The sequence below is a fragment of the Hyperoodon ampullatus genome, assembly GCF_949752795.1.
Source record: "Hyperoodon ampullatus genome assembly, chromosome: 15".
NCBI classification, from domain to species: Eukaryota; Metazoa; Chordata; class Mammalia; order Artiodactyla; family Ziphiidae; genus Hyperoodon; species Hyperoodon ampullatus.
Genome location: NC_136928.1, coordinates 42582526 through 42654614, shown reverse-complemented (window position 1 = coordinate 42654614; position 72089 = coordinate 42582526). Strand labels below are relative to the sequence as shown.

General features: G+C 37.4%; 2 protein-coding genes across 2 annotated transcripts in view; both read right to left on the bottom strand.

The window, feature by feature from the left end:
• The window catches only part of PPP4R3B (protein phosphatase 4 regulatory subunit 3B), a gene marked incomplete at its 5' end in the record, with an annotated part of 47874 nt that extends 45772 nt beyond the window's left edge, over positions 1-2102 (bottom strand). The window contains 2 exons of the mRNA XM_079721542.1: positions 574-629; positions 1961-2102. Of these exons, the coding sequence (XP_079577668.1) occupies positions 574-629; positions 1961-2102 (198 nt within the window). The remainder of the gene's footprint in view (positions 1-573; positions 630-1960) is intronic.
• Positions 2103-14530: 12428 nt separating this feature from the next.
• Positions 14531-51996, bottom strand: PNPT1 (polyribonucleotide nucleotidyltransferase 1; the record flags this gene model as incomplete). The annotated part of the gene is made up of 28 exons (XM_079720840.1): positions 14531-14814; positions 16216-16263; positions 18154-18232; positions 19298-19353; positions 19436-19542; positions 20489-20572; positions 20887-20970; positions 21376-21439; positions 21530-21601; positions 22054-22160; positions 26450-26503; positions 27404-27493; positions 27579-27645; positions 29815-29851; positions 31620-31690; positions 35775-35877; positions 36328-36424; positions 38429-38486; positions 38860-38911; positions 39790-39976; positions 42728-42841; positions 43787-43834; positions 43936-43999; positions 45019-45068; positions 46172-46277; positions 46983-47057; positions 47662-47722; positions 51836-51996. The coding sequence occupies 28 exons, from the start codon at positions 51994-51996 to the stop codon at positions 14656-14658; spliced, it is 2355 nt and encodes a 784-aa protein (XP_079576966.1). The 3' UTR covers positions 14531-14655.
• Positions 51997-72089: the final 20093 nt, after the last annotated feature.

Genomic DNA, 72089 nt, shown 5'->3' with positions numbered 1-72089 from the left:
GTTTTCTTTTCCCAAATAAGACAGTAAGTATCAACAGAAAACATTGCATAATAGTCAGTGTACACTTTCATGAACTATCCATTGGTTATTATATTTAAAATATACAACAATTGAAGAACAGGATTAAGTGCTTCTACTTCAAAAGCTTTATCTTTGCATGAGTCAAAGGATCCACTTTCACACCGCAAACAGGCTTTCCTTGCTTTAAAGAGTACCCCTTTGAATTTTCTTTTATGCCATTTCCTTTAAATGTGACTGAGAATAAAAGGCTTAGTGTACAGGGTATAGAAGATACCTGGCTAACTGCAGTTAAATAAGACTAATGAATACTTCGTATTCCAATATAAACTAACAGTGGCTCAATTCAAAGATAATAAATTACTTCCAGAACAAAAGCTTTCACTTTTCAGTTTGAAACTTTTAACCTGCAAGGGAAATACATATAGACTGTAATTCTGTTTACCATCCATGGTTTGTTTTTTTTTGGTCAGAAAAGCTTTCCCATCTTTGTCAGATTAATACTTCCTTGATCACAGATGAAGTCTTTCAAATTAAAGATAAACAACTACTTGCCTGTTGTTTCTGATATGCAGTGTTTGGATTTATCTTTGATTCCAAGAGTAGTGATCCTGCAAGTTAAAAAAATAATATTTATAAGTTTCAATTTATAAAACACTGAATAAAACATCAGAATACACATTAAAAAAACAACTTTTTTCTTCACCCAGCAGGACATCTGAAGTAATCAAATGTATCTCAATTTACATTCTTCTCTCAAGATCCGGGCTTCATATTTAATGTAGAACGTATCATCCTATCCCCATATACCCTTAAAGGAAAAAATTCATCTAAGAACAACATTCAGACCAAGAATATGCGGAGACTAGATGACTTATTATAGTTTTATTGAAATGAAAAATTTAAGGTCTAAATGACCACCTGAAGCCAAATTTTTTAACAAGGTTATTTTATTGCATTTCCAGTTTAACAAATAAAACAAATTACAAAGGACGACAATAGGGATTTAAGTACTTAGTACACAAATACAATATTGCAGTTATCCTTTTCTCATGAAGAACAAAAAGCAGGACATCTCATGTAAAAATAAATGTCCGTGACTACTTAAAAGAAAAAGTGCAAGAGTAAAAGATATGTCAAAAATAAACCGAAGACTGCTATTTTTCTTTAATCTGCACATATCAGTTGCTCAAATCCAGCGATCAGATACAGTGAGGAAGGTGTTTTACTTAAGGCTGTACATTTTATAATTTTAAAATATTTCACGTAAGACTCGTACAATAAATCAACGAATACAAGTTTACAGTCTGCTCTAGTGTCCTAACTTGTTTTGGTTGTAAAGTATCCACTAGTTCACAGCACCTTCTACAAAGATAGCCTGGAGGGATCCCAGACTGAAGGTGTATGTGCTTGTGCGTGCGTGTATCGTGGCAACAGTCTCCAATAACCCCAGGAAATAGGTGCATTTTGGTTTTCCCCAGCACCTGTCGACTGTGGCAAATGGGGCTAGTTAGCAAAATCAGTTAAAAAAAAAAAAAAGAAAGTTAAGCTTCACTAAACCTTTTGTACCAGGCGTATAATGGGATAAGAAAATAAAGGGGGACGGGAAGGGTTAGTTCCCTAGAACAAGATCACTACCTTGTTTCTCATGACTTCCTCTCTTCTCTCTCACACTCTTTCCCCCACCTCTTTAAGAGGCGAGACTGGAGAGGAAGGGGTCAAAGGTTTAACAAGGAGAGGAGGCGGGGGAACAGAGAATCGGCGTCCGACTGAGGATAAATCCCGACAAAGTAGTTTGTCTTCACCGTACTGAAGTGCAGACAGAAAGCCAATGCGCTGTCCCAAGCGGTGGCAGTAACAGTACTCGGCCCAGGGCCTAAACCCCAAGGCTGTGCCCAAACCGGAGGCATGGTCCCCTATCCTACGGTTCCAATAACCTTACCGTCGGACTCTGCCCGAACCAGCAGCGACATTCCCTTGAGCTCCTCCACATAGGTGGAGGAGACGTGCCCGGTGCCTCGGTCGTCCCATTGCCGGTCTTCGTTCAGGGTATAAACCTTCACTCGCCGCCGCGTATCCGACATGGTGGCTGCTGTCCCCACAGCTCCAGCCGCCGCCTCCTTGCTCACCTCGTCCGCGCCCCTCACTCTAGAGAGACGGTAGCGGCGGTGGCGGTGGCGGCAGCGGCGGTGGCGGCAGCGGCGGCGGCGGCTCCGGAGAGGCCCGAGTTCACCATGGCTCCCAAGGTTCAGCCGCGGGAAGGGGCAACAAGAACCACTGAGACCTTTCCGCCCGGAGTCCCGGTTACCTCTCACTTCACCCCCGCACACACCCACCCTCCCCACCCTTTGCCCCCCAGAGCTCGCTCGCTCTCTCGCCGCCGCCGCCGCGGTAACTACTACAGATCCGCCATCTTGTAACCCGATTCTCTCTGCCTTTCTCTTCCTCCTCCAGCAAGCTCGCACGGGCTGTCCTAGCAGGGGCTACGGCGGCCGACGAGTCCAACGTAAGGCACCTCCGTTTCTGCACGCACGGTGTTCTCGCGAGGCGGGGTACTGGACAGAGGAGGGTGGGTCTAAGTGCGACTTCCTCCTATCTCGGCCCCGCCTACTGCCATGAGATCTCGGTTGGGTGGGCGGTCCTTGCGAGCTCCTTGTCTCCGCAGGTGTCGCGAGAGTCCTCTCTGGGCAGGCGGCGGGCGTGGAGTCATGGATTCGGTTTCGTGCGGATTGCTGGCTTCACCCGGCGTGTGACGAGCCGTGGGATCCAGCTCTGTGGAAAACACAAAGCAAGCCTGGGAGGTACGCATCCTTGGACGGGACTCACCCTGAGCAAAAGGGAAGGAAATGTTCTCGCACTCCTTAATGGAAGCTCACCCTCTCAGCCTGTGAGAGAAAAACAGTTTAAACCTCTTTCTGTGAAGAGGTTAGCCCTTTAATGCGACCCGAAACCCCCTGAAACTCGCTATGGAGTCTGTTACAGTTAAGCATCTCCTCAGGAAGTGTCCTGTGCCTCTCCAGGAGATTGTAACATTGTACACAAGTGTATCGTTAGGCATTTGGTGGCTGGCCATTGAAAAGCATACTTTCCGCTTCATGAAAATACAGTGCCCTTCCCGTATTTGTAACGTCGGAAAATAAGTCTTCAGATAAGTTTAGGGGAGTGGCAGTGAACTACTTTCCCAACACATCGAAGAGCACTGTTTCGATATTTTTGAGTTTCTCTTGCTGACATTTCTCGCGTTCTCTCCCGGGAGGTCTTATGCACTGAATAAGGGAGGGAGGAATTCTCTTGGCGTTCACGTTGTCAGACGTCACATTAAATGTCAAACATTGCGCGGTGGATACAAACCATGCACTGGGCCCCTGTTCGTTTTGGGTAGAATCCTTTTGTTCGTTTTTAAAGACAGTTTCAGCTTGTTGTTCCGCCAGCTTTTTACAACCCATTCGTCTGAAAGGCGTAAGTCAGGCGAGATGCACACGTTTTTACCCTGCAGCGCATCTTGGGAGTTGTAGTCATTCCTTATCAATGGTGTTTTCAGAACGTGCTTATGTTTTGACCAGATCTTGTGGGTACACCCTTCCGCGGTACACTAAAACATGAGACGTCTTACACAGAGCAGGCGCCTGATAAAAATTAAATTCTCGTTTCAACATCTGGATACATAGGATTTTTTAAAGTCTTAAGTATACTTGGATTAAATAGTTATAATATACGTGGCAATAGAGCCCGTTAATTGCTGTGATTGATATGGACGAAATGCATTTTGAGCCCAGAGAAAATAACATTTCTGTCTCGGGTCAGAGAAGGCTTCACACAGATAACTTTTGAGGCACACTCAGATAACTTTTGGGCCTGATGATAGAGGATCCCTGAGTGGGAGTTTGGCTTGAAAGGTGTTCAAGGCTGTGGGGACCAGGTGAACAAAGTCATAATGTGTTACTGGCCTAAAAAAAAGTATAAATAAGTTATGTATTAAGTTAAAGGAGTGAGAACTCTACAGAAGTCACTTTGACACCATACATGTTAAAAGTTTACTGTTCTACAAATAAGATCTAACTCTGGAAAAAATTGAAATAACAGGAGTCATTTCCTGTATTTATTCAATCATTCAGCAGATATTTGTTGAGCCTATACTATGTGCTAGACATTGTTCTATACAGTGAATAAATAGAAAAAGTCCCTCTTTCATGGAGCTTACATTCTAGTGCAGGAAGACAGTAAACAAGTCTATGCCAGGTACTGATAAATGTTGTGACCAAAAAAAAAAAAAAAAAAGAGTAGCAGAAGCTTAGAGAGTGAGTATGGGAAGGGTAATGGTGTCTATTGAGGGAAGGCAGTCTGCCATGCATTTCCCTAGGGGAAGGGAGAGCCAGAAAGCAGTAACTACAAGTACAAAGGCCTTGAGGCTGTAGCATGCTGAGTGAGTGAGAGAGATAGCAAGGAAACCAGTATGATTGGAGTGGAGTGAGAAAGGGGGGAAATGGTGGGAAATAAGGTTGAGAGTGGGGGAGAGGCTGTCTTGAAGGGCCTTGGGTTTTGCTTTGAATGAGTTGCAAATCCATTGGAGAGTTTTGAACTAAGGAGTGGAATGATCTGAACAGTGTTTCAAAGCATCCCTTCCACCTTACCCTTAGTATCCCTTTTGCTATACTCCCCAATATCTGAAATAAGGGAACAGAGTTAAACCCTTAGCGCTCATCTCTGCCCCTTGCTGGATCCTCAGGCACAGGTTCTTGTTTTTTTCTTGCCCTAGGTCACAGGGATTCTCTGTTTCTTCTGCAACAGGCCGACCTCTAACATTTGTAAGGTCCAGGACAAGCACACAAAAGGAAGACCATATACCATATGTCTAAAGATGTAAAAATTTTAAATCAAGCTATTAAACAAAATATATTTTCTTTTCCTACCTTTGGTATACCCTGAGAAATATATTTTCATACGGCCTGGAAACCAGATTCCAGATTCAAATCTAGAATTCTTGAACTCAGAGTTCCAGAGTCTCCCTTTGGCTCCTGAAGTCCTTAGCCTGCCTTCTCTTCTCACACCTCAGCTCTGCCTGCACTTAGACAGCCCTCATGTGCACACAGAGGGTACCCCAGCCTTTTGTCCAAGCTCTGTCTATGTCTACTCTCCCTGAATGTAGTCATCCTTTGGCCACTCCTCAGGAGGACAGAATTTGGGAAGAGGACTGTGCAGACCCTGGGAGCAGGCTTAGCCTTTGGGGCAGGGAATTCCAGGGTGCCCAGAGCATGGTCTAGAAAGGGAAGAGTGGGTTCCAAGTGGACACATCCCTTGGTTTCATGGACTTCTCATCCCATGGAGAGAAACATAGACAGAGGGCCAGAGCAGGATATATCTGTATATGTAACATTTATACCTACCATCTTTTTTTTTAAACACAAATAATGGAATACCGTACATACTGTTGTACTAATGTACCCTAGTTTATTTAAACCATTTTCTCTCTATATATATATATGTCATTTCCAATAGTGCGTAATTTCAAACAATAAATGATTGTACAGAAGTTGTTTTATGTGTGCCAATATATGCGTAGGTTAAATTCCTAGAGCAGGGTTTTACAGTTTTGGCACCACTGACATTTTGGGCTGGATAATTCTTTGTTGTGAGAGGCTGTCCTGTGCATTACAGGATGATTAGCAGCATTCCTGGCTTCTAGCCACCAGACGCCAGTAGTATTGCACCCCATACTCCTGTTGTGATAATCAAAATTATCTCCCATCATTGCCAAATGTCGCTTGAGGGCACATTACACTTTTTAATTCTTGAGGATTAAAAAATATAGTAATCTCTACAGAGTAAACTGGGTTCTCAGTCTTATTGACTCGTGTCCTTGAAATGTGAGGCTTTCTGTTTTTACCCTTCCTAATTCTGTTCTATGTTTTTGTGAAAAAGTTTTATGAAAGTTGTTTTGCTATATTCATTCATTTTTTTCCTTGAGGTGATTAATCTTTTTTTAATAAATTTATTTATTTTACTTATTTATTTTTGGCTGCGTTGGGTCTTTGTTGCTGTGCGCAGGCTTTCTCTAGTTGTGGCGAGCAGGGGCTACTCTTCATTGCGGTGCGTGGGCTTCCCATCGTGGCAGCTTCCCTTGTTGCGGAGCAAGGGCTCTAGGCACATGGGCTTCAGTAGTTGTGGCACGTGGGCTCAGTAGTTGTGGCACGTGGGCTCAGTAGTTGTAGCTCACGGGCTCTAGAGTGCAGGCTCAGTAGTTGTGGTGCACGGACTTAGTTGCTCCGTGGCATGTGGGATCTTCCCAGACCAGGGCTCGAACCCATATCCCCTGCATTGGCAGGCGGATTCTTAACTACTGCACCGCCAGGGAAGCCCGAGGTGCTTAATCGTTAAGGCTTTCTCCATTTAAATAAGTCATCAAAACTGATAACCTACATCCTCTTCAGCTACATTCCTATTTCTCTTCCCCTTTTCAGCCAGACTGTTCAAGGGTTAAAGTTGTTTATACTCCCTACATTTCCTCACCTCACCACTCACTCCTTAATTGAACCTATCTATTGTGGTTTCCATCACCCAGCCCTCACCAAAAAGCTCTTGATAAACTCACTAAAGACATCTTTGTTGATAATGCCAATGGACATTTTTCAACCCGTTTTACTTGATCTAAGTTAAACCTGACACTTATTTGTCTGAACTTCCTTCTTTCCAGTCATCTCATGATGACTCCTGCTTTATCCTTCAGATGTCACCACAATTATCACTTACGTAGAAGAGCCTTCCTTGACTTCCTTGACTAGGTCAAATCCCCGTGGAACCAAAAAACCCAATTCACATCGATTTAAATGATAAGACAATTTATTGGCTCATGTGAATAGAAAGTCTGAAGATAAGATGAACCTCAGGGTTGATTTAATTGAATGACTCAAGAGTATCAGTGAGAACTTGATTTTCTTCTGCCTCTCAATTCTACTTTCTTCTCTGCCAAATCCATCCTAAGGCTGATTCCTTTTGTATCTTAAGATGGTAGCCAAGAGCTCCCAAGGCTTCATAGTTCTTCATCACATCAAAAGAGTTTCTTCCCATATCCCCAGTTGCATTGTGATTATACTAACTTAGGTCACATGCCCACTCCTGAACCTAGAGTTTTGTGGTCTAGGGAATGTCATGTACTGGACTGGCTGAGGCAAATCAGGGCCCATGCTTGTAGTTGCCGGTGGGGTTAGTCTGACCCAAATCCCATGTATGTTACACTATGTGATATGGGTAAAGTAGATGCTAGGAAGACAGCCAGAGTATTCATTTTATCTTCCTGTTACACACTTATAGCACCATGCACCCCTCCATTGTAGCACCTGTCATACTTGTAGCTTTATATTTATTTGTATGAGTTTTTATTAATAACTGTCTCCACATGTAGATGAAAAATTTTCATGAGTCCAGGGAGTATGTTTTTCTCACCATTGCATCTCTGGTACCTAGCATCTCATTCTTCTGAGGTGGTAGGTGGCAGTGTTACAAGGGCGTGTATGGGTATGAGTGTGTGTGTGTGTGTGTGTGTGTGTGTGTGTGTGTGTGTAGGGATGGTAGTCCTTTGGTTATGTGGGTTTGGGAAGTGGAGTCAGGCATATAGCCCCTCTCTGTATAGACTTTTACCTTGCCCTCAAATTCTCACCCCTGATCCTTTGATTTTTTTTTTTTTTTTTTTTGTGGAGATAATTTGTTCTCTTTTCTTATCTGATCACCTCTGGGGTCATACAGATTGTGACTTCCTCTGTTCTGCTAAATTTACCACTGCTTTTCTATTTGCTTGTTATGCAACCAACATTTATTAAAATCTCTTGTCTGCTATTGTCTCTTTTGTTTGCCCTTTGGACTCTACTTTTTAAAAAAATTATTTAACTGTGTTGTTAACTTTCCATGTTTAACCAAGGTATTCTGTCATGTTTTTATGGCTTTTTAATGTTTAGTTCTCTAATCCACTTGAAATTTTTTGTATATATGAAGTAGGATGTCAATTTAAAATTTTTCCTCCCAATGGAGAGCCAACTGTTAACATCATTTATAGATGAAATAATTTGAAATGCTATTTAAATCATATTCTTTATTAAATTCACAGACACACACACATATACACACATATATCTAGATTTGAATCTGAATTCACTATTCTTTTTCCATTGTTTTATTTGGCCAACTCTAGTATGACAGTTAATTGCTATAGTTTTTTGTTTTTTTTCTTTGCGGTACGCGGGCCTCTCACTGTTGTGGCCTCTCCCGCTGCGGAGCACAGGCTCCGGACGCGCAGGCTCAGCAGCCATGGCTCACGGGCCCAGCCACTCCGCAGCATGTGGGATCTTCCCAGACCGGGTCACGAACCCATGTCCCCTGCATCGGCAGGCGGACTCTCAACCACTGCGCCACCAGGGGAGCCCTGCTATAGTTTTATAGTTTGATTTTTGGTTGGTGTGGTGGCCTTAAAGTGCACCACTCTGATCTCCTTAAAGAGAACCTACTCTGGGGAACATAGTTATCTGACAGCAAGCTGCCTTTTGGGCTCCACCATTATGTTTGTGCCACAAATATCTCCAGCTGCTCCCAGCCAGTGACTCAGCACAGCAGGGATATAAAACTTGTCCTTTCTTGTCCAAAGCAGAACTCCTCTAATGGCAACTTTGGCTTGGGGAATTTAACAGCCAGGATGAGACTTTCTTGGAAATATACTAGTCTGAAGCTCCACCCAGTATTTCCTTCCCTTCCTCCTTTTACAGAGGTCAGACTTGCACTATGGTCTGCAGGCTCTTCCTGTCAATTCCTGAGCCCACCTATTTTATCCGTCACAGACATTTCCCCCAATTCATATCTTGCATGTCTGATCCCTTCTTGGCATCTGCTTCTCTAAGGACCAGAACTGACATAGGTGATACAGGGAGTGATGTCAGAAATCAGACAGTAAGATGGGGTTTGGGGAATGGTTTACTCAGTCCCTGGCACAAGGTGGCCATTTGACTGCTGATTTCACACGTAGTGACCTAGGAAAACATCCTAGAAGGGGTGAATGCTGTTGCCTATTCAACAGTTCAGGATTTGAAAGATATGGGAGAAACAATGCTTATGAGGAGAGCAGAGGCGGCCAATTAAGTTGCACTACTCCCTTGCAGAGGGCTAATGAATTGAGGGCACTTAATGCACAGTTAAAAAGTACATTTGGGAGCCAGGGGGGCTCTTTGGTCTTCATAAAGTGGCCCTTATTCCCTGCAGTGAAAAACAGATATGGGACTTGACAGTTACAGAGCTCTAAAGATATTTGAATGCTCAGCCTAGGGAGGTTTGCTATGCAGCTAGGGCCCTGTCTGGGAAAGCCTGAAGCTTTGAAACATGGGATGGGTGCCCGTATTTTGGTTCTGTAGATATCCCTGGATCCTCAGGGACTGCAGAAGTGGCTTATAACTCCTAGTAAGAGATAACGCTTACCCCTTGCAGAAAGACCTCCTCCATAGTTGCTCCCATTTCTTCTCCTAGCTGAGAGGCTATGGTAACTAGGGTTAAATCTGGTTGCAGTATTTAACTGCATTTGACTGCTGATTTCACAGGTAGTGACTGGGGACTGCTTTGCCTGATAAGGAAGGAGATTACACACCGAAGGGACTGAAATAATATGCTAGCATGTACTAGCAGGAGCTGGAGGAGTACGCTTGGGACTGGATTTTTAGGGTGCTTGATCAAGGGGGCTGGAGGTTAAGACTGAATAATCAAGACTTCACTGACTTTGGGACTGAAGATTTAACCCTGGTAAGGACCACAGGGGATGGGGCAAACTCACTGCTGGTGTAGCTCCGTGAAGCCTGGAAAAAGTGAGAGAAGGGGAAATGAGCTCATACCACGGCAACGTTTGACCGCTATTTATTTTGGCAAACATATGTGGCCACTGCTCGCTTATTAGTTCTAACGAATTGTTTTATAACAATTTAAAGTGTTTTTTAGATGATCATCTGCAAATGTTTCTGTTCTTCTCCACCTCTGTTTAATCTCATCACATTGATTAGGACCTTAGAACACTGATGAGAGTAATAGTGGTGATTCTTGTTTTGTTCCTGACTTTAATGGCAACATCTGCAGTGTTGTATACATGTTCTTAATTTCTGATAGATACCACTTGCCAAGTTAAGGACGTTTCCTAATATTCTAAATCTCTAGGAAGTGTACATCGATTATATAAATTGACTCTTTCACATCTGGTTATTATATGGATTTCTCTATAATTCATTATAGAGATTATATGCTTACCCATTCTTGCATTCCTAAACTACTTGGTCCTAATAGCTATTGCCAATATTTTTTTTTTTTTTTTTTTTTTTTTTTTTTTTTGCGGTACGCGGGCCTCTCACTGTTGTGGCCTCTCCCGTTGCGGAGCACAGGCTCCGGACGCACAGGCTCAGCGGCCATGGCTCACGGGCCCAGCCGCTCCGCGGCATATGGGATCCTCCCGGATCGGGGCACGAACCCGTATCCCCTGCATCGGCAGGCGGACTCTCAACCACTGCGCCACCAGGGAGGCCCGCCAATATTTTATTAAGATGATTTATCTGTTTTCATAAATGATAATGGCCTACATATTTTTATACTTTAAAAAAAATCATCTCTTCTAATTTATGAGTCCTTGGCAATTGCATTAAATTTTACGGTCAATATCAAAATTGTAACCAACTATGCAGTTTTGGTTTTCATGAGACATTGGGTATTCTTCAGTGTTTCCCAACACATGCAGGATAAAGTGTAGAGTCCTAAGTCTAATATTCGAAACCCCTCTACAATCTGACCTCTATTTACTGTCTTCTTTATCCAGTGATAAAACTGTTCCACTCCACAGGCAGCCTTTCCCTTTATAATCATCCTTTAAAGCCCAGCTCAAATATCACCTCTCCATAATGAAGTCCTATTCAAATTCCACTTCTTAGAAACTTTCAATTTTTCTTCCAGTTAGAATTAACCTATTCTTTTCCTTTTTATGACTTTTTTAAAACCTTTACTAGACTGCTCATCAGTCTGCCTTTCATAAATTATTGACTCTATATTAGAGTATATATAAGTCTCAGAAGGAAACAAACTATTCCATCATTTAGTACTGTGCTCATAGTAGGTAGTTTTAATTACCTTTAAATTAATTTTGTAAATTTCAGACATTTTGAAACTTGTTGCAGTGATTTGAGATATGCTTGAGATGGTAAAACTGGAGTTGTTTTTTTTTTTTTTTGCGGTACGCGGGCCTCTCACTGTGTGGCCTCTTCCAGGCTCCGGAGGCGCAGGCTCAGCGGCCATGGCTCACGGGCCTAGCCACTCCGTGGCATGTGGGATCTTCCCGGACCGGGGCACGAGCCTGTGTCCCCTGCGTCGGCAGACGGACTCTCAACCACTGCGCCACCATGGAAGTCCTGGAGTTACTTATGCCCCAACTGCTTTCTAGGATATTAAAGTGAATATCCAACCAATATGTTGGTTGGTGACTTCATACTCATATTTAACAAGTCAGAAATCTTTCTCTTCAAAACTATTTTGCCCCCTCAGGTTTACTATTCATGTCACAGATCCTACTGTCTTCACAATGCTCAGGCTGAAATCCTCAGTCCTAACTGCTTCTTTTTCTTCCCACTACATCCCCTTGTGAGTTAATCTAAGTCTATCCATTTTCTTTTTACATTTGTTTTGCAGTATCTTGGTATTGGCTCAGTCCATTTTTTCTGAACATTCTCCCTTCCCAAGGAGTGAGCCCTTGAGAATTCTCTGACTAGTTGCTTGCACCAAGTTTAGGGTTATCAGATTTAGCAAACAAAAATACAGGATACCCAGTTAAATTTGAATTTCAAACAAACAAGGAATATTTTTTTTAAATATAAGTATATCCCAAATATTGCATGGGCCATAGTACACTGAACATGTTTACCTGAAATTCCAGTTTCACTTAGCATTCTGTTGTTTTATCTGGCAATCCTAATCAGGTTTGACACCTTTCTCAAGCTGAACCTATCGTTTTCTCCTCCAGAAGTTGAACTCAGAGACAAGTAACTTCCTGTGGGATAGCCATCTTTTGTCCCATGATATGAAAATACGTTTGCATAGAAGAAAAAAGCTGTTATATGGAAAGCAGCACAAATGAGAGGCCATGAGACTCCACAGGTAGGGAGAACTGTCTTAGTTCCTGATAACTTGACAGTCCTGGTTCAAGTCCGCCATAGGGAGTGTGACTTGCCTTCTGTGAAATAAATTCATGGCCCTGTGATAAAATTCCCCCTTTGCTTTAGCTTAACTTAGATTGGTTTCTGTCCCTTGATACCAAGACACATTCTCTTTTCCATTTATGCTGCCTACCCACCCTAGTCTCTGATGAGCCTGGAATTTTGTAAAAGCTTTTTAAACTTTTACACGACTTCGGTATCTTCTGTCTTCTTACAAGTAACCAGGCATATTCTTGCCAGATTAAATGCTTTAAAAATATCACCTTGCACTGGCTATCTCTTGTTTTAAATTCTTTAATAAAAATTTGCTTTCTAATTCTGGTGAAGAACAGGCACAAGATTAAGGAGTAAAAGACTGAAATTGGTTTATAGAAGGGAAAGGCTGCTGTATATTCTAGACATACAATACCAATAAAGTTGTTAGTCCCTTTATCTGGAATTTTCTTTCCCAAATAGCTGCACATCTTCTTCCACTTCATTCAGGTCTCTGCTCAAATGTCACCTACTCAGAGATGCTATTCTGGATTTTATCTAATATAGTACCTTTTTTTTTTTTTTAAATCACTCTATCCCCTTACCCATTTGTTTTTCTTTAAAGAACCTACCACTATCTAAGATGTTGTATACTTGTTTCCATCCACTAGAATGTGAGCATTGGAACTTTATCTGTTTTGTTTACTGATGCATCTGCTGTACACATTATAGTACCTGGCACATAGTAAGTGTTGAATAAATGAATGCCATGCTTGGCTGAACTGAAGTGAGAAAGATACTGATGTTAGATCTAGAAATTCAAGATATTCTACAAGAGAAGAAAAAATGTATTAAAAAACTGTAATTTATGGGCAGGGAGACATCAATAACAAAGGTTATAAAGGAAAAAGTCTTTAAGTACCTATATTGCACTAACAACTACCAAAATGGGAACTCAATTTGATTTGAGATCTTATGATAGCCCTCATAGAAAACCTTTTTTGGAAAGCAGGGAAAACTACCAAGATGTGAATGTGAAAAATAAGTCCAGACATAAAGTGTATGCTCTTGGTTTAAGTGGAAATGAGACCCTTTTCGTGGTTTGTAGTTAGTGACCTGTATTTTCACTTTGTGGCACTACTGGTCTCTAGAGTTTAAGAACTAGTTTTATTTTTCCATATTATTAGCAGCTGGGAGTCTTTTTGAAAAATAAATCTAAAACTCAAGAAAAACATAAATTACAATTTTGAAATTCTACCAGTAAGGGTTATGTCTTAAACAGAAGACAAAGTGAGAATAAAATTTTTTGTGTCACTATTATAAAATAGAACAATGAAATATACAAAGCATATAATTTAATCTTTCATTTTCAGTTGATCTTCAATAGTTCAGAAAGTATATCAACATTGCCTGTCATGCTGTTTTACATACTATACATATACATAATCAATGTTTACTGACTTAAATACCCACATTTTAAAAATCTTTGGTCAGCTACATATTTAGTATTTTCTGAACTAGTTAGCCCTGAGTCAAGAATTTACAAATATTTTATCAGATTTATAAAAGGAGGAAGATTCTAAATTATGACTTCCATGAACCATTTACTTTTTTGTGGAATTATAATGTGATATATTAAAAAATGGGAATGAACATCATCTTACAGCTATTACTAATAATTATATCAATAGCCTCTAAACATGGCTGCTTCAAACATTTACTTATTAACTGAAAATCATGATTCCTCCATCCCTTCCACCAAGAACATCCATACATTAGCAACATACACACAAAATGACCTAGTTCTATATGATGAGTAAATTATTTTTCTGTATTTTCTAAATTTGAAAAATGTGTTACCTCATTCTCAACAGGATCCCATTTATAATATCTACTCTACTATGTTTATGCTTTTGTGACCAATTTGAAAGGTGGTATATCATTAAAAGATCAAATTAGCTCCCTCAGCTCCTTACTATATCTGGTAACTGTACTAAAGAAATAGGCACTGGTTTTGAATATGGTAAGTTTCAGTTTGTGAAACAGTTGTGGGTAAGTAAAGCTATTATGCAGAGGTAAGCCATAAGATGGCTAAGAGTAAACTGTCACTACTGTATAGGAAGAAGAAAAATATGTAGGAAGAAATCCATCATAGCAGCAAATGTGACCTATTATTTCTAAATTTTTCAGATATTTCAAAAGTACAAGATTTAAACGGTAGTCTTTTCTAAGACGTATAAATGACTTACTTTTAATAATATATATGTATTGATTTATAATGTAAGTAAGAGTAATATAGGTAATTCGGAATTAAAAAATGGAACACGTAAAGTGAGCATTTTAATATAAATCATTAGAATACATTTATATTATATATAAATCTACACATTAGAAGATACTACTGAAATTTTGCTATACAGAATATCACTCTAGAATTCTTTAAAAAAAAAAGTCACCGGGAAGAATTAAATGATGACTGTGAAACAGATTCTCCCATTACAATACTGCTTCTGTCATTTAAAGTTTTGACAACAGTTGTAGCTGGAGACTGGAGCACTTTACGAGAAAGCCTCATTCTTCCATCAGCTGGATCACGTCCAAAGTATTTCACCTGAGTTAAAAAAACAAATATACTTTAAAAGTTACAGCACATTGACTGATGCCCAAATTATTGGGCTGGCCAAAAAGTTCGTTCGGGGGTTTCCCTGAAATGTTAATTAAAACTTACAGGGTCCAAATAAAGCAATGATTAATGTTTTCACTTGTTCACTGAAATCATGGCTCAGTGCTAACTGGAGGTATATGCTAATAAATATAATTTGGTTAAGTAGTGATTATAAAAAAAGAAGAGATGGGGGATTTAGTTGCCCAATTATAATCTTCTGTTAGACTTATCTGTGCCTTATTCTCTCCGGACCAGGTGCCTATACTGGAAGAACAGTGAAAGCCATGGTCTGTGAACCTAGATAAGGGCTTCCTGAGCCTAAGTATGCTACAAACTATATAAGATTATGCTTAGGTCACTCACTGTAACACTCAAAGGACCATCTATCACACTGGAGATTATTTGGCTTGAACACAGACATTGAAAGTCAGGGGGAAATGTGGTTGTCTTTTTACATCAGAAGGGACTTAAAAACTATCTTATACAGAGAGATTATGTTTTAGTTCTTATCTTTCTCTAGAGGCTACTTGAACAATGGGACTACAGATTGGGAATAAACCAGTCTTAGTTACTCAGGTCATGGGTATCAGGAACAACTGGAACAAAATGTGGTGCAGCCAAAAAAATACCAGACTGTCAACCACTTCTTTCATCTACTCATACAGGACTATTAAAAAGGTTAAAAAAAAAAAAAAAAAAGTCAATTTTGTTATCAAAATTCTAGAACTGACATCATGGCTTTCATCAAACTCAAAAACTTTTAGCCTCAAGCAGTATAGAAGCAATTAAAGTCTCAACTCCTCAAATACCTTACCTTATCAAGAGTAAGGCTAAAGAGTTACCTTATCAAGTTTCTTTTTTTTTTTTTTTTTGCGGTACACGGGCCTCTCACTGTTGTGGCCTCTCCTGTTGTGGAGCACAGGCTCCAGACGTGCAGGCTCAGCGGCTCATGGGCCCAGCCGCTCCGCGGCATGTGGGATCTTACCGGACCAGGGCATGAACCCGGACTCTCAACCACTGCACCACCAGGGAAGCCACCTTATCAAGTTTCTTATATCCTGTCTCCAAATCACTGACTCTGCATAGCCATCCCTGACTGGCTCATGTATTTTTAAAAGCTCTAAGGGGGACTACTGTCCTAACTAACCCATAAGCTCCTTGAGGGAAAGCATTGTATCTAAATCCCTAATGAGTCTGTTTTAAGCAACCCTAAAGTAAAAAAGAAGCACAGCATATAAATAATATCACAGATGTTGATTTGATTCTTTCAGCTTATTTGATGAAACAAATAATTGAAACTTCAAGTATAATTTACAACTTTAAGGCTAAAAGGTTGAATACAAGTACCTGAATTTCTTGGCCAACTTCTAATCCTAAAGCAGTGGGATGTTTAATCTGAAAGAGAAAGTGTTAATCTATTAGTTGTCATGCATAATTACCTACGCTGCATGGTAGTACACATTTTTTTCCAAGTGGAAAACAGCTTTATTGGTTTTTCTGATTAAAAATCTGTTAATTATAAAGATTTAAAATAATACAGAAGTATTCAGATGATAGTAAAAATCATCCAAAACCCCTCTGCTTGTAGATAACTAATGGTAACACTCCAATGAGTATCCCTTCAAATAGCTATTTAGTGTGTGTCTTGCATTTATAAAAATGGACCTTACTGAGCTTGTTGTTTTATAATATACAGATTTTTATTCAATAATATGTTGAGATCTTTTCATTTTAATAAATGAAGCATTATAATTGAATATTCAAATTAAATTATTTGTTTAACCAATCCCCTAAAGATGGTCATTTAATTTGTTTTAAATTCTAGTGTTGCAAATGTTAATAATCAGTGAATCTAGGTGAAAGGTATATGGGTGTTTGGTTTATTATTTTTTCAACTTTTCTGTAGGTTTAAAAAGTTTCAAAACACAAAGTTGAGGGAAAATAAACTGCAGTGTTGGAGTGATTATATATTCATATAGTCTATCCTCTCAGAACAAAGTATGAGAGGAACTTTGTGGTGGAACTTCTAGGTCCAAAGGTACTTGTATATTTACCAAACACTCTCCAAAAAGTTTGCCCCACTTTACGTTCCTATCAACAGTGTATGACAGTGTCCATTTTTTCTCTACACTCTTATTTATGCACATTGGGAATTTTCAATTATCTGAAAAGTTGAAAAATGGTAACTTGGCTTTATTTGCATTTTAAAAAATTGCTGTTGATACTGAATATCTTGGTTGGCTTAAAAAAAAAACAACAACAGTTTTTCCATGTTCATTGTTCATTTTCCTATTGATATTCATCTTTCTTATTGACCTACACAAGCCCTTTGTATATGAAGCCTCTGTCATATAAGCATTTTTTCCCATAAGTTGCTGCTTGTCTTTCAAACTTATTGTAGTTTTGCCATAATTTAAAAATATCATGGGGTCAAATTTTATCACTTTATCTACATTTTTGGCTTTGATATCAAGATGAGAAAGATTTCCCTAGTCCCAAGATTATTAAATATGCATATTTTCTTCTAGTGTCCTTCCTCAACCCTCACCCCTCCCGATGCCCAGATTTTCTTCTTCTGCCCTCACTGCCTTAAAAAGAAAAGTTTTCTTTTTTATATTTAGCTCCTTGATCCAAATGGGATTTCGGTATAAAAAGAGGAAAATCCTGTTTTATGATAACTAGCTGTACCAATATGATTTATTGAATAATCTTTGTTTCTTCACTGACTAAAAATGCAACTTCTAGTATGTATTATACTCTTATGTATATAACTGGGTTTATTTCTGGTCTCTTTTCTGTTGTTTATTTCTGGGCCAGTAATACTGTTTTATCCTGTATTACTTTATAATATTTGGTAAAACAGACCTATTATTTCTCTGCCCCCATAGTATTCTTGAATGGTTTCATATTGGTTTCATAATGGTCTTCCAAATGTATAGACTACAACAAAGACTAAGAACATGCTAAGAATTATCTTTCCATGATTGACTGGTCAGGAAAATTGGGAAAACAGGGCTGTAACTAGATATTTTTACTAACTGCTATGTGTTAACTCTAGAGGCTATTCTACCTTAAAACACTCAAGAATGTTTCTATTCCAACATGGAAAGAGAACTATTATCTGGTAAACAGTGTAAAACAGCAGTATCTCTGTCTTTTTGGTTTTGTTTTTGTATTTAGGCTAGTAGTGGACAAAATGTACAATCCTCATCAACCTAGGTAATTTCACTATGGTTATTTTAATGCAGTTATAAAAATAATCAACTATGCCTTTCTTGTTTTTACCTTTCGTTGATCAAGTTGTGTGTTATGAAGTAGTACTGCAGTCATATTTGGATATAGTTTAACCATTACTCCAGTGTCTCTATGAAAAGGAAATAAGCCTGGTTAGAACAATAAGTAACTCTATTATCTATTGATAATTAAACTGTGATTATGTTTTCATAGGAGAACAAAGTAAAAAAACACATAAAAACCCCTCTCCAGTACATGTTTTTGTAACTATAAAAAGTATCTAAGAGGGATACTTATTTTTCCAATTGAAAATACACTTTATATTTAAATACTTATGGATCAAAGGACAGAGAAAAGATAAAGGAAAAATATGCTGGGAAAAGCTTTTGGAATATATATTCTTTTATATTTCTCTTCATAATATTTTCCAAAAAAGTTTTGAAATGACATTAAATATTTTAAATTAAGTGTAGAATTATCATCAACCTATTAAGGAGTGATTTAAGGAAGGGGGTTACATAAAATGGGATACTTATTTCATTAAAAAATTTATCTTCCTTTTTTTCTTTAATCTACTAAAATAAACCATCCCATTTCTTAGTTTTCACCTGTGATATTAAACAAATTATCCCATTGCCTTTTATAATTCATTTCAAATTTCAAATGGTTCTGAACATTCATGCTACATCTGATAATTTTTTTTTCTTAAAAAGGGAATTTTCTGACTCAGAAAATGCAATCTTCTTAGCTGCTGAAAAAATGATTTGAGGTTGAAACTGGCATTTAAAAAAAAATGCACTACTTAGGCCTTAAGTAATACTATCTTTAAAACAGACCAACAAGAAACTACCAAAAAAAAAAAAAAAGAAGAAAGCAAAAGGAAATATTGCTAAGTCTATTTGGGGCTTGTTTACTGTTTATTGGGAAGATTAAAATGGTGGGAAATTTGGTTAAAGAAGACAGTTCAGTTAGAAGAACATATTAGTATAATTATAATCAAAGAACCATGTTAGTGAAAATCTACAAACTGGTGCAGAAAATAAATTTTATGTTAAAAATAAATAATGATTATATGGTAATTGACATATAATCTAAACATCTTACAATTTCAAAGTAAATAATGCAAATGTGAAGTTAACATGAGCTTGTAATATAAATCTTACAAAAACCAGCACAGCATTTTAGTTGATATTACCTGATTTCAGTTATTGTGGCGGTATATACTGCTCCAAATTCTAACTGCTGCTCTTGCTGTAAGTGCAAAATAAGCTGTAAGATTCATAAAGAAAACAAAAAGTAGAAAAAAACTGACTACTAAAAGATCTATTCTTACATCATCTTTGCAGATTTCGGTAATGAAGTCTCTTGCTTCATGCATGGCACTGGGTGTTGGTGCAAATATAGAAAATGTTTCTTCGTCCACCTGACTAATAGTTACTCCTTAAAAAAAAATAATTTTATATATTAAAGTTAACTTGCTCATTCCACTGGAGAATAGTCTTAAAAGTAGATGTGAGAGCAGGGGAATGACCTGGAAGTAGCTGGGCAGGGTTGTGCTATGCTTAATCACTGTTTTAGAAATGAAGGGATTCATTTACCAACAAATACACACTGCACACCTGCTATGTATCCAACACTGTGCTAGGCCCTGGGGATACAACAGTGAGCCAATGTCCCTACTTTCTTGGAGCCCACAGTCTGGTGGGAGAAAGCATATAATTTCTACTTTTGGAGAGTTTGGTTTTGCGCGCTTAATTACGAGAAGAAACTATACTAGAACCCTTTCCTCACCTTTTCTTCTTTCTCCCTCTTACTCTTTAGAGTGGTGAACAGATGGATGAGGGACAAAATCATGTCCATTTCTCAGGCTTGAGAACTGCCAAAGGTGACTCTACTTCTCGCTCTCCTTCAGTAACCTCAAATCTGGTAAGTACTAGGTAACCCAAAGATTGATTCCAGAAAAAAACAAATTGTAAAGCATACTACTTCTACACATACCCTTTAAATAAAAGAGTCTAAATAAATAAGACTAAGTGAAAAATAGCAGAACTCATAATAAGAAAAATTAAAGCAAAACTCCTCTAAAGTGAAAAAGTAATTTTTCTAAATGTTTGATTTTAAAATGTTGAAGAAAAACTGATGAATTCTAGGTCAGCCTTCTTGAATATAAAGATGATCGTTTGCTAATTTATTAAGAGGCATACACAGAAAACTTACAGTAAAGACATGTCAGCGTTACATCCTTTTTTCATCTCATTGAGATGTCAGTGTTACATCTGTCTCTCATTTCTCAAACATATTTTTGGAGAAACACAATAGAGGTGAAATGGCAAACTTACATGACCTAGCATTAAATAAAAAATCCCAAACATCATACAACTCTTACCTGTTTCAGCCTGAAGTTTTTTTAAATGATATCCACCTGGTCCAATAAATTTTGCTCGTTTTGATAGTGGAACCTGAACAGTTTCTGAAATGTAGTACAGACAAAAATATAAATTATTTAAATACACACACACACACATGAACCTAAAACATGTACTGGTCACTCAAGACTTGGTCTAGACACATGTAAAAATATTTCAGTATGAAATATAGAAAAACAATTTGCTATGTGACTAAAAACAATTCTAACATCTAAGAATATCCCCTCAAATTTAAAGTATTTTAACTATAAAGGCATTTGACTTTTTTGTTTTGTGTATGGATTTAAAAAAAATTTTAAATACCAATGTACTTTCATATGTTTACCTTATCATGAAATCAGTAATTTTAATGTATTACCTACAACAGGTCCATTTTCTTTTCTAGATGCTCGAGGTTTTGAAATAGTTTTGTTCATAATCTGTAATATCTCCTTCTTTGCCGCTTGAAGAGATAAAAACATAATAAAATTATAAGTGTATAAATTAAACGTGATCAGATATAGCAGTATTCTTAGTTTTATGGAGTGGAATCCAAACTCTTTAGCTTAATAATCAGAGTTCTTTACATCCCAATTATCTTAACAATTCTACTTGTATTCCCTTCTCCAATCCTATCTCGGGGAGTGCATTTGTAAAAACTGAATTTTCACTGGTTTTCCACATTGATGATTAGTCATGTACCCAATAACTTAATACTTCTTGATCTAGGTTGTTACATTAAATTTCCTTTTCTAAAGCAGTATTTTATAATAAGCCTATTTTTAATAATAAGCCTAATGGGAATTATAGTTCCCATTAACACAAAGACAATGATAAAAAGAGAATAAGGCACACTGGCTTGGCTTACCTGAGGCTTGCTGAATGGCCTCCATTACAATTTTTATTGGTATTCCAGGTAATTTAATGTCAGCCTAATATGGAAAAGCCGAAAAATTATGTAAATATTGATTTATGACCTTATTTAAATATTTAAAAATGAAACAAAATGGGTTTTAAAATACCTGTAATGCAGTTATTCCCTTAGTAGTGCCAGCTATCTTGAAATCCATGTCACCATGGTAATCTTCAATCCCCTTAAAGAATTTAACAAATTATGATATAATTTTAAACAAAAGTGAAATCCACCCATAGTCACTGTAGAGGAATTTTTAAAAATAGCTTTATAAGTAAACCGTGTCCTTTAGGATTATACACAAAAAAATACCTTGTATATTAACTACTGCTTTCAATTTGTGGCTTTTAAAGTTGTATTTCATTAGAAAATCACTTTATTTTCAGATCATGTTCCTCCCATAAATGCATAAGGATTAATTTACAATCATCCTAAAGTGAGCCATTATGGATACTTATATTGTAATATTTATTTTTAACTCACATCCTATAAAATCCAAGGCAAATATGCAGAAGAGGAAAGTAAGAACAAGGACTTCTATTTCTCCAGCACTAGCATTCTTCTAAGCACACTATGCTTGTAAAGTGTGTATATTCTTCACCATTAAATATCTGAAAATGTGAATATACTTGCCAGAATATCTGTCAGCAAACGATAATCTTCTATTTCACCCTTGTCAGGATTGTTTTTGGTGACCAATCCTATTGCCACACCTGCGACAGCAGATGAAATTGGAACTCCTGTAATTGAGAAAAAGAACTTGTGTGCAGTGTGTACATCAGCCTAACATAGGTTATTTATCTTCTTTTGACATTGGATGGTGTTCTAAATTGACAATTACCAAAACTAAGTTAGAGTACAGGTCTTAATAAATCATATGACTATCTCCTTTCCTCTTTAACATATAATAAAAAGCTCCTTAACATAATTCTAATTTTGTTCTCAACAAAAACCTCTCTAATAATAGCAAACTTAACTCTTAAAGTAATCCGTTTCTTTGCCCTTTGCTTTTGGTGCCTTATTTTTCTTTTTTTTTTTTGAAAAGTAATCATGTATTTGGTAAATCGTTCCAGCCTGAGCCCTTTAGTCCACCTTCCCGTGACAGCCACTGTTAGATTTTTTGTATATCCTCCCAGAAAATTATACCCAGGGAGTAAAAATGTGAGTGTAATCTTTTCTTTACCTTATTCTTTTGAATGGCTGCAGAGTACTCCCTGTATGTGTTTATAAGCTATACAATAGAAGTGGGGTTACTGAGTCAAAGGGTGTGTGAATTTACATTTGTTATAGTGTCAAACTGTTTTCCACAGTGTGTAGCATTTTATACTTTTACCAGCAGTATATGAGGGTACCTGCTATTCTACATTCTTGTTAATTTTTGTCAAATCTTTTGACCTTTGCCATCTGAATGATAAAGATGGCAGCTTATTGTTTTTAACTTGATTTCTGTTTGAGTGAAGTTGAACTTTTTTTCATGTTTTTAAACCATTTATATTTCTTTTTCTGTGAACTGCCTATTCATGGCCTTCAACCATTTTCTTACGTGGTTGTTAGTCTTTTTCTTATTGATTTGTAAGAGCTCTTTTAATATGGACAGATCTTTGTTAAATATATAGAATATTACAGTAAATAAAATATAAATATGAAATGTAATATAAAATATTATTTTCTAGTTTGTTGACTTTATTGTGATTTTTTTTTTTCCTGTAGAGGATTTTATATGCAATCATGGTTCCTGGATTTTGCTTAGAAAGGTTGTTTCTTTTTTTTTCTGGCCGTGCTACGCGGCTTGTGGGATCTTAGCTCCCTGACCAGGGATTGAACCCCGGGCCACTGTAGTGAAAGCACTGAGTCCTAACCACTGGACTTTGGGGGAATTCCCTAGAAAGGGTTTTTCTGTTCAAGATTTTCATAAAATCTTCCTTGTTTAATTTAAAAAAAAAGTTTAAAGTTTTGATCACTTGGAACTTATTTGGTATAAAGGAATGTGACAGAGACCTCATTTCATATTCTCTAAGCAATCTCACATATGCCCAGTTTTAACTATCACCTACAACGTTGATGACTTAGAAATCTATCCCTCCTGCCTAGTTCTCTTTGCTAAACCCTGGATCTGTATAGCCCATCTGCCTATTGGACATCTCCAGCTAAATGTCCCCAACACATCTTAAATATATATACAATTATATTCAAAATTTAATCACCCCCAATAAATCCCTTCTCTCCTGCATTCCCTGTCTTGGTTGAAAGCAATAAGACACTCATACTAGAATCAACACGTCTTTCCTCATTTCCTATACACTATCAAGTCACAAAGATCTGGTTAGTTTATCCTCTAAATTAAAAAAAAAATTGTCCTGCATACTGAAATATCCATTTCAACTCCTTTAGTCCAAGTCCACATTATTTCTTGCCCTGGCAACAGTTTCCCTGTCCAGTTTTTTAGATTTTAGTAACCCCACCCGCACCCCAGCTCCTGTTCTCTCCCACCACATCCCCTAGGGCTATCATGTAAGCTAGGAAAAACTACCCCCAAAAGAAAAAAAAGCAGATTCGCATCATGCCACTCTTCTCCATAAAATCCTTCAAGTTCCCCATTACCTGCTTCCAGGAATTTTTTATTTAAGTTCTGTGGTCAAAAAAGTTTGGGAAATAGTACATATCCTGCTCCTAGAAATTCAATATTCACATTAACATATTTAAGTTTATTTAAACCATATTAAACACACTTGCTTAACCCTGTGCAAATCTACTTTAGAACAAATTTTTTTCCATAGTATACAATAATCAACATCCTGTTGTACTCTATTTCATGGAATACTGAGTTGGGAGATACTAGCTTTAAAAGTTCAAACTCCTTAATGTAATAATGATCTTTGAAATCTGGTCCCAGTTTATTACATCATCACTTCTTTCAAATACATTTCAGGAACACACTATACTGTTTCATAACTTTGCATATGTTGTTCCTTTCACATGAAATACAGGCCCTGCTGCTAATATGCCTGGTCAACAACCACTCAACCTTTAAACCCAGATGAAATGTCTCTGTCTCTATGAAGCCAGTTATGTTCAACTTAGTTCTTCATCCATATTGTACATATTTGTATTATCTCTTTGATATGTTAGTATCTTTATCTTTGTTTTTGTTCCTGTAAACTTTTTAAAAACTGGGTACCATTTGTATCCCTGGAGCATAGACAGTGTCTGATGTAGGACATGGCAAGCACTCGTGTTTGAATCGAATACCATTTGTTGGCTCTTCTCACAGGATTTGACATTTATTCTTGTCAAATTTTTTTCTAGTTGGCTCCATATTTTTTATCTTGTCAACATTTTTTTTTAGAGATTAAAAACTGTCATTTAACATATCAGTCACATACTCCTTTTTATCAGTATCCTTTTTATTGGAAGGCCAGTGTCCTTAGTCAAGTCAATAACAAAAAACATTGAAGGGGACAGGGTTTAGGATGGAGCATCTTCAAGTATTCTACTTGAGACCCCTCTCCAACCTACCCATCAGATTATCCAGTCCTGGCTGCTCACCCTTCAACCAGTTATAAATGGTATACTTATTACCCTTTCTCAATTTCTGCATCATTTACTGCCAAGGTCATTAACTGCCAAGCTGAACTCTAGATACACTGTACAAGCAGCACCCTCCCTCTCTACTCTAAACCTAGTAATATTTTCAAAAACAGCAAATGAGTTTACTATGGCATGACTTATTTTAAATGAGTCTCTTCTGGTTCCTTTCTTAAAATACTTACATACTATTCCTTTACCATTTAAGAGTCTTGCCAAGGGTCACTGTCAAGTTCACTGCGTTATACTTTACAGAAAATACATTTCTTATTTTCCAAAGTAAGAATTCTTTGTGTCATTGGTATACTAATCTCCATGATTTCTCCAATACTGCCAAATTGGTTCAATTATCTTATCCTGAAGTTCTCATCATTTCTTAGGATGGGTTTTTGTCTAGACCTAAAAATCGGATTTAAAGCAGTTAAAGACTCTCTTATGATCTTTTATCTTTCAGTTCACCTTTTTCAGGATTTGTTCTGTGTTTTCCAATATGAGATTATAAGAGTGATGAATGCAGGCTCCATGAGGACAAGAACTTTGTTTTGTTTACCACTGTGTCCCAAGAGCTTAGATCAGTGCTTGGCACAGAGGTAGCATACAATAAAGATTTGTTGAATGAATGCATGAAGGTGAAAATAGAAATGGTATTTTACTAGCTACCTTAAATATCAGATTATGTTTTCCTTCCACTGAACACAACTAGAAAAATGCCTTTAATTGGCTTTAGCATTTTTGCTTTGGCTTAAGTTTTAATCTTTTTAGAAATGGTATTATACATTTATACCATTCTTTCATTTCATCCTTGGTTACGTTATCCTTTCTATCCTTCTGTTCTTCTGTACTGTAAATGTATGAACTTATAGGGAACTCTTCGTGCGGCCTCTTGAGTGACTTTAGTTTCCTTTTCTCTTCTTGAATAGCATCATTGGTGACTGGCAGATACTGTTTTCAGAGTCTCTTAACATGTTGCCTCTTTCCCTTTTGGTGTTTCAGATCCAAAAATTATACTGAACCACTTGCAGTCTTCCTTCTTATCCTCAAGTTCTGTGTACTCTTCGGTGAGTGGCATTGTTCTTTTCAGGGCTTGCATAAATCAACTGAAAGACTACATAGTTACTTTCCTTTATGGGTCCTAATACTCCTGCTTGCTAATCCAAACTTCCTTAGTGAATGGAATCAATTGCAGAGCTCTCAGAAAGCCCGCAGGGTCACCAAGTAAACATTTTCAGTGTATTGCTTTTAGCCAAGAATAAGAATTCCAGCAGATACCTGTATAGTTGAAGCTGTACTTTGTAACTATCTTCCTTCTGGCCAGGTTTGGTAATCTGTAATCTGACTTCTTCAAGTCTTACTAAAATTCAATTTAAAAAAATCCTTTATTTTATACTAATCAAGTATATGTATATAAGTAAGCTTTGGTAGTTTTGAGACATAACTCTTTTACCTGCATCCATTAAAGCTAAACTTCCACCGCATGCAGATGCCATAGAAGATGATCCTATACAAAGAAAGAAATAAAAATACTTGCTTTAATACTGATTTTTGTTAAATACAGAAAATTGCTACTACTGGTTATTTCCTTACAAATACTCATTTATAATTTAAATATTCAATATTCTTTCTTTCCTTCTTTTTAAAAGCATTTAAGGCAACCTTTCCTAAACCACAAACTGCAGAGCTGCACAGTCCAATATGATTCTGACCTTTGGTGTTTTTTAAAAAATATCTATGAACATCTGATCTATGTCTGATACATGTTTGAGAACCACATGCTCTTTCTGCCGTTAATGATTATATCACCTTTCCTTGATCTGTGGACCAATTTTTAATTTAAATTTGACTTTTTGGGAATTCCCTGGCATTCCAGAGGTTAGGACTGCGCTCTCTCACTGCCGAGCGCCTAGGATCAATCCCTGGTTGGGGAACTAAAATCCCAAAAGCCACACAGCCCTGCCAGAAAAAAAAAAAAAAAAAGAATTTCCTTTGAAACAAAAAATAAATTTGACCTTTTAGCCCAGTCTCTCTCCGTGATATCTACTTATATCTGTGATATATGACAGGTATTCCCTGCTTAATGGCTCACTGTATATTTTTACCTTCCTCTCTCCAAGCTGGCCTTGCTCTGTGGCTTGTTTATAAAAATAAAACAAATAACCCAAACTGGATCTATTGTAAAAGACACATAAAGAGAAATATTTGTTTTATATTATATTGTTTTCAAAACAGCTCATTACCGAAGAACAGAGATTCAGATAAGTATATGATTAAACACATTTTTCTCTTGCAGTGGGTTGGGTACTGTAGTAATAAATGTAATGTAACATTATTTATGAAAAGCTAAAACTGTAACAGGGAGTCTGTTCTTGTTGACTAGGAAAAATATATTTCAAAACCATACCATTTGACTCTAGTACTTCAGATGTGACTCTTATGGTGAAAGGAAAATCTTTAGGAATAACAGGATACAAAGCTCTCTCAGCAAGCGCACCTAAATCAGAATAGAAAATAATAAGCAAAAAAAATATGCTAAGTCTCTGTAAGAATACCATGTTCATATACAGATTTGTACTTACCGTGCCCAAGTTCTCTTCTATTTACACCAGTGACTTTGCCAATTTCATTAGTTGCGTAGGGAGGAAACTTAAAAACAAAAACAAAAACTACGTACATATACAAATGACATGGAAAGATATCCCATATATATAATAAGTTACAAAACAGTAGAATTTCATTTTTGTTAAAAAAAAAAAAAGTACATTCATATACACACAGAAAATGTCTGGACATCTAAAACATATACCAAATTGCTAAAAGTAGCTATTTCTAGTGTTTATGTGACCTGGGGTGGGAAATGGATGGTTATGGGGATTTACACCACAAATTTCTATAATGTTTAAATTGTTAACAATAAAAAAATACTTTATTTTTGTAATACAAAAAATGTATGTATTTTAAAAAAATGCACATTGAGGAAACAGATCTTTCTCAGTAAGGGTTTTACTTTAGCCAGGGGTTGCAAACCATTTTATTTGATCGATATATCATCTTAAAAGAATGTGAACTAGTTGCAGTCATTTAAAAAATTGAGAAATTTCCCACAAAATCTGGAATGTTTTTAAAAAGGAGAGATGGAACATGAATCTGATAAAGCCTCTGGATCTAGCAGTCAATTTGCAGGAGACAGAAAGACAGAGGAACGTGCTGAACTGCACCATGAGTGCAATCAGCAGCACCCAGACTGCGGGGAGCACTACAGGTCAGATGGCTCTGCGGCCTCAATAGGAAGACTGTAAAGAAAAGAATGTGATAGAGGAGAGACCTATAGATTAAAAGAGACAAAGAAATACTAAATTAAAAAAAATGGACAAGACTACATTATAGTACCTAGGGATGGTGCAATAAAAATCCGAGAAAGTGATTACTGTAAAACTTAGGAGAGTAGTTATTTTCAGGGGAAGAAGGGTATTAAGACTGGGATGAAGAACATGGAGGAGCTTCTGGGGTGACTGGCAACATTCTATACTGTGACTTGGGTGGTGGTTACAAGGGTGTCTGCCTTATAAAAACCCATTAAGTCATCCTTTGTTTTATATGGTTTTCAGTATCTGTATTTTATGATAAAAAGGTTTTTAAAAAATGGGATAATACAGCAATAACAGCCCATATCTTTCTCCTGCCCCTGCCCTCCTCTTTCCCTAATAATCAGCTAGAGCTGCATTTTTCGCAGGTGCCCATTTTTAAAGATTGCCATGTGCTCTTCAGCTCTTGACAAAGGATGTGCCTTATCAATTACTATTCCTCTGTGGCTTCTGTAGCATCTGGTTATATCCAAAACAGGATATTAGGGACTTAAAACCTGTGAGAATCTCCAGGTTTATGGATATTCTCAGCATATTTTTTTTTACATGAAATGTTCTCTATTAACTATAGCAGATTCAACAAAACTGAGATGTTGGGATTCTGGGCAATCAACAATGGCCACCCAAAAGACCTGCTATGTTACACTAGCCTCCCAGCATGTATGCTTCAAATCCTAAAACTAAAGTGCTATATGGTTGTGTTGTATCTGGTCCCTTAGGATTAGTTGTGAATAAAGTCAATCACAAACTCAATTATATGTAATGATTTCATATAAAGTAGTTTAACATTAAATACCTCAGTTCTTTTACTACTAATCAAATGAGTAAAAATATGAATATTTAAATGAACTAAAGGGAGATGGTGATTTGTCAGTTGAGGTATCTGAAAAGCCCCACTTGTTTGAAACACATGTGAACAGTTACAACTCTTTCTTGACCAATACAGTACTCTCTACTATACTTTAACTTTTATGTATGACTCAGACGGGAAGTTGTTGGTTGGAAAGCTACTACTTGTCTCTCTAAATCCCTTCTGTAAGCAATAAAGTAACAGTGATAGATATATGATAAAACTAGCATAGTGGGCTTCCCTGGTGGTGCAGTGGTTGAGAGTCCGCCTGCCAATGCAGGGGACATGGGTTCGTGCTCTGGTCCGGGAAGATCCCACATGCTGCGGAGCGGCTGGGCCCATGAGCCATGGCCATTGAGCCTGCGTGTCCGGAACCTGTGCTCCGCAACAGGAGAGGCCACAACAGTGAGAGGCCCATGTACCGCAAAACAAAACAAAACAACCCCCCCCCCCCCGCAAAAACACAAAAAACTAGCATAGTAAAATGTTAATGGTAGAACCTAGGTAGTAGATATACTGATATCTACTGTAAAATTCTTTCAACTTTGCTGTATTCTGGAAATCTTTCATAATAAAATGTTGGGGAAAAATTCATCTTACCTCATAGTGAAGCATGAAATTTTTATCTTTTATCCCACTGCAAACAAAAAGCATAATATTAAAAAAAAATCACATAGATACAGATTTATTCAATAAACAACTAAAAAAGATGTAAGGGAGATTTAAGAAACAACTGGTTATTAAGGAGAGTTGGTCTGAAATTGAATACCAGAATTAGAAGGATGAATGTCAGAAACAGTATTTTTTTCTGGGGCTTCTGAATGAATTCTACACAGATTTAAGAAAACAATTTTGCTTAAAATAAAGCACTTAGATATCCAGGTTTGAATACTAAGACAATAGATGCATTTTAAAGCACTAATACGTAGTGAGAATCCTAAATATAAACATATTACTTAAATCTCAGAGTTATGATCTTCCTCCCAAACATGTGAAATGAAGATCAGTAACTGAAATGATATAGCTGAGAGCAATCAGGAGATCTGACAAGCAAAGATTTTTTTCAGGGTTTGAAAAGAGAACTGTTATGACTGAATCTAGAACAATGGGGAGAATAAGCATGAGAAGTAACAAAATTTCTGGAAGCAGGAAACCAGATTTATTTTTAACTGAGGAAAAGACAAGCATATACAGGTTCTTGGCACAAACAGTGTCCCCTTTGAGTGGGATTACAAAAGCCACCTCTCGTACAGAGGATTTAGAAAGTCCTGGGCTAGGGCTGAATCTGCACAACCATAAATTACAGCCTTGGGGAAAGAAATTTAAAAACCAGACACCTTCAGAAGACTAAAGGAATCATAGATTTAGGGGCTAGAGAGAAGGCTAGGGATCATTAGCCCAGTACCTGCACTTTATAAGATGAGGAAACCAAAGACCAGCGTGGTTGAGTGATGTGTATGCCCTCATTTACAGAGGTTATAGACTTAGGACTAGAACACAGAGAGGTATGCTGGCCAAACCCAGTGCACACTCTTATGAAGCTGTGTTGCCTCCTAGAAGGAGTCAAAATGAAGAAGGATAGGGCAACCATGTTTTGGTCTAGATGGGAATTTAAAATACAAAAGCTTAAGAGCTCCCCCACCACAAAGAATTATGATTATGATGAACATTCAAGTCTTATACATACAGCTGCATTGTTATATTTATTAGGTACATGAAAAACAATTAGTGATGCTATCCTGAAGATACTGGGGATTATCCTCATCAGTTGGGCAGAAGGAAGAGGGAGGCAAAGTCCTTTGGTCTTCTGAGACCCTTAATAAAGGAAAGGGAAGCAACCCTGTTAGGCACTGAGGAAGATCTGTGGCTGTGAGTTCCAGAACTCTGATGCATAAATGCTGGTGGGGACTGTAATATAGATTCTCATCATCTAAAATTGATCAACGTGATTTTACTGCTGACTTTTTAGGAACAGTGGAGGAAAACCAAGTATTTTTTTTAACACAAATTCAAATGTGCTTTGGGATTAGATAAGGTTTTTTCTTTTAACAACTTCCAGATTCTTTTTGGGAACTGGGATTCTTGCTTATTATTTATTTGCTCTATTGTTTACAATATTCAACAGAAAAACCTATCCATTCAAGATTACCCAGGAAATCTGTCCAGAGGAATGGTTCTAGAGATAAAGAATAAACTAAATGTACCCATATTTAAAAGAATTAAATGCTTTACCAAAACTTGTTTTAACAAATGAGTTAGGAGACAAATACAGCACAGAAAAACCTTGAAATCACTATTATGTAAATAGAAAAATGAAGTACAGAGATACAGGTTTTAGGAAGTAATAATGAATAATAATATACCACATGAATTATATAACATCATAACCCAAAAACATAACTTACTTTATAGCTGTTATAATTCGGTCTGACTTAATGCTGGATTCTAATGAATCAAATGTAACAGTACAAAGTACCTAAAAAAGAAGAAATAAAATTTCTCAGGCTTACAACTACTGAGCCTGCGCGTCTGGAGCCTGTGCTCCGCAACAAGAGAGGCCGTGATAGTGAGAGGCCTGTGCACTGCGATGAAGAGTGGCCCCTGCTTGCCACAACTAGAGAAAGCCCTCGCACAGAAACGAAGACCCAACACAGCAAAAATAAATTAATTAATTAATAAACTCCTACCCCCAACATCTTCTTTAAAAAAAAAAAATTCCTCAGGCTTTAATTTACTAACAACGAAGATGAAAACTAAAAACATTTGAAGAACCCACTTAGCTTTTAAAGAAATGAGATAAGTACCTTCTATTCAAAGCTTGCCAAGGTACAGTAAACATTTATTCATTCCATAAACATTAGAAATTATATTACTTACACAGTATAAATATTATGTGTAAATCTCAATAATCCAGAAGTCTAATATCACATAGACTACCTATGTAAAGCACTAGGGAGTGCTGAGGGAGGAGGACAAGAAGAGGAATATTTTAAAACCTGACCCTAAAGGAATCCTCAATAAACGTTCAGCCAATAAAACTAACTGCTTAAAATTGGAAAAAAAAAATAATAAGGTTAATCTAAGAAGACTGTACGGACATAACATAATCCAAAGACTCTACAATGTATCATTCACAACATCCAGGATACAACCTACAAAAAAAAAAAAAAACAACAAAAGGAAATGGGGCCCATTCTCAAGAGAAAAGAAAATGAATAGAGACTGACCCTGAGCTGATTCAGATGTTGGATTAACAGACAAGGATTTTCAATAGCTATCATAATTATATTCAAGGACATAAAAAAGAACCAACAGAAATTCTAGAACTGAAAAATAAATCATAATGGAAAGAAGATGGCAAGAGTCAGTGAACATGAAGATGGATTAGAAGAAATTGCTCACTCTACAGAACAACGAGGGAGGGAAAAAAGAACATAGCCTCCAGGACCTGTGGGACAATATCAAAAGGACTAAATATATGTACTTGCAACCCCAGAATGAGAGAAAAGAGAGAATGAGATAGAAAAAAATATTTGAAGAAATTACAGCTGAGATTTCTCAAGTTTGATGAAAGATACAAATTTATAGGTTTAAAGCTCAAGAAACTCTTAGTAGGATAAATAAAACCACACTTTTCATAGTCATACTGCTGAAACCAAAGACAGAAAATCTTGAAAGCACCCAGATGAAAACAAAAAATAACATACAGGGAACAATGATTTGAATGAGCCCTGATTTCTCATCAGAAAGAAAAGGAGAACAAAAAACAGTAGACCATTTCTTTAAGTTCTGAAAGAAAAAAGCATACACCCAGAATCTATATTCTGGCAAAAGATTCTTTGTAAAAAGATAAAGACATTTTCAGATAAATGAAAAATAAGAATTTGTTATCAGAACATCCATAGGACAATACTAAATGAAATCTTGTCAGATTGAAGCGAAATAATACTAAATGGAAACTTGGATCTTCAGGAAGAAATAAAAAAGCATCAGAAATGGTAAATATGTGGGTCAATATAAAAGACTATCTTTTCCCTCTTCTTTAAGTATGTAACTGTTTAAAATAAAAGTTATAATGTTGCCTTGTGGAGTTATAACACATGTAGAAGTAACTCATAAGACAACTACAGCATAAAGGATGGAAGGAGGGGCAAATGGACCTAAGTGGTTGCAAACTTTATTCATTTTGTGTGAAGTGAAAAAAATTAACTGTAAACAGACTGTGAAAAGAATGTATACTGTATTCTCTGTAGTAACTAGTGTAAAATAACACAAGAGGTATAGCTAAAAAGCAAACAGACAAGTTCAAATGGAGATCTAAAAAATATGAAATTAATCTAAAAAGGCAGAAAGAATAGAAAAACAAAAAACAGAGGGGCTAAACAAAAACAAATAATAAAATGACAGACTAAACTCAATAATTAAATTGAACATTAATGGACTAAACACTCCAGTTAAAAGACAGAGATTGTCAGAAAGGCTAACAAAAGTATACAAAATTTAATAGAGTTATTTTTTAAAAATTTTATTAAAAGCCATAAAAGAAAACCCAAATCAAAGGAGAGGTAGACTATATTTATTGTAAAGACTGTGATTGAAATTGTAAAAATATCATTTTTTACTCATTCTGTAAATTAAGTGCAAAACCAATCTAAATCGTATTGGATAGAAAGATTTTTTTCAGAACTTGATATGATACTAAAATTTAGATGAAAGAGCAAATGTAACAGAAGAGCTAAGACAATTTGGGGGGGAGGAAGAGAAGGAAGAATAAAAAGGGAGGATTTGCCCCTCAGATATTAAAATATATCCCAAAACTATAATAATTAAAACAGTTTGACACTGGCCCAGGTAACTCACAGAACAATGGAAGAGAGTATAGTTCAAACATGTATTTATAAACTTTGAATATGATAAGGTAACATTACAAATCAATGGAAAAAATGAATTTTTAGTAAACAGTGTTGCAAAATTGGCTCACTCTGGAGGGTTCTACCTAATATCTTGTATAGGAATAAACTCCAAGATAGATTAATAGTCTAAATTTAATAGCTAAAACTAGAAAGTTAATAGAAGAAGTAGGTGCATAATTTTGTAACTTTGGGGTAAGGGAGGATTTCTTTAAGAAGACCTCAAAAGTAAAGATTTTGGGTTCACTGTAGACATATACAGGCATACCTCATTTTACTGCACTTCACTTTATTGTGTTTAACTTTTTAATTATTTGCAGATAATGCCTTTTTTACAAATTGAAGGTTTGTAGCAACCTTGTGTCAAGCAGGTCTATCAGCACCATTTTTCCAACAGCATTTGTTCATTTTGTGTCTTTGTGTCACATTGTGATAATTCTCGAAATTTTCAAAACCTCACCAGCAAAAAGATTATGACTTGCTGAAGGCTCAGATGATGGTTAGCATTTTTTAGCAATAAAGTATTTTTAAATTAAGGTTTGTCCATTGTTTTTTTTAGATGTAATGTTATTGCCCACTTAATAGACTACAGTGTAGTATAAAACATAAATTTTATATGCACTGGGAAATCAAAAAATTTGTGTGATTTGCTTTATTGTGATATTCACTTTATTGCAGTGGTTTGGAACTGAACTTGTAGTATCTCCAAGGTATGCTTATAGTTAGTAGGCTACCACAAGCAAAGTTAAAAGACATATGGCAAAGAGGGAGATGATACATACAAATTATGGTTACTGAAAAGGATTAATATTTAAAACACGTAAGAACTCAGTGAAAAATGGCAGGAAAAAGACAGTAAACCATATTAAAAAAAGAAAAAAAATTGATCAAAGGATATGAGCAGATAATTCACAAAAGAGCGAACCTTAACTAGGGCTACCACTCTGCTCAACTCTAGGGACACTATCTGTGTGAAAAGAGTGCCCCGGAGGTATGCAGTCCCCCAGGGTATGGTTTATACAGTTATCATGTTAATTGGCTATCATATAAAGAGATGTTCATTCCTTGTCAGGAAACACAAATGAAAGCAATGACATACCACTTTGTACCCATTAGATGGGCAAACTTAGTGACTAACATAATTAAAATAAAGCATAATACAATACATGAAACAATGCATACACATATATGTTAAATATAAGGGAATAGGTAAAGGAAAAGAATAGGACTAAGGTTCAGGCTAAATGGAGAAAAAAAGTGAGGGCCTGGCCATAGACCAACAATGCCAATATGTCATAAACTGAGGAGTATGAGTGACTTAATTTTGTGAACTTAAGATTAAAAGAAAAATGTAATAAAAATACCAGATAATTCTAGAAAATGCAAACTAATTTACAGTGACAAAAGCAGATCAGTAGTTGCCTAAGGAAAGGGAGGGGAGCAGGAAGAAGAGACTATAGAAAGGCATGAGGAAACTCTTGGGGACGACTGATATGTTCATTATCTTGACTGTTAAACATTTTTAAAAAATCAAAGTACTCTGAATAGATAATATATTCCATATGCTAAAAACCTACATAATGTACTTCTATTAGAACTAATTAAGCAATCCTGTATTGGCAAATAATTGTAGCTTTTTACGTATATTACCTGTGTTTGTCCCCTTTGAAATAATGATGATCCATGAAGAATTTTAAACATATCTACCTCACAATTTATATTCCTAAGTGAAGTCAAATCTCGACCATCACACCTACAGTAATAAAGGAAATAATTAAGTAAAGCAGCGTTGGAAGTCAGAAAAATCACACATTATCTTTTGAATCCTACCAGGAAGTTCTCAACTTGAACTGCATGTCACAATCGCCTGTAGAACTTTAAAAAAATAATATAGATACCTGGGCCCCATCTTAAGTCCCACTGAATCAGAATTTCAGGGGTTGTGACCCATACACTTATATTGTTAAAAAGCTCTGCAGGTAATTCTAACACGCAGTCACAGCTGTGAAGCAATGCTCTATACGAGGCCCACAGAGAGACGAACACATCTACCCAATGCACACACTCTTCAACAGGTATCCATTTATAAAATAAACATTATATAATTCTTTCCTGTTATTTGAAAAAAAAAGTCTCTTGCTTTGAGCAAGTTTCCACTTTTGAGGAAACTTGCCTTCAATTCCATCAAAAAAGGATATGTTACCTTTTGTATTCATTCAAAATAATACTTCTAAAAACATCCTTTGCAGCAACATTGAAGGATTCTATTATTTCATAGGAATCAACTTCTGGAAATTTTTCTATAGAAGAAAAGACAAACCAAAACAAAGATTTTCTCTTTTTGGAAGATAAGATTTCTCTTAAGTTCACAGTATCAAATAAATTAACTATGGCAGTAAGCCAAGGGAGTTGACTCTGAACATTTAGTCCTCAAAGTAGATAATTAAATGTTTTTAAGTAGGAGAGACACAAGTATTATACCTCAAATGCACTGTTAATGGGAACTTAGTTTGCTTTCTACCAGAACAATAGTGCTTTGAAATCAGCTATGACATTGTTATCTGACAAATCTAGCCAACCATATCATGAGAAGGTTTAACTGATATTTTTAAGAGTAGTCTCCTTAACTGTTTTGCCTTAGGATCTTTTATCTTAGTCCACAAATAGAGGAATAATTTTTTTTTATATGTTACAAATCCCTACAGACTAGTTTTTAACATCAAGTTCTTTCATAACCCAGGTAATTTACATGTTTTTTTTAAATGCCTTTAATCTTTATAGGAATTTATGAGGTAAATTCTATTACTATTATCCCCATTCTACAGAAGAAAAAACAGGCCTAAAGAGGAGGAGTAAATTGCCTGAGATCACTCAGGTAGTAACTGACAGCTGTGACCTGAATACAGATTTGTCGGCCTAGGCTTATGCTTTTAAATGTTCAGCTACTTTATCTTACCAATTGATTTACGCCAAGTTTTAAGCACTGTTCTCTTAAGCAATTGGTTTATTAAATATAACTTTAAAGTAACCAGAACACAAGAAATGGCCACAGAGAGATATATTAAGAATTGCATCTTCATCAGGCAAGAATAATTTTAAATATTATATTTTAATATGAATTTTTATGCTTTAAGTGAGTTGCACTTGGAGAGGAAAATAATTAGTAACAAAACATTTAAAATATCCTATGAACCCAGAGGGTCATGAAGGTATTCTATTATGTATTAATACAAACACAAAATCACTTTTCTTTTTAAATAAGGCAACAGGTGTTATACAACTTCTCTCTCTCTCTTTTTTTTTATGATTAGCTCTTTTATTGTAAATTGTTTAAGAAATTATTTCCCAGGTCAAAGTTATAAAGATATTAACCTGTATTTTATACTAAATGCTTCAAAGTTTTTTTTTATTCAAACAGAAAGTCACAAAAATTATAATCATCCTCATCAATTCACTCAGTCCCATGTAATTAATTTTTTTTCATCTTGATCTTTGGTTAGCACTTTTATGAATTCATCAGTTTTCCATTAGAGTTCTGAAAATGCTTATTCATTCAGTTCAACAATTTCTAATTCTTAATAGGATGAAATATAGTGAGAAAAGACCAAACTTTTTCAATGGCAATTATAGGTAATGGCCTTAATATCAAGGCTAGCAGCAGAATTTTTGTCTTAAAATAAGATACTCAGGTGAGAGAATATTTGTCTGTTAGCAGAAAAATTAATGAGAACTATATGTCATGCCTGGTACACATTCAGTTTGTGATTGATATTAAAACAATCAAATCCTTTGTTTAATAATTTTTAGAGAGCAAGATTCTCTAAAATCTAAATTTTACAATTCCACATGTTAATAATAACAACATCAGTTAACACTTACTGAACACTTGCTATGTGCCAGGCGCAGATGTAAATGACTTATTCATTCAATCCCCACAAACCATGTATTATTTGTATTGCAATTTTACAAATTAAGAACTCAAGAATTTTAAAGAATATCTTTTAGATTTTCATGACAGGATACAACGATACCCATTTTGGAGTATAAGAGTTTGATCCAGAAAAGGTCAGAAATACCTCACACATTCAGCATTTATTGGTGCCCACTCTATGTCAGGTACAGTTCTTACCCATTTATAGAGGTCAATTTAACAGTAACCTTGGGATGTATCATTATTTTAAGTTTACCAAATATAAAACTAGGGAGTAATGAGAATAACCGATCTGTTCAAGGTCTCACAACTGAAACTTTAAAATCTATTATTTCCTTTAAATACTTTTTAAACTAAAAAAAAAAAAAATTACCTTTTAGTTGTTCCTCTGTATCTAATCTAATCTTGTTAATGGCTTCATCTCTGGAAATCTAAAAGTTGAGGTTCAGTTATTATATTTAACATTTCTATTTTTAAAATTATTATACAATTAACGCATTGTAATAGTAATCAGATTTCTGTAATGGTAACATTCTTTAAAATATTGAAACTGGTTATTGATTTGTAGGGAATATTACCTGTTTAATTCATTTAAATGTATTTCCACACTTCCCTAAAAGTTTTCCCTAAAACTTCCTTCCCAACAAAAGGAGAATGGAGAAGCAAACAGCTAGGCTTTTATTTAGCTTTCTGTTTCGAGATTTTTCATGAAAATAGGACAAATATTCATAAACAAAACTGGGTAAGCTATGACAAAAAAGAATTCCCAGAACAATTATATAAACAAAACTCAGGTATACCTACTTTATCATGTTCATGATCTGTAAAAACTGCGTAGAGTTTTTCCATGGCGAGTCTATTTTAAGCACAAAATAAATGTCAGCATATTTGGAAACACTAGGCAGTGTCTATTATAAACAAAACTGAAATATTTAATAATAAGCTAAAATATTTAACATTTCATAAAGAATTAAAAATATGTATTTATTGCTCTATTAACACTGCTAATCTGTTTACTATTTATAATATGATACAAAACACAAATTTCTTTCTCCTCTCATCAAGGAAATCACACACATGCCCTCCCTTCTTAATTGTTCAATTAATTTCACCTTAGATTTTTCTCTTTCTCTCTGCTGAGTCTCTCTCATATGACCAGTTGCTTTTTTCTGTTCTACGTGTTTTGGCTGTTATTGCAGGCAACGCTTTTGTTGGGGACAGTGTATATAACTCTTTAATCTCTGAGTAATGGCTGTGAGACTCATACTAATGGAAATATTAACTTTTTCAATTTATTTCAAATAAAGTGAAATAATTTTCTGGTCATTCATTCATAATTTACTGAGTGCTTATGTGCAGGCACTATTATAAGGACTGGGCATATAGTGGTGATTGTATTTCTTTTCAAGAACCTCAACAGTTTCCTTAGATATTCAAATATCTTATGCTTTATATACTCTTTTTCCTTGACACAGAGAGATATGAGGATGATCTGAATCTTCACCAGTAAACTCACTCTTCCCTTTCCTTTGAGATTCAAACTTAGGCCCTTCAAGAGGGATGTGGGTTTATCCTTTTTGAAGCATTAGATTGGTATTTATGGCAATGACTCTTAAAATAGAAGGGTGCTATTTAAGAAGTAATGTATGGACAATGCTTCCGTGAGAAGTTTTTTCTGAGAGGAAATTAAATCTGGTGACACCTTCATATTTTCTTTTGTACAGATGTTCTTACTTATGAGCGTGTTTCACAATCTCTGGCAAAGGGACAAATAACTTCTGAGGTGTCCTCTTGGCAACACCAATTTCTTTTACCAACTGCTGGATGCCCTGAATTATTTGTTGTGTATATTTTACTCCCACTTTGATAGCATGGCAAAAGTCCTGCTGTAAAATATTCTCTGCAGAGGCTTCCAACATGACTAAAAAAAAAAGAAAAAAAAAAAAGGACTGCCATTGAACCTTTTACCAATATAGCATTTTCAAATACCATGACATGACATAAATACTACAGATGAATTTTATTAATCCTCTTTGATTTCTTTCCTCAGAATCAACATAATTCCAAAATATAAACACTAGTAAATGAATAAAGAAACCTTGATATTTGAAGTTAGGTTTATATTCTTCATAAATTTAATGAGAGATTTCTCATAAAAAATGAAATGGAAAAGAAAATAAACTATGCACACAATTTTTTATAACAGCTTTGCTTTATAAGATATAATTCAAATACCATAAAACTCCATCTTTTAATGTGTACAATTGCATCTTTTTTTAAAATGTATTTAAAATGAAATTTTACAATATCAGCACAATAGGTGGCCAATAAATGTTTCCTGTTTAACAATATTTGATGTGACCTCCCACTTAATTTGGTCATTGTCACATTGTCTAATTCTTGCACAGGTGGGGAAATCTTTGCAGTGATACTGTTTCAAGTAAGCCAACTAGAGAACCCTAGCTACTACCATAAAAAGGTTGTTTTTATAGTTCTGTAATAGTAAAACTCCTGTGTAAAGCAGGAAAGCTCCAAAGTAAGGCTTCTAGCATGGTATCTAGCTAAAATCTATTTAGCTTTGGCTTTAGTTTCTACAAGGCTGAATAGACTCCTGCCAACTTGTGTGATATGACTTGGACCCAATATTAACTTTAACACATGAACATGGGGTCAAATGTATATTTGGTATACCTTGACAAAAGTACAGAGTACTGGCTGAATATCTTCATGAAAATAGTGATGCGGAAGTCATAAAATGGATGCTGGTAACTTCTGAAACCAGTCTCCTTACAGGTTGGTTCTGAATCACGTTCAGCCTCCTTATAATTACTCAAGACTACCCTGTGACGGTTTAAGCAGTTTCTGGTTTCATTCTTCCATCTAGAGAGGGACGGGTGAGAAGAGCCAGCTGGAAGGCTGCCTATCAGGTTTCTGTGGCATGCCACAGATACAGTAAAGATCCTTAGTTCATTCCTCCAATATCTATTTAAAATTAGAGGGGTTCAAATTCTAAGGCAGATAGAGGCTATATGACCATTTAGAAGCAAGTTTATTTTGTGTCTTAATGGTAATAGCAGGTATTAACTGTTTGCTTACTAGGTACTAGGTACTATGCCGGGTACTTTACAAACCTCGATTCTAATCATAATGGCCCTGTAAAGAAGCCAAATCGATTTACTAATTGGAATTAAATGAACACTGTAACTTTCAGCAAAAAAAATTTCAGATGGAGACCAAGTGAACTTCCAATAGTAAACCAATACTCTGCTCAAGGCTGTTTCTGAGATGCTCAAATATGATGTAGGGGTCATTCATTATTCAGAGCCTCCCCATATCTTTGGAATCCTCTCTGTATTTCAATAGTTCCACACCTTCTCAAGGTAGAATTCAAAAACCATTTCCTTGCCTCCCTTGTAGTCATGGATGCAGATGTGTCACACTTCCGTCCAATAAGATGTAAGTGGAAACTGCTATGTGGGGACTTCTGGGAAAGTTCTTTAAAAGGGAGGCTGACTTACTCAGAGGGCACACTCGTTTTTCTATTCCCCTTTTTCTTTTTTCTTCCTCCTGCCTGTAAGTTAGAAAAGTTGGCCAGAGCTCTGGTAGCCTGTTCATAAGTATGAAGATGTGGGCCACACCCTGAGCATAGCAGAGTAGAAAGCTAAGAAGAATCTAGATTTCTTAAGACATTATGGAGCTGCTGTAATTGTCCTGGACTTATTACCTCTGAATTTTTGTTACTTGAGAGAAAAATAAGTTCCTGTCTTGTTTAAGCCTTGTTATTTAGTTTAACCACACAATCCCTAACTAACATGTAGACAAGCAGTTTGTAGACAGACAAGCAGTTGTGTAGACAATACACAACTCCTGTTTCATGTGTTTTGTCTATCATATATATTGATAGTACCTAATTCTAACTTATTACTAACACTCCAAAAGAAGAAGCTGGAAGTGAGGTGTTTCACACATTAATTGTACAAAAAAAGAACTAAAAGTTTAATAGTTTACGTTTCATCAAAATGTTCCCACATTAGAAGATCTATTGTCAAAAAGTTCCAGACATCAGATGTCACATAGTAGAATAAACTGCTAAGAGACCTTAATTAATTTGTCCATGATTAACTGCGGCAGATGCTGGGTTTCAAACCCAGGTCATTTGGACTGTTAAAGCCCATTCTTCTTCAACAGAACCATCCCCTGATTTTCATTCATGCAATTATGACATTTTAGTTAGAAGGAGTGAAGGTGGCCCATGGTCAGAGCATTTCTTCTACTTTATTACTAGTTTTCCACCTACTGGAAATATGATACCTCTTTCTCAGAGGACAACAGACTTAGAATGACTGCATTAGCTAAATTAACATATTTAAATGAATGAAACAATTAATTTACTACCACAGTTGGAACTTCAAATTTTAGACTAGCTTATCTGTCTAAAAATAATTACTAGAATTATCTTGATAACGATTCAATTAGAGTGGTATAACAGTCCATAATTCTAGGTATTGTTTGATATGAATCAAGAGTGCTACCAAAATAGGGCAGCAATAAAACAAAAATCTTCATGGCTAATTAACAAAGCACACATACAAAAAAAGAGTTTAAATACATTTTTAAGAAGCCAGAACTTGTAAGTAAAATCCAGAATAAATCTACCACTTAAACTACTTACCAATCTGACTTTTAGGTGCTCCAGTAACCACTAAATTTAAAGTACTGGAAGACATTTCTTTTCGTGTTGGGTTAACAACACATTCTCCATCAATCATTCCTATTCGTACTGCCCCTAAAACATATTAAAATATTGGCAACTGTTTAATAAAAACTCAAGTTTTCAAGACATCCTAGTGACAGCTTCAATCCCTGTCTTCAATTGTGAACACAGTAAAATCCATATTTCTATCATGGTATTTAGGGCCCACAGATTATGCTACCTCACCCTACCTCCGGCCTTACTGGAACACTCAGTTGCTCAAGTACACCATTTCTTCTACATCTCTGTGATTATGCTCATGTTTTTCTCCTGGTCTAGAATGTACTTTCTCTAAGGCAAGTGCTTACAATCTGATCCTACTAAGGTTCAGCTTAAATGTCGATAACTCTGAGGAGCTCTCCTTGACAACCTGACCTCACAAGACTAAACCCGCCCTTCTCTATCATTTTCTTAGCACTCTGACTACACTTTTATAATATTGTTTATAAATATCAATAATTATTTGTCTGTTTCACTTATGCTGAAACCAAGAACTGTCTCATTCATCTTGTACTACTGATGCCTAGTCTGCCTTACTTCCTTCAGTGCTTAGCTAAGTATCTGGCATTTAGGACACTCAATAATCATTTACTTGATGAATCATTTGTATATTGCATGATTACAACTTATAAGAGCTGTAAGTTACAAACATGTTTGTGTTATCCTGAAAGAGTATGTACTCTGACAATTTCCCAGTCCAAAAAAAGAGAAAGTCCTCTAACAGAAGACGCAACAAAGAAGTCACAGTATCTAAAAACATAAAATAGTCTTTAACACCATAATATACTGCTATAAGAAACAAAACCCAAAGCAAAGAAAAAAATGTCTCAAAATGCTGAAAGGACTCTTCTTAGAATGTCATTTAATTCAACTCCCTAAGAAATAATAATTCAGAGCCAATAAATTTATGCCCTTCCTATAGCATGCTTACTTTTATTTCTTGAAAAAAATGTTTCTTATTTTCAGATCCTAACTTACCAATAGGTCCATTCCAAGGAATATCTGATAATGAGAGGGCTACAGAAGCTTTAAGGAAAAAGGAAAAAAATAAGAGCTGAAATAAAAATATTTCATCGCTTAAAAAAAAAAACAACAGTAATAATTTTAATCTTTATTTTTATACTTACCACCATTAATTGCTAGGACATCAGGTTCATTAACACCATCTACTGCTAACAGATTGCAAAGGATCTGGTGCAAGGGAAAAAATTCAAAGCACTTAAAAAAAAATCTACTTGATTTGGGAGGATTATCATTTCGATTAACATCTTGTCCTAAAATATAGGAGCACTATATGGTTAAAAGCAGGGCCTTTGTAGTCAAACCCCTTAATTCTGGTTATCATTTAACTACATGCTTGACCATTGACAAATTACTTAAATTAAGCCTCAAAAGTTTCCTTATCTTTAAAAGGGAAAAATAACAGCATCTTCCTAAACAGTTCTTAGGAAAATTATAGGAAATATTGTGCGTAAAGCATTTATAATACTGAGCATGTTGAAAGTATTCAGTAAATGTTAGCTATGTTAGTAAATGTTACATAAAAATATTGTTGTCTTATGTTTGGTAAGCATAGACAAATAAATTACACTGTAATAATATGCCTATTTCATGTACTTAGGAAAATAACTTCTTGAGGCGGTGACATCCTTGCAAAGGGATATTTGCAAGGCATATTTATTTTTCTCAAATACATAAAATAGTTACTTAATTAAAGTATATGGGTCATTATTCTGAAAGAAAGTAATATTCAGAAAAGTATTAAAATATAAGAAAGTAGAGGTTTAGAGGACCTAGTGATAAAAATAGGTAGTAAAGATTAGTTGTGTCAACTGTCCTAGTCTGTTACTAATATGACCTTCAAGGCCCAGCCTGAACTGTCCCCACCCACCTCAATCACTCTAACCTTTCTTCAGATTTACCAAATTCTTTCCTGCCTTAGGGCTTCTGTGCTTCCCACTCCATCTTCCTACACTCCTACATTGGCTAATTCCTACTCATAATTCAGGTATCAGCTCAAATTGACACCAAATAAATGTTAGCTTTTAAAAATTATTGTTTTTTAAAAAACTTAATGTAAAATGTAGCAGGATCACCAAAAATTCTTATTTTGTACTGTTTATAATGTTTAGCCTAGGAAGTATTAAATAGAGATTCATTAAGTCATTTTTGATTGACCTGGAAACAAATAAAACTAAAACAGAACCTACCTGTGTATCATAAAAGTAGCCTGCTGGAAAGAGAGGTCTAATTGAACGATCTGCCAAAAGCAAAAAAAGAAAAGACATTAAATAGTTACTGACAGAAGTTGCTTCACAGTTTAAAACTTTTCCCTCATTAAACAAGCTAAAAAATAATATAACTAGCCATTCAATAAAACAAAACAATAATAACAAAAACAAAACCCTTGGACTAATTTACTGACAGGGTCACAGATAAATGTTAATATACATCATGCCCTAAAGACGAAAAACTAGCAGGGCAAGAGCACCCAAGTGTAAAATTGGGGAGCAGCTTTTCATTCTGTTTCCACAGGCATCAGAATTCATTGCTTATGTGTTATTTATTTATATAAGCAGAGGAAAGAGACTTAACCAACAGTAGACCAAAAGAAAATCCTTCCTTTACTTTCTGTGTCTGATGAATGCATATAAATATAAAGTAGAAATTTTGGGTAGAAGAGCTATAGACTACAAATGATCCACAATATTTAAGGCCGTCAAAGATTTGAAAGGTTATAAACATATTTCAGTAGTTGACGAATATAATGCTTTCAGGAATTACCATGAACATAAAAATGGAAAATACTCAGGATAGGTTCAACAGAGTAGAGGTGTGGGCCACAGAATTTACATGATTAATAGAGATTCATTCATTTGGTCAACAAATATTTATTGAATGCCTATTTTGTGCTGGGCAGTATGCCAGGTATAGGGGATTCAGTATTAAACAAACAAAAAGTTTTTTCTCTCATGGAGCCCACATTTGAGTGAGGGGATACAGAAAGTAAATAATCTTAGGCAGGGGCTTCCCTGGTGGCGCAGTGGTTGAGAGTCCGCCTGCTGATGCAGGGGACACGGGTTCGTGCCCCGGTCCCGGAAGATCCCACATGCCGCGGAGCGGCTGGGCCCGCGAGCCATGGCCGCGGAGCCTGTGTGTCCGGAGCCTGTGCTCCGCAACGGGAGAGGCCACAGCAGTGAGAGGCCCGCGTACAGCAAAAAAAAAAAAAAAAAAAAAAAAATCTTAGGCAGTGTTAATATAGTGAAAGAAAATTTAAGAGATACTGTAGAATACAGATGGAAGAAAAGAGATACTAACACAGGCTTATCAGAGAGGGTTAATGCCTCTATCTTAATATCTTACCTATTACTCGACTTGTAAGAATTTCTTTATCAGAAGATCCAATCTCTCTTCTAAGATAGTTTGTGGGAATTCTACCTGCTGCAGCAGCCTTCTGTCTATAGTCAACCTGAAGTAGCAATGAAAAAAATGCAGTTCATTCAACTGCTTTTTGTAGTAGCAAACTATTCCCCAGGAACTACTATATAGATACAATTCTCCTGAGGTTGCAACAGCATATTACAGACTAAGAGTGGAGAATATTTTGTTTACTTTTAGTGTTTTGTATCTCTTAGGGAAAGAAGAGCTGATAGAAATGTTTCAGCAAATGGATTTTTAAAAAGCCTTCCACTTAGTCAGATGACTGTGTAGCCTCCCTACTTCCCACAGTAGCTTATCCTGGTCAAGTTCAACATTGCCTTTTTTGTTTTACCTCTCTTAGATATAACTGCATTCCCCTTTTCATAATAAAAGAAGCCATAAAATACTAATGAGCTCTTTACTCTTCACCAAACATATACTTGCAGACTCATACTAAAGGGAAGTTTATGAAAGCAATGAATTCATTGCTTATTAAACATCAAAATACTTGTGCACTTCCACTGTTTTTGTCAACTTAATGAACTTGGACCTTGTAAAGTATGCTTACCACTAATATGAGAATTGGTTATGAAGCAATCAGTTTAAATTCTTTTAATGACTCAATATCAAACAATTAAGGAAAATCCTCTATTGTGCAAAGTTTACACTTTGTACTCAATAGACAATGGATGAAAATACTACAAATTCTATATTTATGCTATATTACAGTTCAGAAAAATCAGCAAATACTTACCACCAAAGGCATGAACTGGGAAGGTGAAGGTTTTGTTTTACTGACCGCTGTGACCATCACTGCAGTGTCACCTGACTTAGTTAAACATAAACAACAACACTGGTAAATTCGTTTAAAATCAGATATTAACATATAAGCAGTGAATGACTGAATCCTCCCTCAGTTAAATGAAGGGAAGAGAAATGTTATTCCATGACACAATGACTATGAAAATAATTATTCGCAAGTAGTCAGATCTTAATCCCTTCTGCATGATCATGATCTGTATTAGAATAGTCACTAAGTTTTTCAAAAGCAACAGAACTAAAGGGAAAAGGCTCACTGATAGCTTAGTCACATCCAATCGTATTTTCTACTTCTTATTAGGAAATTTAGACTATAAAGAAAAATTTCCCAAGTATTACTATTGAATAAACCTGTAAAATTACTTTCTCTAGAAAAGCATTACAGAATTTACAAGAATAAAACAGAACCCCAAGTTTGGAAGAGATCTTAAAGTTCATTTAATATACCTAGTCCTCTGACTCCCTGGTTGTCTGGAATGGTTCTGACACTAGAAATGGTCTGAATTAATTTCCAATACCAAAATTCTACGAAGTTACACGATGTTATAAAGATATTCAGTACCAGTCTTGATAGCCATTTTTAAGATGAAAATTTAACAACTTGAACTTTTTACCTGTACTATAGCAGAGCCGTCTGCAAATCTGGCCAGTTTTCCAGAGGATATTTCTAATTTTCTGTTTAAAATAAAAATTCAATACAAAAGGACTTAGGTCATCAGTACAATTCCCAGCTTAGTATAAAGCAATTAAAGATTCTAATAGAAGAACTAATGGTTGCCAAGCCTCACAGGCCCCCAACCAGCAAAAAACAAACTAAAAAGGGATAGAGTTCACTATCATTATTGAAGATACAGGGGAATTTAAGAGCTGCTTTAGGAAAAACATAGAAACCAAGGCACAGGATAATCTGAATGACACAGTGTTTCTGGGGTGCAAAAGCTTTCTTCTTCTTTTTTTAAAAATAATTTTTATTGGAGTATAGTTGCATTACAATGTTGTGTTAGTTTCTGCTATACAGCAAAGTGAATCAGCTATACGTATACATATACCCCCAGAAGCTGTCTTCTTAAGTGTTTTTCCCATTTACCACCTTAGTCTCTTGTTTTACCACCCTCGCCTTGTCGATTAAAGTAGCCTTTTACCACACAAACTGGATCATTTCTCTCCTTAAATCCTTTAAAATTTCCCTCATTGTTTTCCAAATATAAACTCCAAGATTGACTGCAGACACCTTCATTTTCTACAACGGCGCCAAGATAAGTCAATGGGGGAAAGAAACAGTCTTTTCAACCAATGGTGCTGGGACAATTGGATATCCATATGCAAAAAAGTTAATACAGTTGGACCCTTCCCTTGTATTATAAATAAAAATTAACTCAAAATGGATTATTGACTTAAATGTAAAAGTTAAAACTATAAAACTCTAAGGAAAAAACATAGGAATAAATCTTCATACATTTGGGTTAGACAATGTCTTCTTATAGATGACATCAAAAGCACAAGTAACAAAAGGAAAAAAATAGATAAATCTGACTTCATCAAAATTAAAAACTTTCATGCTTCAAAGAATATTATCAAGAAAGTGAAAGAAAACCTACAGAATAGGAGAAATTATTTTGAAATCATATACCTGATAAGGGACTTGTATCTAGAATATGTAAAGAATTCTTACAACTTAACAATAAAAAGAAACCCAGTTTTAAAAACTGTCAAAGGATTTGAACAGATGTCTCTTCAAGGAAGATCAACAAATGGCCAACAAATAATGAAAATATGCTCACCATCATTAGCCACTAGGGAAATGCAAATCAAAACCACAATGAGATACTGTTCACATCTATTAGGATGTTATATGTTGATGACGATGTGGAGAAATTGGAACTCTCATACACTGCTGATTGAAATGTAAAATGGTGCATCTGCTTTGGGAAATAATCTGGCAATTCCACAAAAGGTTAACAAAGAAGTACTATATGACCCAGCAATTCTACTCCTGTATATATCCAAGAGAAATGAAAACATATGTCCATGTAAAAATCTGCACATGAACTTTCACAGCAGCATTATTAATAACAGCTCCCCAATGGAAACAACCCAGATGTCTGCCAACTGACAAACGAGTGTATCAAGGAAGAGAGTACGGATACTGACAAGGATGAGCCAAGGAGTGGACTATCCCCACCCTGGCCCTCCCAATTGTATCAAAGCCCTTGTATAAGCCCTCCCAATTGTATCCCAATTGTATTGTATAAGCCCTCCCAATTGTATCAAAAACCAGGAGAGAAGTGGAGCCAGGGAAGCACTGCTAAAACCTTCTAATGCTAATATACAGCATGGGTTTGAACTGTAAGGGTCCACTTATGCATGGATTTTTTTTTTTAGAAAACACAGTCTTCGGTTGGTTGAATCATCTGATGCAGAACTATGAATAGGGAGGCCTGACTATGGGACTTGAGCATCCTTGGATTTTGGTATCCACGGTGGGTCCTGGAACCAATTCCACACAGATACTGAGGGACGACTGTATTTACAATGGGGACTGAATGAGTTGGTGGGAGATGTTAAATGTTGAACCATGTGAGTGAATACCTAATCAAAAAATACTTTTGAAAAAAATAAATAATAAAAAGGATAAGATGAGCAGGGAGATCCTAATGTTGGGCAGAAGAGTGGGAGGAGGTAGCTTAGGAAGATAGAAGGGAAAAGAGGAGCCATCTGCCACAGGAAGTGGAACTCCAGGGAGAGAGATATGCTTAAAGAACATTTTTAGAAACACTTGCAAAATGGTATGGAATGTAACCACCTTACTCCAACTTCCACCAAGAAAAATTCAGTCGTATTGATACAAAACTCACCCCACCCCCCACCCCTGCAAACAAAACAAAACAAAACACCCACCTTTAAGATTTGGCCTTGCTTTGTTGCTAACTCACATTTCATCTTTTCATTCCATCCATAGTAAGTTATTTGTAGTTACTCAATGCACTCTCTCACTTCTCTGCAATTGCGCTTGCCACTTTCTCTGCTACCTTCTCCTTGCCTTTCAGGATTCACCTTGAACAGTAAGCTTTAGGGTGTGATAAACATCCCTCAGTGCTCCTTCAGCACCCTGTTCATACCTAATACCTTTCCCACACTGATTTTCTCAGCACTGAACCTCTGTTATCTTACTTCCTCATCAGACTATCTCTATTGCCTTGTAACTCAATATCGTAGATGCTCAAAAATAACTTGTTGAAATGAAAATTAAAGTTATCCCAAAGGTTACTATAAGTATTAAATACATTTACCACAATAGTATACAACCTCCTAGGGTACTGTAAAGAATACATATAACAAGTATAAAGTATGTGGTACATAGTAATCACCCAAAAAGTTTGCTGCAAACAACAAACATATGACAAAGAAAATATTTGATTTACCCAGCAGGTATGATATTTATGAATCTCACTGTTACAACACACGACACAGGTTTAAAAAGAGGTTACAAAAGAGGTCCAGGTTGACTAATAAATGAAAGATTCAAAGTAGATTATTGATGAAAATTTTGGAAGGCAGAGGCTAATCTTGTTGCTTTGAGTCCCTCATGCCTAACAAATAGGAAATGTCTGTTGAGTGAAATGTTCTGGGGCATTTCTTCAGAGAAGAATAAATGTTCAGTCCTTGAAGAATGGAAGAGATATCTTTTCCCTCAAAAAATCAAAATCAAGGAATGCCAGAGGTGGAAAGACCTTAGAGATCATCTAGTCTAGAGGTCAGCAAACTACAGCATGTTTCTTTACAGCCTTTCACCTAAGACTGTTTCTTACATTTTTAGACAGTTTGTAAACACACATGAATATGTGACACAGTATGCAGCCCACAAAGCCTAAAATATTTACTATCTAGCCTCTTACAGAAAAAGTTTGCTGAATCTTTATCTAATTCAGTCTCTTCATTTGGGGGGCAGAGAGGGGAGGCTGGGGGGACCTGAATTAGTGAAGTAACTTGTTCAAAGATCATTCAGTAACTTAGGGAGGAAGTCTTGGATTCAAAGCCAAATTTTCTGGCTTTAGTATGAACTAGGATCAAAGTTTTTTTAAAAGTACATGTGAAAGGTGTAGATATATAAAGTAAGCATTAGCCGTTTCATTTATTCTAAAAATGAATCCGGTAGTTTTTAAAAAGTGATTTTAGACATGAATTCTGACAAACAGACCCCTAAAGAGAGTAACGGTTTGAAAAACAAGTTCAAAATCCACCTAGCCTCATAGTACTAGCGTTGGTTGACTCTGAGAAAGCTACCTAACCTTCTCTGAGCCTCTGTTGTTTTAATACATTTACTACAGGCTTAAACATGAGAGTATCATATAACCGGCGTTCAATAAACTGACCTTGCCCTTCCCTTCCTACCCAGGGTCATACAGGCCAAGCTTTTTAGGCAGTAAACTAAATTGGATGACGTAAGCATCAATTATCAACGCATTAGCTTTTCATTTCATAGCCCAGGAGTCCCCGAAAATAAAGGGAACGGAAATCAGGTGGACAGACTCAGCTGGGGAAAAGAAGCCCGGAGCGGGGCAGAAGGGAAGAACAAGAAGCAAAGGGCACGAGGCTGAGACAGCGTGAGAAGGAGGGTGCCAAGAGACAGACTCAAAACCCGGAAAGGGAAATTTGGAATTTAGGTTTGGGATAAAGAGGGGGAAGGAGACCTGGCGTGTCGGATTCGTACTCTAGGAGGTGAAATGTACTCGGGCTGGCCTGTCATGACGCCTTGTGAAAGAATAGAGAACGCACACCGTTCCTTACCTGCTGCCTAGGTCCACGGCCACGGTTCGCGACCCCGCGCCACCCCATAGTGCTCGCACCTGCAACTGGGTGAGTGTCCGACCCAGCCCTGGCAGACGGAGGGGACCATTGCCCAGTGGCCGGAGCCGGAGGCACGAGCAGCAAGGCCTGCAGGCCGCCATGACACCCGGCAAGCGCTCAGCCCGGGCTGCGCCCTGATTGGCTTACTCAGCAGGTAGTGGGCGGAGCCTAATGCAGTTTCGTTTCCGCGGTGTAGTGGGGAACGCCGGGGAAGCGGGTACCCGGCCGCTTTCTACGAAACCTAGAGAGGGCCAAACCTATCTGAACGCGATTGTGACTTAAGCAGTCCTTTCAGTATTAGCCAATGAGCAACAATTAGAAAAATAATGTGGGCTTTTTGGTTGTTTTTTGTTTTGCTATCGTAGTTTAAAAGAAAGTCCTAGAATAATGTAAGTGTTTAATAAGTAAATATAGTAGTAATAGAAGTAATCAGAAAACACATTATTGTTTGACTTATGGGAGCTGAGAATTAGGAGAATTTGCGTAGTGGGCCATGGAAAGAGATCTTTCTCTCTCCCCTCCTCCGCTCTGGCTTTTATTTTATAAATTCAAGCAACAAATATATTACTACGAAGGTTTGCGTTAATTTATTTCTAGTAAGTTAATTTCACTTCTTGTTGACCTATATCATTTTATATATCTTTATGATCATTTTGGGTTCATCTTCCTTTCCATTGATGATATTTAGCAGTTTATTCCTCTGCCTGTTTTGGTCAAGTGTTAATACTTTCTAAACCAACTCTTAAATACAAAGTGCTTGCTATTTAAAAAAATGTTTTGGAAAATGAAAAAAGTTTTTGGAATTTGAATTTGATCCATTTCTAGGGGGTGGATAAATTTCTCCCACCCCTCTTAATCTGCCTGTTGGAAAATCTTTACGTGGTTTCTGGAATGAACCAAATGATCATTTTTCTACTATGAGGGTCATATTACTCTTTTAAGTTCATAATCCCATCCCCCCCAAAGAAATCCAAACAAAATCCAATGCACATTCAAGCAGAGTTTTAAGAACAAAAAGTGTTAACTCCAGACAGACAAATTATAATATTTGGTGGCAAAGCAGCTCCCTTATACCTTGCTCTCAAGAGCTATTATCACTGATTTGGAATTTCCATGCCAATAGAAGGGATTACTGTTAACTCTATTTATAGGTATTTAGTGTTAAAGTAGTTTTTGCCTCTTCCTCTACCTTTGAGTTTACCTTGTTGCCAGTGTTTCCAAGACCATTCCATTGAGACCTGTTATAAGGGCAAATCTATGAGAATCTACCTGCCACAATTCAACATGATTTTAGATTTATAAAATAAGAATACTAAATCACCTTTTGGTAGAGTACCTAAGTACTATATAATCATTTCCATTTAGGCAGTATTGCCTAGTAGTTTAGAGCATAGACTTGAAGTTGTTACCAATCCCCAAAGGGTCAGTAACCCCTCAATGGGTCCTTTGCCTGGAGTTGCAAATGCCACTCAAATGAAACCAGGTTCAGTATAGCACAGTAGAAACTTTTATTGATTAAGGAATTGAGAAAGGAGAGCTCATGCTCTAAAAATACCTTCTCCCCAAAGGGAGGGGAGTAAGGGAATTTTAAGGGGTAAGAGGCAGATAAGTCATCAGGGTTGTAGGAAAGGGTAGAGATTTCCAGGGGCAGCTGGGGGTAGCTGGGGCATATGCAGTTTTCCATGCTTCTTTGCACAAGGCATGAATTGTGCCTAGCAGAATACAAATCCTCCCCTTGGGCAGAGATTGTAGCACAGTAATGAAGCAGAGGTAACTTTTGGATACTTCCAGGTCTTGTCTGTGTAGGTGCGTTCCTGTGGTCAAGTCAGAGCCAGTTCAGGACAGTTGACCACTGCATATCTCTTAAAGCACAGCTGCAAAACAACTCTATCGAACACCAGGTGATTTGGAAATAAAGAGATAAATCAAGGCAAGGATCCATTAGCTCTCAGGGACTGGTACGAGTGACAAAGTATCTCCCTTCTCCATTCCTTGATGAATGAATAAAGTTTCTGCTGTGCTATACCAAATCTGGTTTCATTTGATTGACATTTTCAACTCCAGGCAAAGGACCCATCGACCCATTGAGGGGTCTCCGACCCATTGGGAATAGGTAACAAAGTTAGCCCTGAATGGTCCCAGTCTTGGCTTTGCCATTTGCTAGTTGTCTGGCCCTATCTCTCTGAGCCTCAGTTTCTTCATCTATAGAAATGGATAATACAAATCTCAAAGGATTTTTGTAAAGATTAAACATGACAGAGGATGTAAGATGTTTATCACAGTACATGGCACATTGTCAGCAACTCAGTAAATGGTAGATTCAGCTTTGATTCAGCCTTTTAAAAAAATTTAATTTAATTTATTTTTTATACAGCAGGTTCTTATTAGTTATCTGTTTTATACATATTAGTGTATATATGTCAATCCCAATCTCCCAGTTCATCCCACCCCCCCCGCCCCGCTTTCCCCCCTGGTGTCCATACATTTGTTCTCTACTTCTGTGTCTCTATTCCTGCCTTGCAAACCAGTTCATCTGTACCATTTTCCTAGATTCCACATATATGCGTTAATATACGATATTTGTTTTTCTCTTTCTGACTTACTTCACTCTGTATGACAGTCCCTAGGTCCATCCAAGTCTCTACAAGTGACCCAATTTCATTCCTTTTTATGTAATTCAGCCTTTTCTTAATTTTCCCTCTAGTTTTCTCTGTTTGAAATACTGAACAACCTTCTTTCCTTCAGAAACTAACCATGGATCGGTTAGCTTTCATCCAGTTGGAAATGCTAGAAAGCAAAATGTGCACATTAAACCCAACTGTTTCCTCACACCAATCCAAAATAATTGAAATGGTAGTAATTGGATCATAAACTCCAAGGCAGATGTGGATAGTGAAATCTTGTGGCAGAGCATTATTATGAAGTAGTCATACAGATGATCAGGCTATGTTTACATTAAGCATTTTAAGACTGATGTAGAAAGAAACGTATAAAATGTTTAAATTCTTGCGGTTGTAGCTACTGAAGCTATGACCCATGAGGTTCAATCTGAAATTGAACCTCACATTCTAGAAGTATAGTTCTGCCAAGTCTAGTTTGACAGTCAAAATATAATTTAAAATCAGTTTCTTTACCTTGAAGCACATTAACAGTGATCCAATTTAAATCCACCAGCAATGTTTCTCAGATCTCCTTTTCTCTTTTCTTCAAACTCCAATGAACCTGCATCAAAATAGTTAATACCACTGCACCCTCTGAGTAGCAATTTCATTTAAGTAAAACACCATTGCATTAAATGATTGTTAATTAAAATTTAATTTGGTTTGTAGTTTGGTTTAATATTGATAAATAGTTATTTATTTATTTTAGTTTTATGACTAAGCTACCAGAATAAGGAGCTTATGTTTTGTATATTTGTGCATATTTAAGCAACATAATAAAAAGTATCTTCGGACACCGAAGGGATACATGAAATTTTTTTTTTCTTGAAAGAATGTAGCCTATTCAGCATTAAGAAAGTCTGCTCAACACCACTGCCAGAGGGAGCATCTTGATTAAACTTCTTCAATGGCTTCCTAAATCTTTAATCTACATGATAAAATCTCAACTGCTTTGTGTGAACTATGAACTTTTTTCCTATTTAACCTCATCAATTTTGACTTACTACCCTACTTCTTTATCTCCCTCTCCTCATTTTATTTTATTTTATTTTTTTGGCCACATGGCATGCAGGATCTAGTTCCCTGATCAGGGATCGAACCAGTGCCCCCTGCAGTGTAAATGTGGAGTCTTAACCATTGGACCACCAGGGAAGCCCCCCTCTCCTCATTTTATATTCCAAGTAAACTGAACTACTTGTTCTTCTCTAACATATCACCTTCTCTTCTGCCTCCGTGCCTTTGCATGTATGATTCTCTGTGCTTTGCACACATCCCCTCTCAAGTGTCAGTCTTGCAAACTCAGTCTTCTGGTCTCAGCTTCAATACTATCTTCTCAGACTTCCCCAGGCTGACTTATGGGTACAGTCTATGTCTGTCCTCCCACTTTATTAATTAATTCACATAGTCATTATTTCACCCATGGAAATGAATGGGGGAATAGGTACTGCATAGTGGTTAAAAGTGCTGGCTCTGGAATCAGATTGTCTAGGTTTGAATCTCACCTCTGTCACCTCTTAAACATGTGACTCTTGGTAAGTCACTTACCCTTGCTATACCTCCTTTTCCTCATTTGTAAAATGAGAATGAAAATAATATCTACCTCTTAGGGTTGTTATGTGGATTTAAATGCAGCCTTATTTTTATGGAACTAAGCATAGTCCCTGGCACGTGGAAAATGTAATATTTATTTATTTTTAATTAATTAATTAATTTTTGGCTGTGTTGGGTCTTCGTTGCTACACGTGGCCTTTCTCTAGTTGCAGTGAGCTGGGGCTACTCTTCGTTGCAGTGTGCAGGCTTCTCATCGTGGTGGCTTTTCTTGTTGCGGAGCACGGGCTCTAGGCTCGTGAGCTTCAGTATTTGTGGCACGCGGGCTCAGTAGTTGTGGCTTGCGGGCTCTAGAGCACAGGCTCAGTAGTTGTGGTGCACTGGCTTACTTGCTCCGCGGCATGTGGGATCTTCCGGGACAAGGGATCGAACCTGTGTCCCCTGCATTGGCAGGTGGATTCTTAACCACTGAGCCACCAGGGAAGTCCCAATGTAATATTTATTAAATACCTGCTTTATGTCAGGCACTATATCCTAGGCTCAGAGGATATAAGGGTGTCAAGACAGTCATAGGGCATAAAAATCCCTGCTTTATGGAGCTTGCAATATAGTATGAGAGATTGAGAAAAACACAACCAAACAAACAGAAAAACTAGAGTGTGATTCATGCTAAGAAGGGGATAAACAGGTGTGAAGATAGAAATAGTGGGATGAAGGCATAATTTACATCAAATAAGCTGCCCAGGGAAACACTTCCTGAGGAGGAAACATTTAAGCCAGCCTGAAGGATGAGAAGGAGATGGCTTCTGAGACATAGGGGCCAGGTGGGAGAAGCCACTTGCAGGGGGATGGTTACCCCTAAGTCAGGAAAGAATTTGGCTTCTGTGAGGACATATGGAAAAGCCAGTGTGGCTAGAGAGTGGTAAGCAAGAATGTGGCAGTCGCTGTCAAAACGGTTGGATCTGTTTCAAGGAGAGGACCTAGAGTAATAAGAGTAATCAGCATACCAACGATGTCACAAGCCATGGAAATGCATGATATCACCTAGAGAGAGGTTAGAAAGAAAGAAGAGGCCTGGGTCTGAGCCCTAAGGAGGGAGAGGCTGCCAAGTCTATGGAAATGGAGCCAACCTTGTTGTAGGAGGAAAGCTAGGATGTACTATGCTAGGTATTTTCCATTTGCACCTGCTCCGTCCATTTACTACCCTTCTCAGCTCTGCCCTGTACCCCAAGGGGCTGATTTATGGATTGTAACACCCCGACTTCCTGGCCCTCTGACTTTTGGTTGGGTCAGCCAGTGGGAGACAACCAGCAGGAGATCAAAGGACTAGAGGAGATAGAAATTAAAAACACAGAACCTTAATTCCTTGTGATGTGGCAGTGACTGCTTCCGCCTGTCACTGAAGCACCTTCCAGGTGGCCCTGCTTGCTTGACTCTAGCTATCACTCCAATTACACTGTTTCTCCTCCTTGCTGCTTCAAGCCTTAACAGCTTCCTCCCATTGCCCATCTCTCAGTGCCTCATCGTTCCTCATTGTTAGTTCCAGAATCTCCCTTCCCCTCTGTAAATAGCCCTTTCATTAAATTCTCTTCAGAACTCATCTGAGTATGCCCTCTGTTTCCTGCTTCCCTTTCCTGCTCCTCAGAGAGAGTCTCTCTTCACTCTTTTGTGTCTCAGCGGTAAAACACCGTTACTTGTTACTAGAAGCATGTTACTCTGGAGGTGAGAGTTGAGGGGTATGCTGTTCTGATTAACCCTCAGTCTTAGGAAGGTATTATCTCCCTGGATCTTGGGTGGGAGTAGCATTCTCAGAGCTGGAGGCCCTCTTCCAGGTGTGATTCTGGGCCCAGCATGTATTCTGCCTCTTCCCCAGAGGTAAAGGGTTATGTTGTTTCTTCTCCCATGTGCAGTGGGTTTTCACAGTGCATTAGGGTGACAACGTTTACCTTCCCACAGTGGGTAAGGCTTTTTTTCCTATGGGGAGGTAGGGGAGAAGGATCCAGTGGGGCTTCTGCCTTTCCCGCAGTGACTGCTGTCCTCCTTCTCCAGGATTGCACCAGGAAGGACACTTTCTCAGGCCTCTTGCTCTTATCCTAGGCTTTTTTGTGAGTGCCCAGTGAGGTCCATGGAGAAGAGCTTGTGAGTGGTTGTGAATTCGTCTTGTATCTGCAGTGTCCAGGGGTTCTATAGCCTTTTGGCAGCCCACGCTTGGCCTTTAGCAATTGGTTAAAAATGGTAGTTGAATTCTTCTTGCCAATGTCTTTTGGTGACTGTGCCGGGTAAGCAAGGGCTCATGTCCTGTCTCTCTTTGGAGGCTCTTATCTTTCCTTAGGTTTCAGATTACCTGGTTACTCTGTCATTTCAGCTCTCCAATGGGTTCTAGAAGAGTTGTGAATTTCCAGATTGTTGGTTGTTGTTGTTACTGTTGTTATTTATAAGGATGGGATGCTGTTTCAAGATTTCTGTGTCCTAAGCAGAAGCCAGAGGTCTCACATGTAATTCAAGACCCCTCCTCTCCACTAGTCCAGAGAGGTGAAGAAAAAGTAGAATTTGTCCTTTAATTATTTTATTTTTTAGCCTCATCTTGCCTCCATAAGTTATGGTTCTTCCAGGATTGGGACAAAGGAGGAGAGAGCAGAGAGAGATGAAAGATTTCAGTTTCTGGAGCCAGTGGAGTTCTTATTTGACACCATCTGGTTTTCATGTCCCCCATTACTGCAGACATCCAAAACCTGGCTCTGATATGGGGTGTATTGTGGGACCACCTCTGCTGAGACCACCAAACTGCACAGTTTCCTAACGCGGATACTTTCTGGGTGACATTTTGTGACCTTCCCAGCTTCTGCTCCTGGTGTTCTATTGCACAGCGTCTTACTGCTGAGATCCTTTTGTCTTGGCTTTTCATCAAAATAGCTTCCCTGGGTTCTCTTGGCACACAAACTCACACATCCTTGCCCCCCAAACTGGTAGCACTGTAGCTCATTTCAACCACTGACCTCTTTTCTTGCCCTGCCATTGCAGGTGGCTCCAGTCAGTCTCTGGCCTCCAAATTCTCTTATGTGGGAAGCAGGCACTAGAGTCCGTATTCTTAAATGTCCCTGTATGACCACTTTGTAGTCGCAGGATGGACTCTCACCCAAAATTTGGTTGGATGTCAAGACTGATGTGACACCTCCACCCACCCCACCCCCATCCACATACCAAGTGAGTATGAAAAGGTGTATTACTTACCTAATAAGGCTTATGGGGGAAGCAAGATGGACTTCACAAGCTGATTTGAAAATGGCTTGAGAAAGCCGGGAAAGGAGACTGGCTTGGAGTTTTTATTGTGGTTATGAAGTGGGGCAGGGGTGAGTGTCCCTATGTGTGGGTGGGCAGAGGTTTGTGTGCTTTGAATTTCCCACTGCTGCCAAAGGAGGGAGCACTTGAGCTTTCTTAACAGTGTCCCAGATGTAAGGCACAAGGAGAAGAGGGACAATGAGGGTTACAAGTCATCAGCAAACATCAAAAAAACTGGATTCAAATTCTTTATTCCAGTCCTCCAGTTCTAGGTGACATATGTCAAGCCTTCCTGAGAACTCTCTTACTGTGTTTGCTCCTATTTCATGGCATCACAGGGCTATTTTTTTTTTAATTGTTTGGCTGTGCCACGCGGCATACAGAATCTTAGTTCCCCAACCAGGGATCGAACCTGTGCTCCCTGCAGTGGAAGCATGGAGTCTTAACTACCGGACGCCAGGGAAGTCTATTCTATAGCTTAATAAATGTTTAGTTGGGGAAGGAAATGATATTTTTCTAATTCTCTTTCAGTGGTTCTCTTGAGCTCTCATTGCTTAGTTTGGTTGAGGGTGGGATGAGCAGGAAGGCTCTGTATTCCTCCATGGAAAGGGCAGGAAAATGCCACATCTTTCCTAACTAGGCTGGCAAGTCTCTACTACATAACTTTCTTTAATTCAAGTTCCAAATTGTTAGTGTCCTCTGTTTTGGCTGGAATGGGTGATTGGAGTTGATAATCATGGACTGGTTCTGCTGTCTTGGATCTTGTAGAATGTTGGGGTAATTATCACTGGTTATTTTCATTTTTGGAGCCTTAACCGAAATTCTGGTACAGTAGGAAAAGTCCTCATTTAACATCCTGTTTTACACATAATGGGAGGAAAGTTTCCTTCACTGAAATGGGAGAGAAGGTGGGGATAGGAGCAAATGTAGGTGAGTTTGAAGGCTTGCCTAAGGGAGAATCAAGGAAGTTTGTCTTACTTCGGTATCTTTAATGAAGTTTGAGGTAAGGCCAGTAGCTGAGATTTGGGGGTTGGGGTAAAGAGAAGATGTATGAAGTTTAGGAAGAAAGTTATTTTGGGGGATAGAAAAGTGAATCTGCTTAGGAAGCATGATGGGATTGCCAGACATTGGTACGTGGCTGTGTGCTCTTTGAGATTTGTGATCATGAGTTTCAAGGGAAACCAATCTATTCATTTGGGTGAATTTTTTTTCTAGCAAAGTTTACCTGTTTGGGGCAAGAATGGAGAAAGTGCATGGTTGGATTCATCTAGAGATGGGGTTTCCTAGGTGCTATGGACTGAAGTGTGTTTCCTCAAAGTTCATATGTTGAAGCCCTAGCCCCCAGTGTGATTGTATTTAGGATGAGGAAGTAATTTAGGTTAAACCAGGTCATAAGGGTGGGACCCTGATAGGATTAGTGTTCTTAGAAGAGGAAACACCAGAAAGCTCTTTCTCTCACTCTGCCATGTGAGAACACAGTGAGAAGGTGACCATCTACAAGCCAGGAGGAGAGCCCTCACCAGGAACCAAAGATGCTGGACCTTGATCTGGGACTTCTAGATTACAAATCTGTGAGAAAATATATATCTGTTGTTTAAAGCACTCAGTCTCTGGTATATTATTATGGCAGCCTAAGCTGACTAAGACACTGTGCATGGATGACAGAGGGAGAAAGGGGCAAAGGAGTTGGGGATATTTACAGAGGAGTGATGATAAGGATGGGACTATGAAATCTAGGCTGGACAAGTAGCTCCAAATATGAAGTCAGAACACTGATGAACAGTGAGAAATGGTGGGGTCCATGGACTGAAGTTTGAATTATAGCAGTGGGAATAAAAGATGGTGGTTGTTTTCAAGGTTTACGCATGTTGAAGTATATATCAGTATTCTTTTTAATGGCACAATAATATTTCATTGTATGGGTATACAATTTATGTATCTGTTTATCAGTTAATGGATTTGGGGTCATTTCCAGGTAAATGATTCAATAGATTTTTTTTTGAGTGAATTTGTTTTGCACTTCTGACATTTTCAGTTAAAAGAGTCCCCCAGAATACATGGTAGATGTTTATGTAATACGTAATGAAGTGGTCTAGACTATACTGCCTTAAAATAGGCCACGTTGGCATAAGGATTATTTTGAGCTGAAGGAAATTGAGAACCAACAAATATAAGAAAAGTTCTGTGCCCTCCCCTTATCTGCCTAGAAATAGGGCATAAATTTCCCTTTGTGAAGATGGCATAAAACCCCCTCCCCCTTCTTCTGTATCACGATGAGGAGAATGACCCTTATCACTGGAAATGGAGGGCTGGCACTGAGATGAATCTGCATAAACAAACCTTACTAAAATAACTCTCATCTTCCACTGGTTTCCCTCAGTTTATCACTACTAGAAGCCCAAACCCCCCTTTCCTTAGTCTATTTGCTTTTCTACAATTTATCACACTTTTTAAAAATGTTACAGTCCCTGAGTCTAACTGCTTCTTTGGGTTTTCACTTGTTTTCTATGAAGCCTCCGTGCATGTAAAAATAATTAACATCAGTAAAATTTGTATGCATTTTCTTTTATTAATATGTCTTTTGTCAGTTTAATTCACAGGCCTCAGATACTTAAACTAAGAGGGTAGAAGAAAAGTTTAAGAAACACCTGTTCCTCATTGTTGTGGATTTATTAAGAAAGCCACAACTGGATATTACCACTGTCCCACATTTTCTGCTAAGAAGAAAGCAATAACAGGGGTTTGGACATTTCCCTACTTTGGAACGGTCACCCAGCCTTTCTGGTACAGGTAGCAGATATCTCTTCAGTATCTTCCCCAGGAACCAAGTGCACTGAGCAGTTGTAGGGCTTTGGATCATTTAGATAACTAAAAACTCCCACCTTAAGACAGAGGGTAGGAGCAAGTTAGGTAATGCAAGGATAATACTTGCTGCTACTTTTTTTAGAGGAGAATAAGGGACAGTAAAAATCCCTTTAGCCTCTCTCTGTCTTGGTGTACTGAAATTTCCCTCCATCCCAACAAAAGAAGAATCAGAAAGAGGTCTGCTCCAATGAGGGGATCACCGCTAATTTTTCCATACCCTAAAACAGCTAGGTTCTGTTAGACCCTATCCAGACCCTGTCTCATGGGTGTCCTGATACCTCCAATCACCATTATGGTTGTTACTTCTACCACCACTAGTCATTGTCATTTTTCCTAATGGATGGATTTTCCTATACTGACCACACTCGTGGTGCGTTCATTCACAGTCACTAACTGTCTAGGAAAAAGTTTTACAGAATTGTAATGAATAGAATTAACTTACAAATAGATTTTTGTGTGTCTTTAGGATTCTAATTAAATGCAACCTACATTGGATTGTTATTTAAATTTTCATGGTAGTTGTTCTTTGGATAGTGGGATCATTGTTCCTTCTCACAAAACAATTTCTTTAAAGTCAGCATGAAAGAACAATAATTGAGCACAAAAGCCTGACCTTGCCAACACTGTATTGCATACTCAGTCAAATGAGTTCGGACCATTATGGCTTATATTAACTGTGTTTGTCATTTGTAATTAATGTGGATTAAAATTTGGAGGAGATTTTTGGAGTTGTTTTCTGTCGATTATGCTAGTGGAAATTTCAGACCATATTAACATTTTCTCTTGCTCCTTAAATTCGTTCTGTGTTTTCTTAATGGAATAATTATGTCTTTGATCTGATTTTGAAATAGGCTGACTTTAATGTTTGGTCAGGAACAATGTAGAGCCATCACTCACCCAATTTTCTCCTTCTCCTTTGACAATTCACGCAAAAGTCTGATCAGGAGAGAAGCAATCTGTACATTTGACTTTTGGCTCACTGGGTAAGATGATAATATCGATACAAATTTGGAATATCTTGAAGTAACTTAAGGTTTTGTATTAAAATACACTTACTGTGTCTTGGATATGAAACAGATGGCTCTGCAGACAGGCGTGAGCTGTTGCTAATAAATGGACTATTGTGTGCAAAGTAGCTTTACATTATCATTATTAACGCTCATTAAAATCACAAGCCTTTAGCTTCTCACAGCTTGTTCTCTTTTAAAGAGATGATGTTCAAGGTCATACACTATTCCTTGAAATGTTTACATTTAAAATAAAACTTCTCGGGCCTCCCTGGTGGCGCAGTGGTTGGGAGTCCGCCTGCCGATGCAGGGGATACGGGTTCGTGCCCCGGTCTGGGAGGATCCCATATGCCGCGGAGCGGCTGGGCCCGTGAGCCATGGCCGCTGAGCCTGCGCGTCCGGAGCCTGTGCTCCGCAACGGGAGAGGCCACAACAGTGAGAGGCCCGCGTACCACAAAAAAAATAAAAAATAAATAAAACTTCTCTTATTGTGGTTGTACACCTGTATCAGTTATGAGAGAAGAGGCTTTGAAGTTGAGCAGTAATATTAGCTTTAATATTTTATTGTCTTTTTCAGTCTTTCATATAGCTTTCAAAAATTAGTAAGCATACAAGAATTCCATTTGTGCATCTATGTTTGTATTTTCTCAAATACAAACAATCACTATGTCTTTTTTCCTGCTTCCAATACTCATGATTCTTATTTCCACTAAACATTTATGGAGCCCACACCATTACATGAGAAACCAGAGCAATTTCTGCAGTAAATGCCTGCACATTTTTGTTCCTTAAATACAGGCTCTCATGGACTTCTAACAAGGCAATACCAGGGTGAAGAGGGCAAAAGAGATTTCTTTCAGGCTGCTACCTAGTTCTCACTAGGCCTCCTTTAATTTGGTTTTGGCCTTAGATACATAGCTTAGTTTAATTTTTCATGGCTGGTTTGTTTCACTCTTCGCATCAAAGTTTAACTCCTCCATCTCTCCAGTATTTTCTTATGGAAAATTTCAGTTTTAACCTTTCATAAAGTTTGATTGCTTTGACTGTTAAGAAGGTATACTTCATTCAAGCCTTGATTTTGGTATACATTCCAGTTATTATCCCTTTTGATGAAGAGGTAAATTTGGAAAAGGTACTTAAAATATTAGGGTTCAGTTTCAACAATAATTTATTGTCTATTGGATATAGGCACTATACTGTTTTCACATTTATTATTTTACTTAATTTTAGAGAATAGGGGAGCATGGCCATGCAGACTTGGCTTAATATAAATTTATGAGCTATGAGCTACAGGGAATTCAAATGATGCTGAAGACTGTCCCCTCTTGAGAAATTTGCAAGGAGACATACAAATACAGGGAGATTATATTTTGAGACACTTATTCCTCTTTTCCTGTATTTTTGCTATCCTACCATTTTCCCCTACTCAGGAAGTAACATTGGTATAGTATTCTCACTGTCTCTGCGAAAGGTTATAAGAAAATAACAGATACTTAGTTTCTGAGTTTGAAAATAGATGCAGACAATACTTTGAAACAAGTTAATTGTGAGACTTTGGGCAAAAAGTTCTGCATACCATAAAAAATAGATTAGAAAGAATACAGGATGATGTATGAATCATTTTTCCAGTTTGTGAAAAGATATCCAGCAAGGGGATAAATACAGGTGGGAAAAGAGTGGCAATAGGAGCTTTATGGAAACTTGAGGATCTGTGAGTAGAGGGGACTTCAGCCAGGTGAGCTACTTTCAGTCCCCTAAAGAGCCATGCTCACTTATGCCTTGGTGATTTTGCTCATACTTCTACATTTGCTTGAAGTGTTTTCTCATCTAGATTTCTTCTGGCTGATACTTGTCTTTCAATATGCTGTTCAGGTGTTGTATGTATTGAGAGGTCTTCCTCAGCCCACTTCAGTCTACTGAGTTTCTGTAAGCTGAGAGTGATTAACTCAGCAGGCCTGGGCTGCCCAAACCCTGAACATTCTAAAGGTCTTTAGGACTGGCCCTTGACGACCTCCTCGCACATAACCTCTGAGCCCTTGAAATATCCTTGTTGATAAGAGTGTCTTTATATAACCGAGATTTTGTACCACACCAGATACAGGTCCCAGGCTTTTCGGAAGTTTGCTTTACACCACTTCACTTTCATGAAAGACCTGTATTAGTACCTGTGTTCGCTAACTGAAAGAAATCTGAAAAGGATTTTTGCTTTTATGAAACATGACAAAGAGAGAAAATAGTGTTCAGCATTTGTTTTGCAGTGAGCAGTTATAGAGACAGTGGCACCCCCAGCAGTGAGAGTGGCACCGCCAAGCTCCTTCCCCAGAGAACTACACTCAGCATCTCGGCATCAAGCTGCCATAGCTTTGAACTGGATTTATCTTGATTTATTTTGTGTATCTGTTAGCAAGGTGTGTCCTAAGGTAATTGCTTCTTCACTTTACGCCATTTGGCTTATGAAAGTTTTCATAGGCATGCTTTACTTTTGGATATCTGGGGAAGACAGTAGTTTATGCTAACAGTGTGATTTGTGGTGAATGCCTGTTTTTTCATTCCTTGGGAATGACCCCCCAGTAAAAATTCTGGAACCAAGGCTCAGGTGTCACACGTCATTGCTGGGAGAATTAAGTGCTGTCCATGAGACTCCTCTGGGAGAGTACCCTTGGAAGCTTGCGTTTAGTTTCTCCTGGACTCTGCTCTATGCACCGTTTTTCCTTGCTGATTTTAATCTGTATTTTTTCTGTAATAAATCATAATGTGAATGTAACACACATTCTGTGTTCTGTGAGTCCTTCTAGTGGATCATAGAACCTGAGGGTGATCTTAATACCCTATGATAATTTTATAAGTGTATGACACTTATCATACAGTCTATTCATTAATTCATTTATCCTTCCATCAATCCATTTGACCAATTAACTACTGAATGCCTACCATGTACCAGGTATTGTGTTAAGCCCAGAGATTTGGGAGTGAACATGATAGGCAAAATATCTACCTTCAGCAAGTTTATAGTCTGATGAAAAAAAGACAACTAAATAGATAAATACAATTTGGTGTAATAGCATCTATGATAGGCATAGTACAGGATGACATAGGGAACAGAGAGCTCAGAATCCAACACAAACTGGTGTTGAGAGGTATCAGGTAAGCTGCTTGAGAAGTAGGAAAGTGGCCAAGGGATAGAAGAAGTGGTTAATGCAAATGCAACATACATGCAGAAGCCAGGAGTGAGAGAGGAGTGAAATTCATTGTGGCTGAATAATGATGTCTGAGGGAGAAAGCGACACGTGATGAGGCTAGAGAAGGGGCCAGAAAATGCAGCGTTTTAGCTACATTAAGCTACATTAAGGAGTGTGCTCTTTATTCTACTATAAGTGGGGAGCCATAGAAGGGTTATAAACAGGGGAATGAACTGATTAGGTTTGTTTTTAGAAAGACTGCTCTGGCTATGGTTTGTAAGAATGAATTAGAAAAGCACAAGGAAGTAGGGAGGGGCACTCATTAGGAGGCTATTTCAGAAATCCAGATATGAGATGATAGAGGTCTAAACTGGGATGTTGGAAGTTCACTGGAGAAAAGTGGACAGATTCACAAGATGCTTAGGAGGTAGAATCTATAAGACCAGGTGATACGTTGTATGCTGGGGAGAAGGCATGAGAAGAGTCAAATGTGGCATGGTATGCCTGTCTTAGAGAGGTGTGAACAACGGTGTCACTCTTAGAGAAGTGTGAAGAAGGCCAGATTTGGGGAAACAGATGGGTTCAGGTCTTGTCATGTTGATATTGTTTAATGATTTTTTTCTTCTCTAGTCTGTAAGCTCCATTTGGTCAGCCAGTTGTCCCAATACCATATTTAATATAATCTATTCTGCTATAACTCAACAGTATCATTCCTGAGATACTTCTCACTATGTAAGAATGTTATCAAAACAATTGTTTCAGTAGAAAAAGGAAATTAGGGGTTAGAGAGTTTTAGATTGGCAATAACCAAGTTATTTTTGCTGCAGGGATTTCAATAATAAAGGGATTTTGAATATAAATGTATTTAGTTATTAAACACTAAAAATAATAAATTATATTAAAATAGACAAAACAATCTTCTTCATTTTCTTTACATTCCACTCACTCCAGAGCCTCATTCTCCTCTTTAATCTTAGGCCTTGACCTGGCAATTTTTCTTGTTGCACACCTCATGAACACCAAAGGTAAATGTAAGAACAAATGTTACGCCCAGGTAAATAAATATTGGACATGCCAGTAAAGTAGCTAGGCTTCCTAGCAAAGTGGCTCTATGTCCTATGCTTTGTACACATTTTCTTTACTTACTCAACATTAGCTCTCTATCAAATCATTAAACTATAGATCACGTTATATCCTATGTATGTTGTAAAGCTTGGCACTATTGGAGAAATGGTTGCTATCCCGTCCTTCCCTCCCCCCACCAAATGATATGAAATGCCACCTTTGGAATATGCTCAATTCTCAGAAACTGTATTTTAAAAAAGACGCCAGGAGATTTTGATATTCAGTCAGCTTTGTGTACGATGACTTTGGAGAATGTAAAGATATGTACTGTAAGCCAGAATTCCTCCTCTCTAGCCAATCACAGTCCTGACAGCAAGATGGCATGAACATAACATTTCACTTTAACCAGCACTTATTGAATGTATGAGACACTGGGCTAGGAGTTGGAGCTACAAAGATAAGTGAATCATGGTCTTTGCCTTCAAGTCTGGTAATGGGAGACGGAAACACATAACCAGACGATTAAAAAAAAATATATGGCAGCATGCTATACTAGAAGGCTGTGTGCACAGACTAGTGAAGAATTCCAGGGAAGCTTCCTGGGAGAGATGAGTTTCAAATTGAACCAGGATAACAGGTCTGAGTTCCTCAGGCATAGAAGCGGAGCTGAGGATGCCAGGGGCTACTGCTGGCACAACTAATTGTATCCTATGTGAATGGTACCCCCTGCCTCCACACCGCTCAGGTTATGCAACACAGAAGCCCTGCAAGAGGGAGAACCAAGGGGGGAGATCAATCCAGGCAGAACAATGGCAGAGAAGTGTAAAATAACAGATTGTGTTCAGGGAACTAGAATCAGTTTGATGTTACTAGATTGCAAAATGAGTCATGTCCTGATGCCTCAGTTCATAAAAGGGTGTCAAATAAACTAATTTCAATTAAATTTGAGAGTGGGCCTCAGGTCAAATGTTATAGATAGTTGGATCATAAGAGATTGAAAGGATGGAGTTGCCTCTCTAGAAATAAAGGAATCTAATAGATTCCTAATAGAGAAACAGGTTTATAGAGATAATGTGTGGTAAAAGTACCAGGGGTACCTTCAAATAGAAGACTACCTATGTCCTCACTTGTCTTTTTCTTTGTCACAAGCAAAAGAAATTAAAAAAAAAAACAATAAAAAGGTAGTAGTGTGCCATAGTGGTTAAGAGTGTAGTTAAGACATCCTGGGTTTAAATCACTGTTCTGCTCTTAACTAGCTGTGTGCATGTACTTGGGTGAGTGTTCTAAGCACTGTAAATCTGAGTTTCCTGATCTGTAACATGGAAACAGCAAGAGTGCTCATCACATAAGGTTGTTGTGAATAGCATACAGCATTCAAGAATACTAAAAGGAAGGAAATACTGCAAAATGTAAGTCTAATTCAGTTACTATGTTAAAAAATATAGTTCATTGAAAAATTTTATCAGCTCTTCAAGATGGATTGAAGGTTGGTAAGAAGATATCGATATCATGTAATAATATTCCAGCTGCTGGTTACTAGCAACCATGCAAGTGCTAGAGATTACCTCTTGGACTTAATTAATATTTTAAAGATGTTCTGAGCTGTAGGCCTGATTCTGAACCTGTAGGCATGTGCTGTGAATCCAGAGAGATCTATGCAGTGAGTCAGGATACTTTACAAGACACAAAAGATAGCTTTACTAAATGTCAAGTAAGTGGAAGCAAGCCTGGCAACTTAAACAAAAGACTTGGGCATTTTCAAGTGAGACCAGCAGAATATTTATAACGAGATAATTTCAAGAGTTTACTAGAATCCTAGTTTTGTATATTAACTATTGCTCAAGTGCTTTGTAATCTATAATATAAATAAAGATATTTTTCTGTCATTATCTTAATAATTGATTTAGGCAAGAATTGTCAATGGAGCTAAGACTAGTGGGTAAAAATTTGAGTAGGAACAGATTTGATTTAGATCAATATACCTGATCTAAAATTTAGCTGTATTCATAACAGTGCTCTCCAAAATCTCTCTCCTCCAGTAATCTTTTTCTTTATATTTGTTCCCATAAAACATTCACCAATTTGAGAGGGTTAGAAAAATAATGAAAGTTTCTTTTATGGTTGCTTAGCCTGGGAAACACTTCTGCTTGGAAAATGGAGAATTCAGTTCCCACCAGAGGGCGCTCAGGTGTTACTTAAGTCATCTCTTTAGATTTCCGGACCTCCTTTGTATCTCAAAATGTAAAATGGAATTTTTATTTTTTTAATATTTGTAGGTGAACTTAGTTTGAGGTTTTAGAATAAATGTAACTCCAATGTTTTAAAACTTGACTATGTCTTGTTTTTCCTGTCAGATTAAAATAATTACCCAAATGATATCGTAATTAAAACCCATTACCAACAACAACAAAAAGAATAAAAAGAAAAAAAAAACACTCAAATTTCCACCACCTAAAAATACATTGTTGTTTTTTGTTTGCAGCAAACACTTCCAGCCCTGGTTCATTGCAGGTCTGAGAGCCAAGGTTCCTTCTCCATCTCAGCCACCTACTCTGGAACCAGATTATGAGGGTGAAAGGGCCAGAATGAGAGGAACTCTCAGTTTCAGGGGTTCTGGTGCAAAGTGCTGACACCCTTGTGAGTCCTGCTTCCCAGGACAGTCATGCTTTCTATTAGGCTACTCCAGTGGTTCTTAAAGTACCCCCAACCAGCAACATCAGCATCTCCTAAGAACTTGTTAGAATGCAAATTCTTGGGCCTCCATCCCAGATCTACTGAATCGGAACTTGTGGCAGTAGGGCCCAGTAGTCTGTGTTTTAACAAGTTCTCTAGGTGATTCCGATGTATACTACAGTTTGAGAACCACTAGGCTAGGCACTCTGTTTTCACAAGGCAAGCTGGATTTGGGCAATCAGTATTATTGTGTAGTTCCCACTCTGAGAATCAGAAGCAGACTTCCTTCCAGGCTAGGTCTCAGACTCTTAGGCAAATGGTAGTCAATATCAAAGTGGTTTTCTACCTGCTTTAAGCTTCTACAGGAACTTGTTTTCGCTGGTGTAAGCAGGGGCACCAGCCCATGGAAGAAAATTTTGGAAGTAGATCTCTCTTGTGTAGAGGGGACCAAGAGAGTCAATTGAGAGTTTAGAAATGATGTGTAGCTTGGTGGTTAGACCTACAGATTCTGGATCCACTTTACCTGTTTCAAATAAAAGCTCTGTGTGATATTGGGCAAGTTATCGTACCTCTCTGTAACTCAGTTTCCTTATCTGAAAACTGGGGATAGTAATAGTACTTATAGGATTGTTATGAGAATTAAATTAGACAAGATTTCTAATTCACTTAGAATGGTCCCTGGCACTATGTAAGGGTTTAAAAATACTGTGCTTTGCACAGGTCACGTACCATCCTGCCAGCACAATCCTATCATCTTTGGTCAGCAGCAAAACAACATAGTCATACATTTCCCCAATTCTTACGGGAATATCTTAATATAAACAATCTCTACCACATTTACACTGGTGACAGTGAGACAGGCTGGGACCTGGGACCCTTTGCTGCAGTGCTTGCACCTGGACACACCTTTCCTCAGCAACGAAATACAAAGAAAATATTAGGGACTAAAAGTAACTGTGTGCATGTGCAGTTGGGGCAAATTCTAGACAACGAGATACAAAAAGACCAAAAAAACCCAACTGCCACTTCTGAAGAGTCCAAAGCAAATAACAGGGTGTTGGGAGCAAAAGCAGGGTACTGTGCATGCCCCCTGCACTCAACACCACCAAAGTGGTGGGCAAAGCACCTAAGCCACCCCTCCGGCCTGACCTCTGGACCCACCCCTACCGTCACCCCACGTAAGGAACCAGGTCGCCCCCCTCCCAGGGGAGCAAGGGAATGTGTTACTTGTTTTCACTCCCTCCAGCTGCCGCAGGAGCCCCACTAAAGCCTTGCCTGAATTTCTTGACTGGCCTTTTATCAATTTCTATTGATTGGGGAAGGCCAAGAACCCTGGTCGGTATCAACAGGAGTCCTAGGATCTTCTTTGGAGTCAGGCAGACCCATTCTTTTAATCCCAGCTCTCCCACCTAATAGATGTCTGACTTTAAGTGAATTACTTGACCTCTCTTTAAATCTCACTTTCCTTTTCATTTGTAAAATAGGGAGTATAATATCCATCTTATAGGGCTAGTGTAGAGAAAGGAACACAATCAGAGGGTAAATTGTGGAAATAAAGCACATTATCTGTATACTACTGTCCCAGGAAATGCTATAAAGAGTGCTTGACACATAAGAGGGCTCAAAACACATTAGTTCCTTTCCGTTCACAGCTTTATACATTTTAAGTGCTCAGGGATCTTTTAAATCACCAAAGCTAATTATGTTCTTATACACTGCTGACTTCTAGCTTCCCACTCCAGCTTCTGGATTTCTGGCCTGGAGTGACTGGGAGAGTTCTGTTTCCCAGGGGTTGAGAAGCCTTCATGGAAATTAGCTGGACTTGAGCTGACTTGCTAGTACCCTACGCAAGAGGCTATGGGGGTAATGCCAGGGGTAGCAACTGAGGGGGTATTAGAAGAGCAAGGTGGAGACCACA